Source organism: Pelobates fuscus, chromosome 1 (assembly GCF_036172605.1).
Source record: "Pelobates fuscus isolate aPelFus1 chromosome 1, aPelFus1.pri, whole genome shotgun sequence".
NCBI classification, from domain to species: Eukaryota; Metazoa; Chordata; class Amphibia; order Anura; family Pelobatidae; genus Pelobates; species Pelobates fuscus.
The window spans coordinates 36,196,349-36,268,437 of record NC_086317.1 but is presented as its reverse complement, the minus strand read 5'-3'; the positions used below and the strand labels follow the sequence as shown (position 1 = coordinate 36,268,437).

The window sequence follows — 72,089 nt, the reverse complement described above, 5'->3', positions numbered from 1 at the left end:
TAGCCAAACCATTGATTACGGGTGAGTAGTAATTCCTTGTGTCTATTTTGATGCCCTGAATCTATGATCCCCGTGGTTTTGTAAGTCTACATTCATTTTAGGAAAGGCTATTTTATATACATGTATTGTGACTCAGTTTACATAAAGGTCCAGATTTTAGTCTAGTAAGGGAACTAGACCGGTCTAGTAAGGGAACTAGACTGTGGTAATTTAAGGTGCCTGCCTATAAAGAGATATAGGTGATTTATTAGTATATAAGTGAGTATACTAGAGTTAGAGATAAAGTGTACACAAGTAATGAAACTTGCCTTCTCTGGTCCCTAGTTGTCATTTTTTTTTCAACTTTATTGGGTTGTGGGAAATTGTTTAGTTAGACAGTAATAGACTAAGGTGTCTATACGTAAATAGACAAAGGATTTAGTATATATGTGAATATACTAGGATAAAAGAAAAAGTGTACACAGATAAATAGGTTCACCTTGTCCACCCTCTAATTGTCGTTAGTTAAGTCTGGTGATGGTTGTGTGTGTGAATAAGTGTTTGAAAGATTTGTCCTAGGAATGGGAAATAACCATGTAAGAATATGAAGTAGTTAACTTTTCTTGTTTATATGTATTTTATGCTTAGATAAGGTTTATAATCATTAGTGCTGACTGTAAGGATATGAAATAGTTAAACTAGTTTTGCTTTATTCTTTCTGTCACATAAACGTATAAGCTTATTACTCTGTTTTATTGTAAGTTATTTTACATGGCATCTGTGTGCCTGGTATGATTGTTACTTTAATACCATACGCCCACTACACTTTCTATGAGAGTGGGATGTATGAGAGTGGTATGTGTTGCATTGTTTGCATGATAAGCTCAGTATTTTTATACTGAGACAAAATGTCACTTCATTAGTATTTGAAAGTTAATTCCCCATATGGGATTAATTGTATAGAACATCAATCAGCACGTCTTCTCTGCCCTGGGTGTTTGTTGCAAAGGATCCATATTGTAAATAGGATTTTTGTTTCTAAATAAGAGAGCAACATTTACATTTTCAGCGGTCCAACACATGCTTCATTTTGTGCTGTAAGTGGAGATGTCCCGGGCGGTTCGCGGGCGGGCTGTGTTCGCCGGCAGGCAGTTCCCGGCGGGCTGTTCGGGACATCTGTAGCTGTAAGCTAACCTGTTTATTGCTACAGATGCCTACTGCATATGTTTTGTGTCTTCTATGTCTCACATTATATGTAATGTATATTTAAATTGTGGTATATAGCCTGAATCAGAGATCATGGACAAAGGTTTCTAGCTGTGTTACTAAGGCTCTTGGAGACTGACCGGTCTAAGGTTTTCCATGCCTTATAACATGGTATAGTGTACATTTTTAAGTCTCTGAGAGTTCTGAAAGATTCGGGTGAAACCATGTCTGTGTAATATGGTCCAGATGTTTGCTCAATTTCTATAAGATTTAAGTTGATGCAGTATCATCTCAGATTAATTTACAGTAGTGATGGTGCGCAACAACAAAAATCGTATTCACTATGGACCTCTTATAGAGAGTGAAAGTAACCCTGTGTACATAAAATGAGGTGTTTACAGAGTGGAAATATTATAAATAATTGAAAAACAAACAGTGGTTGTGGTGAAACAAAGCACAATCTGTAGGTCTACTTGCAAACACGGAAATCACTCTGACACAAGATTGGAGTGGTAAAAGCACCACTCGTTGCTATAGCACTCAGGTGTCAGGGTACCTGTAGTCTCTACCCCTGAGACGGGTAGAGACTTAGACGTTTTTACATCCAGACGGCATGATTCTCCCGTTCCTCGCGGTCCTCTCGCGCATGTAAACGCCGGCCGCGAGAGAGCTATGCCTTTTTGTAACGTGACGCTCTATAGTCGACGTCATGACGCTATTCTAGCCCGACCTGTCAGTCAATCCCGGACACGAATCAGGTCTCGGCGGAGGCGTGATTAGTCTCTAGAACCAGGGTATTTAAGGGAGCTCTCAGCATTTGCTCATTGCCCTGTCGTGGTTCTAGCCAGCCTAGTCACACAGTGCTCTTGTTTCTCTTGTCTTTTGGTTCTGACCCGGCTTTGTTATTACTTACCTGTCTTCTCTGTTATCCTTGACCCGGCTTGTCTCTCGCTTACCTGTCTTCTCGTTCCCTCGACCTCGGCCTGTCCCTGACCATTCTATACGTAGTATTACGTTAGTCCGGCCATTCTAAGGTCCGGTATACGTATCTGCTACTCTTTGTACTCTGCGTGTTGGATCCCTGTCCCGATCCTGACATCAGGGAGGATCAGCCCCTAGAGTGCGTGGGATCCGTGGAAAGGAAGCTTGCAATCCGGATCTCAGGTAAGTATACTTTATTAATTGAAATTTAAAAACAGCAAAACTTGTGGAGGTAGTTAGTCCGCTCACCAGCCTCAGGAAACCTGATTGCATATCAGTAGCCCACTTAAGTCTTTGCTGTTTTTAATATTGGCCAGAATCTGTTGATAGTTTTTTTCAAATATTTATGCTGATTATTAAAATCAAAGACTAACACTTCATTAAAACTTTCCTGATTCATATTTTTCACTTTTTCTTTTTTAATTAGATCTATTTGTGCAATTGGTTTCACCTCGTTAAAAGCTTTTTTTTAGGATATCTTCTGGATAGGATTTTTCCCTAAATGTCTTTAGAAGGTCTTCAAAAAAAAAAAAAGTCTGTGTTTTCAGGACCCCATTTTCTATGTATATCTTGAGATCTAAAAAATCAATAGATAAAGTGCCCCAAGTATTATTATTTAGGTATTCTAAAAAATCTCTAAAATGGTCTTCTGTGCCTTCCCAAATAAAAAATCATATCATCAATGTAACGGCGATAGGCCCGCACCCGCGCAGTCCAGCTATGTTCATTATAAATAAAAGAATTCTCCCAGTGGGCCATAAAAATATTTGCATAGCTGGGTGCGTAAGTGCTGCCCATCGCCGTTCCTCTTTTCTGTAAATAAAAGGAAGATCCAAACCAGATGTAATTGTTATTAAGAGTCCATCTAATACATTCTACTAAAAAATCAATTTGTGCAGGTAATAGTGTCTGATCTTGTTCTAAGAAATACTTGACTGCTGCACATCCTATATCATGTGGTATACATGTATATAGAGAAGTGACATCACAGGTTACCAGGCAATATCCCTCCTTCCATTCCATCATCTCAGATTAGTTAATGGAAGTTTCATACAAATATTTGAGTTATGAGCGCGCTATATAAATGGATCCTTTTCTTTATATACAATACTATAGTAGATTAAAGTAATTAAGTTAATTAAGAAAAAACATGTATAAAATTGGTATACCTTACAATAATATGTTCTGAATCCAGCTCTTAACTGTTTATTCTGTGTAAATGGTGACTGTGATAATGTGTGAAGTTTGCAGCTTAACTGGAAAGTAGTTTATATGTTGCTGTGTTGTTTTAAATTATAATTGAATCAGTTTGTCTCAGTCTAGTGATACTGATAAGAATGCCAGCCAAATAACCTAACAAATTACGGTTTTATTAGCTGTTGAATATTAGTGTTTTGCAGGGCCGGACTGGGAACAGAAAGCAGCCCTGGAAAAAAAATTATTCCAGCCTTATAATTCATCGTGCCACAGAGTGTTTATGTTTTTTTATCTCGATGTGCTTTGGGAGCGGTTATATTGTTTTTTACCCGCAGTCCCTCACTCCATATGATCCATTGGTATTACAGTGCTGTAATACCTACCCACCAGGCTGACACAGACAAGCTCCCTACAGACAAGCTCCACAACGCACACAAGTTCTCTTACTCATACACATGCTCACTACAGACAAGCTTACTGATACACACAAGCTCACTACAGACAAGCTCGCTGACACACACAAGCTAACTCAAGTCAAGATCACTGATACACACAAGCTCACTAAAGACAAGCTCAATGACACACACACAAGCTCACTACAGACAAGCTCAATGACACACACACAAGCACGCTACAGACATGCTCACTGACACAAATACAGACAAGCTCATTTGACACACACATCTCACTACAGACATGCTCACTGACATACACAATGTCCCTATAATCTCACTAACACACACTCAATCACAGTACAGACGTGCTCACTGACACTCACACAGGCTCACACACACATAAGCTCACTACAAGCTTACTGACACACACATAAGCTCACTACAAACGCACTGAAACACACAAGCTCACTACAGACATGCTCACTACAAGCTCACTGACACACACACAGCTCACACACACATAAGCTCACTAGAAGCTCACTGACACACACAGGCTCACTGACACACACAGGCTCACTACAGACATGCTCACTGACACATACAGGCTAACACAGACATGCTCACTACAAACAAACTCACTACATTCTCACTGACACACACAAGCTCACTATAGACAAGCTCTCTAAAACACACAAAAGCATAATACAGACAAGCTCACTGCAAGCACACTGACACAAACAAGCTCACTATAAGCTCAGTGACACACACTCAAGCACAGTACAGACATGCTCACTACAAGCTCACTGACACACACATAAGCTCACTACAAACTCACTGACACACACAAGCTCACTACAGACATGCTCACTGACACACACACAGAAGCTCACTACAAACTCACTGACACACACAAGCTCACTACAGACACTCTCACTACAAGCTCCCTAAAGCACACACACATAAACTCACTCCAGACTCACTGACACACACATGCTCACTACAAGCTCACTGACACACATAATCTCACTACAAGCTCTCTGACACACAACCTCACTACAGACATGCTCACTACACACTCACTGACATACACAATGTCACTAAGCTCACTGACACACACTCAAGCGCAGTAGACATGCTCACTACAAGCTCACTGACACACATAAGCTATTGGTTTACATTATTTTTCACATGTTCTCTAGGAAAAAAAATGTGACATTAAATTTAACCAAATTTTTTTAACCAAATTTTGACCAAACTTCTGGAAAAAAAGGGAATCGTGACATGTCACACATGTCATGTGTCCTTAAGGGGTTAAGGACGATAACTATCCCAGAAAATTGTGAACTACTACTGAACCTTTTATCTAATATTAAAAAAGGACTATTCACTAAGGTGTTTATTGGTGATTTTAAGACCACAATAGCAAAGTTGGGGGAAAAATTCAAATTCTATTAAAAAATATATATATATATTTTTACATACATACACACACAGACACTGCAAACTCACTGACACACACTGGATCACTACAAGCTCTATATACACACACACACACACACACACACACACACACGATCACTACAAGCTCTATACACACACACACACTGGATCACTACAAGCTGTATACACACACACACACTGGATCACTACAAGCTCTATACACACACACACACACACACACACACACTGGATCACTACAAGCTCTATACACACACTGGATCACTACAAGCTCTATACACACACACACACTGGATCATTACAAGCTCTATACACACACACACACACCGGATCACTACAAGCTCTATAGAAACACACACACACACTGGATCACTACAAGCTCTATACACACACACACACACACACACTGGATCACTACAAGCTCTAAGCTTGCAGTTAAGCTGTTAAGGTTAAGCTTGTTTTCTAGATAAGCGTATAACATTTAGTTTTGTGGTTAGACTTTTGATACTCAATTTGAAATACGTCCCAACTACATCCTTGCACGGCACCAGGTACAGGAAGCAATATGCTTTTTGCAAGGTCTTAGTGTTTTCAATATATTATAACAATGTACTTAACCGCATGTCTGCATTACGCTCATGACACAGACTGTCAATATTGCAAGCCCAATTTGAAGGCTATGCTTCATTGTCGATATATATATATCCCTAGACAACCTTGCTTTATATACACAATTTAACTATCCATTAAACCTTTAAAAGCTTATTAAAATTATATCTGTGTGGTACACAAAGAGGGGTACACAAACAGGGGGTGTGAGTTAGGTAATCCCGACCTGCATATGGAACAAAGGCAGAGGTAGAGGATTTGGTCAAAGGGTCTAACTTTTGTAGAGGTAACAACTTCAGCATTGGTGGAACACACTGTTCTAATTGTGGATAGCAGGGTCACTGGAAAAATGAGTGCCCAAACCCACCCCCACAGATTCCTCAATACCAACCACAGCTTCCAACTTATACCCACACCCAACAACCCCAGCCTAATACACGGATGGTTCATGTTTTTAATATTTTATATAGTTTTAGGTGTTAATCCAAGAGTATTGAATTATTTGGGATTATTAAAGTAATTAATTTTGAGTATCAAATCAAGGTTCAAGTTTAGGAACAGAATTTTATTGGGAATTATCCCCATATGTATATGTTAGTGTTTTAATATTCATCCTAACAAGCATTTCTATAAGAGTGAGTGCTTCTCTCATCCGTACAAAGGCATTCCAAAGGGATAATATGTAAAACTTCATAGAAGACATTTACTATCTCCAATGGAACGAGACAGGGATGCCCACTTTCACCAATACTATTCGCCCTGTCACTAGAACCCCTAGTAGCAGCGATACGAGCCAACCCGGACATAATGGGCATCACTATCAGGGACCAGACCTATAAAGTATCCGCCTATGCGGATGATATCCTCCTAACTCTGACAAACCCCAACACATCCATCACCCACCTAATGGCACTGATCCACTCCTATTCCCGCACATCAGGATATAAATTAAACATCACAAAATCGGATCTAATGCCGATACAAATCCCTTCCCGCGAACTCGCAAGCATCAAAGATCAATTCCCCTTGTGCATTCGCACAACAGCCATCGACTACTTAGGCATAAAAGTCACCGCCGACATCTCCACAATATACCAAACAAACTACACCCCCATACTCAAACGGGCACACGCAGACCTCCAGACATCTTGTGGCTAGGCCGAGTGGCCGAGTGGCCTCAATCAAAATGAATGTCCTGCCACGACTACTATACATATTCCAAACACTACCCATAGCAGTCCGAACGTCAGACATAAAAACCTTACAAAACGCGGTCAATAACTTCATATGGAACCACCGCAGGCCCAGAGCCAGACGAGAAACACTATACGTCCCCAAGCGATCGGGTGGCCTCGGACTACCCAACTTCCTGCACTATCTCTACGCAGCCCACTTAACCCAAATCCAAATGTGGCACCTCCCGCCCATGGAAAAATGCTGGGTGGACATTGAACACTCGATCTTCGGGCGGGACCACCCTTCTCAATACATGTGGACCCCCAGACAACATCGACCCCTGCCCCCTCCAACTGCACCCACCATATCGCACTCCCTCGATCTCTGGGACAAACTACACCTAAAATATGACCTCTCCTCTGAACTCTCCCCAATGACCCCGATTCTCCGAAACAAACTCTTCCCCCCGGGAATTACAGCCCAACATTTTGCCCAATTCGAGAGGAGAGGAATAGTCAGACTAAGCCACCTATTCACAAATAGCCAGACCTACGAGGACATACCCGAAGCCACCACACTCACGACATTTGACTACTTCCGCTAAATACAACTCCGAAGCCTAGCAGCAATGCCATGCATCCAACAAGCAGGCAAATCACAGCCCACCAAGTTCGAACGAGACTGCACCACAGCCCCAACCAGGAAAAGCCAAATATCCGACATATTCCTCACAATAGCGACCCACACAACTCACATTTCCCTCCCATATATCAAGGCATGGGAGACCGACTTAGGCGCACCGACAGACACAGGCGACTGGGCAGATATCTGGGAAGCCACAGCATCCCTAACGATATGCGTGACATATAAAGAACAAGCCTATAAAATGCTTTTTCGCTGGTACCTCACTCCCCAGAGACTTCCACGCATGCACAAACTGCCCACAAACTGGTGCTGGAAGCAATGCGGGGAAGCGGGCACTTTCCTCCACTGTTGGTGGTCGTGCCCAAAGCTCCGACCCCTCTGGCACTCCATAGGAGCAATCCTCACTAGAGTTCTGACCAACCCCTGCCCCCTAGACCCATGGACCATGCTCCTGTCCAAACCAATGGACACATTTACAAGAGCGGAGAACAAATTAATAGCAAGAGTGGCCCTGGCCACATGCAGAGCAATAGGAGAAGTGTGGTCCACCACCACAATACCTAAACAGCAGACAATACTCCGGAAAATCCAAGACCATATAGACATGGATAGACTCACAGCCCAAATCCATGAAAATTCCAAACAGTTCCACAAAATATGGGACCCCTGGCTCATGAATGACACATACCTACCTTGGTAAGGCAATCCCGGAATACAAACTACAAATCTCCACCAATTGGACACAAACTACAACTCTAAACTAACTTAAACACACGCCCCTAGGCCTAACCCAAGCAATACACCACAGCCCACCCTGCCCTCCGCCCCCTCCCTCCCCCCACCTCCTACCACCTGGAGGGAGCGCGGGACCCTGCAGAAGAACACACAACCACCACCTGCAGCTTACCCCCACCAGAACGAATATCCCTCCCCTCATAGACCAGACGAGGACACCCACCCTACCCCTAACGGACAAACCACACTAGACAAACCTCACCTCACAGCAACCACCACATGAAACACGGACAACAACATTCCTGCGCTGTCTGGCAAAGGACGGCAAACAACCCACCTAGACTACCAGGACAACCCTTGCCCTCACCCGTCTACCTAGACTACAGGGAACTACTTCAAGACATGACCATCACTCACCAATCAACTACAAAGACCCACTCAAATTAACCCTGTAACTACAGGGAAAACCGTGACGTGACGTGACACAACACGCCAATACAGACGAAAGACCCCCCCCCCACGAGACAACCACTACCCACCCCCGAGGACCTAACTGACACAGTGACAGAGGGGGCCCTACACGGCCACAACAACTCGGAACAACGCTAAATCAGCATTGAAACTAAATCTATGTAAAGCTTTGGATGTTACTCCGATATACGATGCCGTAATGTATAACCCTCTAACCCCTTTCTCCTTTTCTCATTCTGTACCCTCCCCCCCCCCGAATGCCAAAATTCTACAAATAAAGAATTAAAAAAAAAACTTAATAGAAGACAGATTGCATAAAATATAAGCAAATATAAGAGAAGTACATGTTACACAAATTAAGGGTTTAACCTTAATCTCTAATTTAAGTTTTAGCCTAGGTAATTAATTAATTAATGTTGTATTGATCCTTGTGTTTGTATGATTGTAGAGACCGTCCTGGAAAGTTTGTGCTGCCTGATTTGTGGGACTACACACCAATCTCTCTGGCTGACCATGCAATAAGTATTTTGCAATTACATCTGTTCATTCTAATAGGCCGAAGAAACTGAGATACTTATTTATGAGGACATAAACTTTGCACGCAAGAACCTGGAAAGTCCTAAAGGTCTAGTGCTGTCTTATACCGCTGGTTCTGTAATAACCCTTTCAACCATTGGGGTGTTGCACAGAGCATTGTGGTGAAAATCCAGCAAACAAAAGAAGAACTATGTGTCAGCCATATTGCTACCCTAAGCCATTTTATGGAACAAAATGTCTGGTGTCTAAACTGATTTCTTTATACTCTGTGAAAGACTTATTCTATTTTTCTGAACTATGCTGAACTATTGAACTATTTTTATTTTTATTTTTGTAGAGTTAGCCAGAGAGAGAGGAAGTGTTAGCTGATCCAGGGATGGATGCACTATGTGTGTTTTTGATATATGTTGAGTGTGCCAAGGATGGATTCCCATGTTTTTAAGGAACTGCGTGAGGATATGACTGGTTTTGACTGGACCTTTGGAATAGGGAAATGGTTAAAAGATAAAGGACGCAAGGTCCTGGTTGTGATTATTGTCAGAATTTCAAGCTTGACTATAAATTTATCTCATGAATTAATATGTAAGAAGTGTTTCCCAATTCCTCCCCATACCCGAGCTATGTAATCACAGGTGCGGGTATTATAAGTCATAAGTGGTGTCAACTGTGAGGGGATGACATGTCTAACACGATCGCAGCCCCCACTCAGGTTTTCCCCAGATGTGCTTTTTCCTCAAATATGAGTTTTTGCAACTGGGTTTTTTGCCTGGCCCCAGATCATCGGGTGGACTGGTAATCCTAGACCCCGATCCTTGGACGGGGGATAGATATTATTCCCACTTTGACTATATGCGCCCACTTCCGTGGACGAAGGAGGAAGACAACTGTTGGGAATACTATACTTTGCCCATATTTACCTAGGGCTTATGATACAGATGACCGGCTGGTTAGTCTGTTTAAAATTATTGGGGCTCAGTTGGATGGAACACCGGGACAGATTGGGGTTATAAGCCACAGAATGCATTAGATAAAAAGGATAAGAATGGGAAGTCCCTCTTGACTAGAATGACCATAACAAAGCCAGGTACATGTACCCCTATAGGGCAAACTGGGAACTCCATGAAATTTACCTTAAATATTGAAAACCCCAGTCCCGGAGATCAAGGAATTTATTTCCCTCCTCCCAGCTAAAGTTATCATACCCTTGCACATCTTTGGCGATTCTCTTTCTGTGTCTAAAGCAATACCAGTCTCCAGTCGAAGGAAGAGGGGAGTGCCCATTGGTAGCCTTGATCCACACATTTATTTAGACACTATAGGTATCCCACGGGGGTCCCCAAAGAGTTTAAAGTGTGCAACCATTTATTGCATATTTTGTATGTCAAAGTTCATAATCAATACTGTATAAATATGACAAGCATTCCATAATACATTTGAAGATCCTTGGAAAGCAAACTGTGTGCACGTGTCATTATTTGCTCCATCGTTCTTCCCTGAATTCAGCTGGCAACGGAGACCAGAGAACGCCTAAGTTGGATCGAGTCACTTAGGATAGAAGTTGCCTTTCAAAGGTAAGAAAACTTTCCTGGATGTCTAATTGAAGTACACACATGTATATGACAGGTTTTAAAACCTAAAAATAAGTCCACACACATACTGTTTTTTATCAAGGCATGTGGCATTGATTGCTGTTATCTGTGAATTATCACAAATAAGCAGGCTTTTCCAGAGAGTGGTAGAATTTATGCATATGAGCTCTCTGGGCCTCAGTATCTGTACATGAACTGGTTGTGGTACAGCTTCGGTATGTTTCCACTATATGCTCTAATGTATGAATTGGTATGCTTGATGTATTAGTGGATATGCTCTATGTATGAGTTTCTGTGAATGTATCCATTATATGCTCTATGTATGAGTTCAGTGGCGTACATACCGGGGTCGCAGGGGTCGCGGCTGCGACCGGGCCCGGCCCACCAGGGGGCCCGGCCGCCCTGCGACCCAGGTATGTACCCACAGGGCCAGCCTCTTCTGCTGGGGGGCCCAAGAGCCGGCCACCTCCGGGCCCCCCGAGGCTGGTCCTGCTGTCACTGGGCGCGCGAGGGAGCACTGTCTCCTGGGTGCTCCCTCTTCAGCTCCCTCGCGCACCGCACTGAAACCGGAGCCGGAAGATGACGTCATCTTCCGGCTCCGGCATCAGTACGCGGCGCGCGAGGGAGCTGAAGAGGGAGCACCCAGGAGACAGTGCTCCCTCGTGCGCCCGCCAGCCCGGTGACAGCCTGGCCAGCAACACCACTGGACCCCAGGGAATCCCCCCAGCTCTCCCACAGGTAAGGAGGCTGGGGGGATTAAACAACAAAAAAAAAACGTGTGAGTGTGTTAGTGAGTGTGTTAGTGAGTGTGTTAGTGAGTGTGTTAGTGAGTGTGTGTGTGAGTGTGAGTGAGTGTGTTAGTGTGAGTGAGTGTGTTAGTGTGAGTGAGTGTGTTAGTGTGAGTGTGTTAGTGTGAGTGTGTTAGTGAGTGTGTTAGTGAGTGTGTTAGTGTGTTAGTGAGTGTGTTAGTGTGAGTGTGTTAGTGAGTGTGTTAGTGTGAGTGAGTGTTAGTGATTGTGTTAGTGTGAGTGATTGTGTTAGTGTGAGTGAGTGTGTTAGTGTGAGTGAGTGTTAGTGTGTGTGTTAGTTAGTGTGAGTGTTAGTGTGTGTGTGCGTTAGTGAGTGCGTTAGTGAGTGCGTTAGTGTTAGTGTGTGTGTGTGTGTTAGTGTTAGTGTGTGAGTGTGTGTGTGTCTGTCACTGAGTGTGTGTCTGTCAGTAAATGTGTGCGTCTGTTCATGAGAGTGTGTGTGTGTCTAAAGCACTTACCTTTCTCCAGCGCCGGGCTCCCTTGGCGCTGGGGATCTCTCCGTCCCGATCCGCCTCTCAGCTCCGAATGCACATGCGTGGCAAGAGCCACGCGCGCATTCAAACCGCCCATAGGAAAGCATTACTCGATGCTTTCCTATGGACGTTCAGCGTCTTCTCACTGTGATTTTCACAGTGAGAATCACAGAAAATCCTCTAGCGGCGGTCAATGAGACAGCCACTAGAGGCTGGATTAACCCTCAGTGAAACATAGCAGTTTCTCTGAAACTGCTATGTTTTCAGCTGCAGGGTTAAAACTAGAGAGACCTGGCACCCAGACCACTTCATTGAGCTGATTTGATCTGGGTGTCTGTAGTGGTCCTTTAACCCCTTAAGGACCAAACTTCTGGAATAAAAGGGAATCATGACATGTCACACATGTCATGTGTCCTTAAGGGGTTAAGTGTATGTGTTTATGCATGCACTGGCGTACATACCGCGGTCGCACGGTTCGCAGCCCTGCGACCAGGTGCCCGCCGCCATGTGTTGCGGCCCCAGCCCGCGCAGAGTAAGTGCGCGGGGGGGGGGGGGCACGGATCAGTTTTCGCACCGGGGCCCCATGGGTTGTGTGTACGCCACTGTATGAGTTACTGTGAGGACTCTGCCTCAGTATATATATATATATATATATATATATCCACTATATGCTCTATGTATGAGTTACAATGAGGACATGGCCTCAGTATAAGTATCCACAATATGCTCTATGTATGAGATACTATGAGGACGCTGCCTCAGTATATATATATATATATATATATCCACTATATGCTCTATGTATGAGTTACAATGAGGACATGGCCTCAGTATAAGTATCCACAATATGCTCTATGTATGAGTTACTATGAGGACGCTGCCTTAGTATATATATATATATATATATACCGTATATACTCGAGTATAAGCCGAGTTTTTCAGCACATTTTTTGTGCTGAAAAACCGGAACTCGGCTTATACTCGAGTCAATAGTCTGTATTATGGCAATTTGCATTGCCATAATACAGACTGAGGGAGAGGGGGCTGGCAGAGATCTTACTTACCCGTCCTGCAGCTCCTGTCAGCTCCCTGCTCCTCTGCGCCGTCCGTTCAGCACCTCGGTCAGCTCCCAGTGTAAGTCTCGCGAGAGCCGCGGCTCTCGCGAGACTTACAGTGTGAGCTGACAGAAGAGCTGAACGGACGGCGCGGAGGAGGAGAGAGCTGACAGGAGCTGCAGGACGGGTAAGTAAGATCTCTGCCAGCCCCCTCTCCCCCCCCCCACTGAACTGCCAATGCTGGACCACCAGGGAAGGAGCCCCCCTCCCTGCCATGTATCAAGCAGGGAGGGGGGACGAAAAAAAAATAATAATTAAATAAAAAATAAGAAGAAGAAATAATAATGAAAAAAAAATAATAAAAAATAATAAATAAAATAATAAAATTGCCCACCCCCCCACCACTGCAACACACACACACACACACACACACTGCACACATACACACACACTGCACACATACACACACACACACACACTGCACTCATATACACACACACTGCACTCATATACACACACACACACACTGCACTCATATACACACACACTGCACTCATATACACACACTGCACTCATACACACACACTGCACTCATATACACACACACTGCACTCATATACACACACACACACACTGCACTCATATACACACACACACACACTGCACTCATATACACATACACACTGCACTCATATACACACACACACTGCACTCATACACACACACACTGCATTCATACACACACACTGCATTCATTATACACACACTGTAAATAAATATTCAATTAATATTTTTTTTTTAGGATCTAGTTTTATTTAGAAATTTACCAGTAGCTGCTGCATTTCCCACCCTAGTCTTATACTCGAGTCAATAAGTTTTCCCAGTTTTTTGGGGTAAAATTAGGGGCCTCGGCTTATATTCGGGTCGGCTTATACTCGAGTATATACGGTATATATATCCACTATAGGCTCTATGTATGAGTTACAATGAGGACATGGCCTCAGTATAAGTATCCACAATATGCTCTATGTATGAGTTACTATGAGGACGCTGCCTCAGTATATATATATATATATATCCACTATATGCTCTATGTATGAGTTACTATGAGGACGCTGCCTCAGTATATATATATCCACTATATGCTCTATGTATGAGTTACTATGAGGACGCTGCCTCAGTATATATATACCCACTATATGCTCTATGTATGAGTTACTATGAGGACGCTGCCTCAGTATATATAACCACTATATGCTCTATGTATGAGTTACTATGAGGACGCTGGCTCAGTATATATATATCCACTATATGCTCTATGTATGAGTTACAATGAGGACATGGCCTCAGTTAATGTAACCACTATATGCTCTATGTATGAGTTACTATGAGGACGCTGCCTCAGTATATATATATCCACTATATGCTCTATGTATGAGTTACTATGAGGACGCTGCCTCAGTATATATATATCCACTATATGCTCTATGTATGAGTTACAATGAGGACATGGCCTCAGTTAATGTAACCACTATATGCTCTATGTATGAGTTACTATGAGGACGCTGCCTCAGTATATATATCCACTATATGCTCTATGTAGGAGTTACTATGAGGACGCTGCCTCAGTATATATATATCCACTATATGCTCTATGTAGGAGTTACTATGAGGACGCTGCCTCAGTATATATATATCCACTATATCCTCTATGTATGAGTTACAATGAGGACATGGCCTCAGTTAATATAACCACTATATGCTCTATGTATGAGTTACTGTGAGGATGCTGCCTCAGTATATATATATCCACTATATGCTCTATGTATGAGTTACTATGAGGACGCTGCCTCAGTATATATATACCCACTATATGCTCTATGTATGAGTTACTATGAGGACGCTGCCTCAGTATATATATACCCACTATATGCTCTATGTATGAGTTACTATGAGGACGCTGCCTCAGTATATATATATCCACTATAGGCTCTATGTATGAGTTACTATGAGGACGCTGCCTCAGTATATATGTATCCACTATAGGCTCTATGTATGAGTTACAATGAGGACATGGCCTCAGTTAATATAACCACTATATGCTCTATGTATGAGTTACTATGAGGACGCTGCCTCAGTATATATATACCCACTATATGCTCTATGTATGAGTTACTATGAGGACGCTGCCTCAGTATATATATACCCACTATATGCTCTATGTATGAGTTACTATGAGGACGCTGCCTCAGTATATATATACCCACTATATGCTCTATGTATGAGTTACTATGAGGACGCTGCCTCAGTATATATAACCACTATATGCTCTATGTATGAGTTACTATGAGGACGCTGGCTCAGTATATATATACCCACTATATGCTCTATGTATGAGTTACTATGAGGACGCTGCCTCAGTATATATAACCACTATATGCTCTATGTATGAGTTACTATGAGGACATGGCCTCAGTTAATGTAACCACTATATGCTCTATGTATGAGTTACTATGAGGACGCTGGCTCAGTATATATATCCACTATATGCTCTATGTATGAGTTACTATGAGGACATGGCCTCAGTTAATGTAACCACTATATGCTCTATGTATGAGTTACTGTGAGGACGCTGCCTCAGTATATATATATCCACTATAGGCTCTATGTATGAGTTACTATGAGGACGCTGCCTCAGTATATATATATCCACTATATGCTCTATGTATGAGTTACTATGAGGACGCTGCCTCAGTATATATATACCCACTATATGCTCTATGTATGAGTTACTATGAGGACGCTGCCTCAGTATATATAACCACTATATGCTCTATGTATGAGTTACTGTGAGGACGCTGGCTCAGTTAATGTAACCACTATATGCTCTATGTAGGAGTTGCTGTGAGGACACCGCCTCACTATAAGTATCCACTATAGTCTCTATGTATGAATTGATCTGAAGATTCTGGCTCAGTACGTGTGTTCTTCATATGCTGTGAAAAAACAGCCTCAGTATATGCCCTCTACATGCTCTATATATGTAAGTTGGGGTGGAGACATTGCTTCAGTGTATCTGTTAACTAAATGCTTGATGTATAAGTAGAAACACAATATATGTAAATGAAGCCCTGTTAAAACACAGCCTCAATTTATCTCCCTCAAATATGTGTGCAAGCATAGTGTCACTCTATAGCAGATGCAGGCTATGTATGATTACTGTTTGAACAGACTCAGTATATGTAACTGATATATCTGTGCATAAGGTACTGTTAGAAATATCCACTATGTATGTGATTCCTATATTCTGTATGCAGGTTTATTCACGGCCTTGGTAGATTTAAAGGGACACTCCAGGCACCCAGACCACTTCTGCTCATTGGAGTGGTCTGGGTGCCAACTCCCACTACCCTTAACCCTGCAAGTGTAATTATTGCAGTTTTTTATAAACTGCAATAATTACCTTGCAGGGTTAAGCCTTCCCCTAGTGTCTGTCTACTAGACAGCCACTAGAGGTCACTTCCTGCATCATAGCACAGATTATCTGTGCTAGAGCGTCGCTGGACGTCCTCACGTTGTGTGAGGACCTCCAGCGTCGCTCTATTCCCCATAGGGAAGCATTGAAATTCATGCGCATTAGGTCTCCTCGGCCGGTGGGCGGGATCAGTCTTGCCCACCGGCCGACGGAGGAAGAAGGTGGAGCGGCAGGGGAGGAGCAGGCAGCGACGTGGGATTGGGGGGTGGGAGGGAGAGGGACCCTCCAGTGCTAGGAAAACGGATTGTTTTCCTGGCACTGGAGTTTCCCTTTAATAATACAAATACAAATGATCTAAGGTCTGGGTTTTGCGCTGAATTGTAATACAGCCCATTCTAGCAAAAACAAATGCACTGTTGCACTGGGTAAGTAACTATTGCCTACTGTGAAATTTCTATTTCAGTTTTTTAAATGAAGTAGATAAGAGTAACATACTGCTTTTGGCTTTGTATTAGATTCCCTCTCCCACAGGTGTTTCAGGATAAGCAATTGACACAGTTTACCACTTCAGATAGATTGCAGGTGTTACTGAACCTTTCTGAGTGCCTCTCCCAGGAGAGAAGGAGACCTGAATTTCCAAAAGGGAGCATGGTAATGTTCAGAATTAATGCTTTTTTGCGTGCACACCTATGTATTACAGGATATACAGGATTTATGCTGGTTGCAGGAGCACACATTGGGCAATCTATTGATCTCACAAGTAGGTAACTCTAAAGCATTTACCTGACTGTTTTCACTGGTATATTTCCTTTCTTTTTAAAATCTAACTTTATATTGGCCTTTTCTTTCACCTGGGAATAACTTTAGTATCATTGTATTTTCTGCAAGCTTTTACTCTGAAAAACTCACTACTCCTGGTCTGGTTTATACTTTTTATTCAGTTTTAGCTCCATTCTCTGGAATTGGTTTTAACATATTCTTTAGAACTGAGTACATTTCCTTAAAGCACAATCTTTATAATTTGGAGAATGTACTAAATTTTTATACTCCGTATTCTCTCTTATTCCTTGGGGACCTGAAAGTTTGTCAATCCCGTTTAGTATATGTCAGGGGTGGCATGCTTTTGGTTCTTAAGGAGTTAATGATCAGAAAATTCCGACAGATTCCCCTGTTGTGAAGGGCAACATTATAATTCCTTTCTGTAATAATAGGTATTCTATTCTTTTAGGCTCATATACTCCCAGGTAACTTTGATGCTGTGTATTGCAAGTATGTTACCGTATATACTCGAGTATAAGCCGACCCGAATATAAGCCGAGGCCCCTAATTTTATCCCAAAAAACTGGGAAAACTTATTGACTCGAGTATAAGACTAGGGTGGGAAATGCAGCAGCTACTGGTAAATTTCTAAATAAAATTAGATCCTAAAAAAAATATATTAATTGAATATTTATTTACAGTGTGTGTATAATGAATGCAGTGTGTGCGTATGTGTGTGTGTATGAGTGCAGTGTGTGTATGAATGCAGTGTGTGTGTGCATGAATGCAGTGTGTGCAGGGCCGGTGCAAGGATATTTGCCGCCGTAGGCAAAACATTTTTTGCCGCCCCCTCCCCCCCCATATGTCCTGACTTCCCCTCCTCCTCCCTCAGTGGTCCTTACCTCCCCACCCCCGTGTTCCTTCACTCCCCCCCCAGTGGTCCTGACTCACCCCTCCCCTAGTGGTCCTTACCCTCCCCTCCCCTAGTGGTCCTTACCCTCCCCTCCCCTAGTGGTCCTTACTTCCCCCTCCCCTCCCATAGTGGTCCTTATCCCACCCCCTCCCTCTCATAGTGGTCCTTATCCCCCTTATCCCTCCCATAGTGTTCCTTATCCCCCCCATCCCTCCCATAGTGGTCCATATACCCCCCCCCCTCCCTCCCATAATGGTCCTTATACCCCCCCTCCCTCCCATAGTGGTCCTTATCCCACCCCCTCCCATAGTGGTCCTTATACCCCCCCTCCCTCCCATAGTGGTCCTTATACCCCCCTCCCTCCAATAGTGGTCCTTATCCCCCCTCCCTCCCTCCCATAGTGGTCCTTATCCCCCCTCCCTCCCTCCCATAGTGGTCCTTATCCCCCCCTCCCTCCCATAGTGGTCCTTATACCCCCCCCTCCCATAGTGGTCCTTATACCCCCCCTCCCTCCCATAGCGGTCCTTATACCCCCCCTCCCTCCCATAGCGGTCCTTATACCCCCCCCTCCCTCCCATAGCGGTCCTTATACCCCCCCCTCCCTCCCATAGCGGTCCTTATACCCCCCCCTCCCTCCCATAGCGGTCCTTATACCCCCCCCTCCCTCCCATAGCGGTCCTTATACCCCCCCCCTCCCTCCCATAGCGGTCCTTATACCCCCCCCCTCCCTCCCATAGCGGTCCTTATACCCCCCCCCTCCCTCCCATAGCGGTCCTTAATCCACCCCCTCCCTCCCATAGTGGTCCTTATACCCCCCCCCCCTCCTCCCATAGTGGTCCTTATACCCCTTTTTTTTATTATTAATTTTTTTTTTATTATTTTATTTCTTATTTTATTTATTTATTTATTTTTCGTCCCCCCTCCCTGCTTGATATATGGCAGGGAGGGGGGCTCTCCTTCCCTGGTGGTCCAGTGGTAGTTCAGTGGGGGGGAGAGGGGGGCTGGCAGAGCTGTAACTTACCTGTCCTGCAGCTCCTGTCAGCTCTCTCCTCCTCTGCGCCGTCCGTTCTGCTCTTCTGTCAGCTCCCAGTGAGACTTACACTGGGAGCTGACCGAGGTGCTGACCGGACGGCGCGGAGGAGGAGAGAGCTGACAGGAGCTGCAGGAAAGGTAAGTTACAGCTCTGCCAGCCCCCCTCTCCCCCAGTCTGTATTATGGCAATGCAAATTGCCATAATACAGACTCTGACTCGAGTATAAGCTGAGTTGGGGTTTTTCAGCCCAAAAAATGGGCTGAAAAACTCAGCTTATACTCGAGTATATACGGTAATTGACATTGGAAGATCTTTCCAGTCCCCAGACAATTCTACCAGGTTTACTATCTCAGGTAAAATTCACCTGCTACCAGAACAATAAAGGAGATCCCTGAACATGTCGTTCCATTCAGATCTTGGTTCTGATATCCATGGGGATTCTTTTAGGTGTCCTTTTATATCTGAAATTGCAACCAACGTGTGGCTTTAAGTGGTTGATTCATCCTGCACAATATAATGTAATGCAGCGTGTTGAGGACAAACATTTGACTGATATGTTTTACATGGTCTCTGTACCTAGAGCGGAATAAATGATGGTCTCTCCTAACATTGCATGGATGTAATACCTGTGGATTATATGCTTGGATTGGTGTTGATATCTTGCAGATAAAACAAACTGATTATTATCACCATAGGCTCTGCCATATAACTTCTTCACTATCTGAAGATAAGGTAAGAGTATGCGGTTGTTTGTTCTCCTAAGGATAACAGAATATCTCCTCCTATCCTGCTTATTCTGTGTCTGTTGCCACAATGTATAATGTGCCTCTGGTTACAACCTTCTCATCAGTATCCTGCCTATTCCATATCTCCTATTATATTGCACATCAGTCTCTAATAAATTTGACTATATGGTTTAGCATAATCTGTACTATTTACAATATGTTTATATTTGCATGTAGGTACGGACGTGGTTGGCCTACTTATAATTTAGTAATTGCCACAATTTCTACGGTTCATACCGATATTCCTTTTTCAACTAATCTTCAACTTCTTGCCTTTGCCTAGGTTTATACCTCTCCTGTGACTGATCATTGCTGTATCAATTCATCCACAGTGTGAGGTAGTGTTGTGAGTCTGGTTTTGCAATATATATATATATATATATATATATATATATATATATATAGTCATTATTGCGCTTTGCCTCTTTCTGACAGGCAAATATTGATTGGTTGCCTGTATCTACAGGTAAGTAAAATACAACCAGAAACTAGTAGGATTCTCAGTGTGATTCTCCCCATGTTTATTAGCATGGTGTGACTGTTCTCATCCAATATTATCTGCTTGTTCCAGTATGATATCTGGAAGTCATGCCTTTATCAAGGTTCTGAATTGATGATGTCATCCATTGGTTTTAAATTTATATCAGAAAAGAACATTATTTTTTTAATTTTTTTTTTATCCATCACAAGATGGGTTCCTTATTGCTTACGAGAGTTTGTCTAGGTTTGACTGTCATGGCCTTACTTCCTATCTGGCCTTTTCAGGCTATTTCAGACATTTGAATGCCAGGAGGTTGCAGTCCTTGCAGCCGCTAGGGTAAATTACCTTGTCTGAACAGATTTTATAACAATATCCTATTGATTACGGGTTTGGCTTTTTTAAAGTCTTCTAAGGTTTATGCAGCCCAATAATGTTTTTATAACTATTTGCTGTTTTTGATCTCTGTCCCTCCCTCTATATATACTGCTCGGGTAATACCCATGAGTAAATGCTGCCATGAATAAAAATCAGGAAAAGAAAATTACGGTAAGTATGAAGCAAATTTTCCTTTTTTCTGGATGTTAACAGATTTCTTCGCTATTTAAAGCTTAATGAACTAAATGCTGTAAAAACTAGCATATAAGAAAAAAAAAAACATGATTTCCTCTTAGAAGATAATTCTATTAGAAGAGCATAGTTCAATGATATTTACTATCACCGCTGACAAGCTAACTTGTGACGAATGTAAGTGCAGATTTTTATACTGAACCAGGGAAAACACATGACATACGTTTATACTTGCAACTATAACAACTTCTAACTTGGGAAAAAATATACATTCTGCACATCAGTGGGCAAGACACTTGTGATTGAGACTTGGCTTGGGACTACATTGTGACTGGTTGGCCTTACATGTTGACTTGGTTTTGCACTTTAGAATTAGACTGCTAAATACCTTTATTAATGTGTTCTAGGGCAGGTATAGGCAACCTTCGGCACTCCAGATGTGTTGAACTACACCTCCCATGATGCTTTGCCAGCATTATGGGTGTAAGAGCATTATGGGGGATGTAGTCCACAACATCTGGAGTGCCAAAAGTTTCCTATGCCTGTTCTAGGGCCTACACTATTAAAAAGGCAAACTGGACATTTTCGCCGGCTCTCATGCATTTGCTAGGGTTTGTTCTCTGGTGTCCCTAAATGCCTCATTGAACAGCCTTCGGATGACTTGGACCACCGATCAGGAGCAAAACCTTCATGTCTAACAAATGGCGACCTCACAAATAATCCTTTGGATAAATGGGGACAGATTCCCACAGACACAAAGCAAAATATTGTGGAGAGCTTTTTCAACTCCTTTTATGCTCCATATTAAGGTCTTTGATTTTTTTGAATGGGATATCCAACAAGCTCATACGGGTGTTATGGTCAGATGTACACATACTGATGGCCATGTCCCGTAACTTCTGAAATAACTTTGTTGTTTTACTTTGTAGCAAAGTGAAACAATAATCATGTTTATTTTGTTATCTTGAAAGAAACTAATTAATTCTGCTTTCCTGAGGTCCAGTGATACTCGCTGGCTGTAGTTATCTGCACAGTGTGTTTATTATGATCTCAGGACTGCGTTTTCTCCACTTTTTATTGCTGGATCACATATTTTCTCAGCATGTTTTACGTTTTTACATTGGGATATCTAGAGCTGTTACTACAATTACTGCAATGTATATGGGAGATTTTTTTGTTAATTCTTTTTAATCATTAATTGATAACATTTTTATTATTATTGTTTAACAAATGCAAATACATAAGGTACGTTGAATACCTGACAGAAGTTATGATTGGTGGAATCTGTATATCATTTAGTTAAGACAGACAAGGATCCGATAATGAGAGATCTTACTAATCACCGTAAATGACTATCCCAGATTCTTGTTTGATGCAAATTTAGAGACCCAATAATTGAAGAAGCATGATAATGGAATAGAATAGTGTGACGGTACAATCCGTTATTCCGTCAAGTATTCCCTTCTTCCCATAAAAGAAAATCACCCAATACTCCACGAGTAGAAATATCCCTGGAATTGCCGAATAATCCACACATGAGCCAAAGCTTAATGCTGGAACAAGACTGATTTACTGGCACACAGAACTCACAATTTATGCAACATAAAACTCCTCCTCTGGGCCAGGCTAGATAATTGAGTTTTAACAATACACACAGCTCAATTATCTTCTGGCCAGAACATTTACAGTTTTTAACAATTTCAGAAAAGTACTTTTTATAAAACATACAAACATAATTTCAACATCCCTGGGTAGCTGAGGATACTGGTGGTCATATATCCAAATTTCACGAATTTCCGTTTGGTAGTTTCCGTGTCGCATCGTGTGGAAGTTTGACCGGCTTGCCATGTGGAGGTATCCGATCTAGAGTTCCATAGAATCAGTAGCAAGAGCAGGTCCCGTTCGCATCTAACTACACGAAAACCACTGTTCGTATGGTGCAGCTGGTTACATGTGAATGTTCCCTTCATTCGGTAGATTCTATCTACCGAACGCCAGTTTGATTCGTGGAGGGGACCAGGCGTTCGCATGGTTGCCGTGCCGAAATTAGTTCCAGGCAATTCCTGCATAAGTCCCGCTGACCGCGTTCGTGAGTTCTAAGATGGCCGCCATCCTTTGTTCTCGCCACGTGTTCGTATGTCGAATGGCGGCCACCTAGTAGCAGTTAAGTTGCGGTTTCTCTGTGTTCTAATGCTGATTGCTACCCAGGGTGTGTGGTCTCTGTTTGGTAAACGGATACATTTCTTTCATACATATTGAACCGAACGGATACAGGCATTAAAACAGCAGGGAGAGGGTTTAACTGAGGGCCCACAGGCAAGTACATGGAAAATCCTTCACAAATAGGTTAACATGTATTTCCTGCGTTGCAATGCAGTGGTTAAATATCCCAGTTTATTTTGGCTGAAACGCAAATGTCTGCTATCTCAATCTCCTGTGTTCAAGGTTGTCCTGCTAGAATTCAAGAATCTACCAAGCACAGGTTTACTACCCCCACACCACTCCCTTCCTTCTAGTAACCGCTGCATTAGAATCTAGCCAGGTTTATACAAACTGTATTCTGTGTGTATTTGAGCTGATAATATAATACGTTTACAATGCAATAATGTCAGAATGCAATAAGACTTACTATACTTACTATACACTATATATGACAATCTGATATGAACATCTAGGTAATAAGATACATTCACCAATGTATTTGGCTAACTGTTTTATTTTGATAGCTATTGCATTTGTTGTGCACAGTTATTACATCAATAAAAGCTAAATGGAAAAATAAGATACAACCGTAATGCAATAATGAAGAATTAGCCATGCTATCTGATTCTGTACCTGCTCCGATAACACTTATAAACACTTGGGAAACTCTTAGGAAAACGATAGCGTTCGGAATACAATAGTGTCATATAATGCTGTAGTGTCACTCAGCCATTAAAGGGACACTATAGTCACCAGAACAACTACAGCTTTTTGAATTTGTTCTGGTGAGTAAAATCATTACCTTCAGGCTTTTTGCTGTAAACACTGTCTTTTCAGAGAAAATGCAGTGTTTACATTACAGCCTAGTGATAACTTCACTGGCCACTCCTCAGATGGCTGTTAGAGATCCTTCCTGGGTCATGGCTGCCTAAAATGCATCCAAACATTCAGTATCTCCTCCCTCTGCATGCAGACACTGAACTTTCCTCATAGAGATTCATTGATTCAATTCATCTCTATGAGGAGATGCCGATTTGGCCAGGGCTGTGTTTGAATCATGCTGGCTCTGCCCCTGATCTGCCTCTTTGTCAGTCTCAGCCAATCCTATGGGGAAGCTGCTTGTTTTTTTGGAGGCAGACAGGGCAGAGTCAGCAGCTTCAGGCTTGAATACAGTAAGATTTTTACTATATTTATGGAGGCACGGGGGCTCGATGGTGGTTTTAGCACGATACGGTCAGAAATACATGTTTGTGTTCCTGACCCTATAGTGCTCCTTTAAGCTATTCTCCAGCCCCTCATCCCCTCCCCCCTGGGAGTAGAAAGGATGAAAAAAAAATATATTTGGTTTAGATTAAATCATTATAGATAATTAATAATTTCAAAGAAACCGCAATAATTATCCTGTATGACTAAGGCCACTACAGGCTGTCAGAGGCACTTCCTGCTTGCTAGGTGATTTTTGGTTGCCTAACTGACGCTGGGCGTCCTCACGCTCTGCCTGAGGACATCCAGCATCAGTAACTAACCCATAGGAAAGCATTGCAGCAATGGTTTCCTAAGGGGAGTGCCTGATGTGCTCACAGTGGTAGCCACAGATGCACATTAGCAATAAGTTGGCCTAATGGCAGATACATTAGGGATATGGAGAATGTTTAAAAATGGTGATACAAAGAGATGGTCGAAGTTCACAGTGAAGGTTGAGACATGACGCAGCTTAGAACATATATATAAACTTTTAACATGGAACTATAAGATTTAATTTTTTGCTTTGCTTTCTGTTTAGGAAGTAAACTGTATGTTATTTTAAAACAGTTCCCCTTTTGTTTTGCATTACGTTTTAAGTCTTTCGTCAAAGACTTGAACAATTTTAATTGTCAATGCCAAAAAAACAAAAACACATTGTTTAATAGCATGAAACGGGAAGTTCTACTGCTGGCAGATGATCAGAGCCGCAGCGGAAGAGCAGAACAGATATTTACTGGTAGGGATCCAACTAAAATAAAAATGAGATCACAAACACAAAAAAATAAGTTATATTTTTGTAAATATTTCTTTTATTATGGCATATGCGATACGGGGTACAGAATAGAAAGAGGAGGCATTGTGGGGTAACACGAGTTGACGATAACAAGATAGTGAACAATACACCTCTAAGAAAGACTGCCATATTTTTTGTTTTTTAGAAACGTCATATAAACAGATTAATACAGGCTTGGTTAATAAAGTAAAAATAAAATAATAATAAAGGTACTTGTTGCTGAACAGTGCTAGATCAGCTACGCATGTAGTGCCATGACAGATGAAACAGTTGCGTTTTTTCCATTTAAAGATTTAAAGAGACAGGCTGAACCATAGATTGTTTAGTAAGGCCTAGAACACAACAGGCTAGCGATCACATGTTAAGAGGTAGGTCATACAGGCTTAACACGATCATTAATGTACAGTAATCTAAGTGTTTTACACTGTACTGAGCATGCGACTTTCCTATCTTGAACATGAACTGGCTGACCAGGCGAAGGGGGTAGTCACATTAAGGGACGCAGGGCCGGATTAAGAGCCCAGTGGGCCTGGTGCTGATAATTATGATGGACCTAATTACAACATTTTATTGACCAAAAACACTAAAACAGTCCTACCTCCTAAGCGTCATGTATCTGATGGAGATGGTGCTGGAGGGAAACTCATAGGATGCAACTATGAGAAAACACTACCCTTTGCTAATCTCACGCTTTCATCTTTCAAGTAAACCCATACCCCCTAACAGCAGTGTCCAGTAAAGCAGGAAGTCTATGGAAGCGGTAAAAGGGTGGGCCACTGACACAAATCACATAACCAGAACGTCTGAAAGGGTGAACATACACAAAAAAGGGGCATGTCTGTGTCCCCACGTCTCCCAGCCCCTTAGTGTCTGTGTCCCCATGTCTCCCAGTGTCCCCATGTCACTAGGACACTGGGAGACATGGGGACACAGATACTAGGGAACACTGGGAGACCTGGGGACACAGAGACTCATGGGGACACTGGGAGACAGACACGAGGGGACACTGGGAGACATGGGGCACTGAGACACTGTGATATATAGGGGACACTGGAGACTTGATAAAGACCTGGGTACAGGTCAAATGTTGTGGTGTCCAATAAACATGCTTAAAGCTGTCACAGTGAGTGCCTGAGATTTTTTTTTATTTTATACTAGACACTACGGTCACAGAGACACTATGGGCACTGAGAGACATGGGGCACTGAGACACTCTGATACATAGGGGAAATTGATACATAGGGGTCACTGATACATAGGGGACATTGGAGACTTGATAAAGACCTGGGCACAGGTCGAAACGTTGCGGTGTCCAATAAACCTGCCTAAATCTATCACAGTGAGTGCCTCAGATTTTTTCTTTTATACTAGGGGACACTGAGACACTAGGAGCCATTGGGAGACTAGGGGACTTTGGGAGACTAGGAAACACTGAGACACTAGGAACACTGGCACACTACAGACACAGAGACATCAGGGACACATGGGGATACTGAGATACTAGGGACACTGGCTGGGAGACATGGGGAGTGCCCCATGTCTCCTTTGTCTCAAAGTCGCCCAGTGTCCCCCAGTGTCCCCTAGTGTCTCAGTGTCCCCTAGTGTCTCAGTGTCCCCTAGTGTCTCAGTGTCCCCTAGTGTTTGTATCCTCATGTCTCCCAGTGTCACTTAGAGTCTGTGTCCCCATGTCTCCCGATGTCATGAAAGACATGGGGACACATGGGAACACTGGGAGACATGGGGCCACTGAGACACTAGGGACAGTGGCTGAGAGACATGAGGACACACACTAGGGGCCACTGGGAGACATGGGGCCACTGTATCCCTAGTGTCTCAGGGTCCCCATGTTCCCCAGTGTCCCAATGTCTCAGCGTCCCTATGTCTCGGGGCTGCTGTCTGGACTCTGTGCAGAGCTGCTCCCTCGCAGATCAGTGAGTAGAGAGAGGCAGTGAGGGAGATGCCGTAACTTCTTATCACTGCCTCTCTCCACACAAACAGCGACCCCTACTGTCCAGCGCTGGTATTGCAGAATAATCTCTGTTTATACTGAGACAGACATTTGTATTGTCGGTATTACTGCAATACCGGCACCGGCTAGGCAGCCTCAAATACCTGAGAAATACTTCTGAGAAATACCTGGCAACCCTAAGAGTAGTGTGTAAAAAAAAAAAAAGTAGAAAAAAAAAAATTTTTTTTTTTTTTTTTTTTTAAATCAATGGGCCTATTCCATGGGCCTGGGCCTGGAGCTGCAGCTCCATCAGCCCCTATGTTAATCCGGCCCTGAAGGGACGCTTCACTCATTTACAACTTATTCCAGCTGAAAACAATAAACGTGTTAGAGACAGTAACATCAGTACATGCTAGTTGAGAACTATTTCAAGATGTGTACACGGAATCTATAAACCACAGTGTCGGTATAGAGTGAACGCAAACTAATGTCGGCTGCATTTCTCTAGGTCGTTGTGCAGTCTAAGCTAACATGGCAGCTAGGAAGGCCCAGTAGTTCATTAAAATAGTTATACGGTTAAACTAAGGATCGTTGCATGTCCTATCTCAACATTTTAAACGTCCAACATAAAATAAAGTCTAAACGGAAAGGTCTGACATCAGTGAAGTATGCATGTTCGCAGTGGCAATCAGAGCATCGTCAGTCCCATTGTGTTCTAAGCTGGTAGTCGGGCACCGGGTATGCTTAAGTCCTCACTCGATGTCGTTGGCGTTCAGCCGACACCAGTGCTCTGGATCTCCTGGAAGCAGTTGTGGGGCGTTAGACGGCAGGGGCTGAAATCAGTGGCCCTCCGGTCCCGGGTTCTGGGGGTGCAGTCAATACCCATTGAGGGTTCTCTGGACGGCAATTTGATGCGGTGGCTTCCTGGGCGTGATGGGAGTCGTTGAGGTGGGTCATCAAGCTTGTATATGGCTGCTCTTGGAGTGGAGGATGTACTGTATGTGACATCTCTCGACGTGTGGTCGGTGCTGAGAGATCGTGAGGAAGGGAGGGCTTTTCCCCAGCCCCAGGCCTCTTGTGGGGTCGGCTTCTTCTTGCCACTGACTCGGGCGTCTATGTGAGCCGGGTCTTTCCCTTGGTGGGCGCCGTGGGTGGCCCTGATGTTTCGCCGCCGCCGGCGGCGGGCGGGTTTACGACGTGGTGGCTGAAGCTGTGGAGGATGTCTCCGTGGGACCTCCGGCCCAGGTGGGGATTTAGTGGGTACAGTGGGTGTTGAGGGGCAAGCTTTACCCGGGGTCAGCCCACTCCTTCCCCTTCTCCTCACCGCCTTCATCTCCTCTCCATTTGGGGACCGGGTTAGGAGTTGTTCCAGTCGGGCCCAGAAGTTCTGGAATATCCGGTCCAACTTGGTCGGCTGTGGCAGCATGAATGGAGGCTGGGATGCAGCCTCCGCCATCTTGCTGGGTCCGGCCTGTCCAGGGCCCCAGTCTGGGCAGTCAGCTGCAATCAGTGTCTCTTTACTCGCTGTGTTGGTGGGGACCGGGATAACCCCCTCCGGTCCATAGGGGGGGGAACGGGAGCCGGAACTGAGTTTGTCAATGCTTTGCGACGACGGGAGAGCGGCCGCCTCCCCCGTGTCCGCCTCGTGAGTAGGCCGCAACGGCTGGGTATTCGGGACTTTGGCGTACAGCCTCGGGAGAGGTGTCATTCTGCCGGTCTCGGTGCCCTGAGTCGATTATTGGCCAGTGTGGGTCAGGTCGCAGGTTCCGTATCGCGAATTTTAGGTCGTTTTGTGCGTGGCCGCTGGAGCTCCAGCAGCACACGTCTGCTCCCTTCTGCAGTCAGGCCCCGCCCCCAAAATAAGTTATATTTAGCTGTATTCATATACATAGAGCCTTCCTGTCTGTTGTTTTTTTTTTTTTTTTTATTCTTTATTTATTCCAAGTCAGAACATTACATTGAAAGCATAATGCATCAAGACGTAATATATTGTTACATTGTGCATGACAGATTCCTATCATATTTTTAATAACAGTAGGCCAACACTCTTTGCAAACCGTTACTTCACCATTGCGACATGGAGTGTGACTATCATACAGTACAATGCTGTTTCCCTGTCCTCCCTGGTAGACTTTTCATTTATAAGGAAAATTATAAAAAACATTAAGAGGCTAAAATTACCATACAAACACTTCTTTTATCGATAGGACATGCCCTATCCTTTCCCACGCGTTCATGTACGGATCCTATAAATCTTTTTCGTGAGCTCTTTCAAATTTCTATCCGTTTGCTCCTGTAATCACATGTCCACATCCTTTAGTGGTGCAAGTTGTTTACATATTGCATGGATATGTTATAACAGTTGTGAAAGAAAGGAAAATAGAAGTAAGAGGGGTAAGCATGAAGGGAGGAAGTGAGAGAATGGGGTAAGGGAAAGGGAGGGGAGTGCGGGGGAAGTCAGGCCAATCCACATCTAATCGATCCAATCCTGTCCAAGGGAGTCTCTCTCGTGTGTACATCAAGCACATGCTGCGCTGGCTACCCAAGGGCCCCAAATTTTTTCAAACTTTTTCGTTGTACCCCTAACCCGGGCTGTTAGGTCATCCATTAGATAATTATCTTTAATTTTCCGAATCACCGCAGCAATTTCTGGAGCCTCTCTTCGCAGCCATACCTGTGCCAAAGCTCTCCTAGCGGTTAGATTCACCTTATGCAATAGGGTCAGTTCTGATTTTGTCCAGTTCTCTATAGATCTGGCTAGCAAGAATACCCATGGGTCTAGCTTAACCTCCCTCTCAAATATTTCTCGCAACAACTGCGCAATTTGTTGCCAAAAAACGTGTGCAATTGGGCATTCCCACCACATGTGAACATATGTGCCCTTGAGACCGCACCCCCGCCAGCATAGGTCTGTAGTAGTTTGGTTCATACGGCTCAACTTTACCGGTGTAGCATACCATCGAATAGCGTCTTATATGATTTGTTCCTGCAGTGAGACACACATAGAGGACTGCGCGGCTGCCTCCCATATTTCCTGCCACTCCACTCCCTCCAATGTCTCTCCCAATTCCGCCTCCCATTGGTCTATGTATGTAATTCCTCCCCATTCTAATGTGTTATTGCACAAATGTCAGTATAGAAGTGAAATCAGTCTGCTCGGGAACTGTTCCTTTGCGCACATTCTTTCAAAGAACGTCATCTGTGCCTCTGCGGCTTTTTTAACCTGAAGGTCTTGGGCATAGGCTCTAATCTGGAGGTATCTAAAAAAGTCAAAGGGTCGGAGAGGCGTTTTATTTAGCAAATCCTCAAACGTCACAAACGACCCCCCCACCCCCCACCCCCCTCGAACAGCTGGTGTAATCTCTGTAACCCTGCACGCTCTATGCCTTTGAAATCCTGGGCTGCCATTCCTGGTAGGAATGCTTTGTTCCTCAACAGAGGGGTCATTGGAGAAGGGGAGGACACCAAGCCATACTTAGGAGCGGCTGTGTCCCATATCTTCAGTTAATTGAAAATCGCAGGACAGGTCGCGCTGATGTTTGGTCTGTGCTCCTTAGGGGTCCACATAAAGAACTGAGGCATATCCATCCCCACAAGGATTGCTTCCAGGTCCACCCATCTCCTTTCCTCCGCAGTTGGGCTGCGTCATAATAAAAATGTAGGTGTGGAAGGCCCAGGCCGCCCCTGTCCTTAGCTCAGTAAAGAATGTTGCGTGAGACCCTATGTTTCTTATTCTGCCATATAAATTTGCCTATGGTTTGTTGGAGCGGTCCCAAGTTAGATCTGGTTACTCTAATCGGGAGCGCCTGAAACAAAAACAATATTCGAGGTAGCACATTCATTTTTACGGAATGAATCCTCCCTATCCAAGAAATTGCCTTTTCTGTCCATTTCTCCATGTCTGTGATCAATGTCCTAATCAGCAGGGTATAATTCTGTTGGAATAATTTAGATGGGTCTGCCGTCAGTCGTATGCCTGTCTTTTCTTTCTCTAACCAAAACACCCTGAACTATCGGGCAGGTTCCCATGCTTTGGACAGGTAAAATCACCAAATTAATAAAGGGCCGCTCCCTTCTTCCTCAGTCAATAACAAATTGAATCAACCCAAAGAGATTTGGGGTGGAAAACGTAGTGCTGCCATGGCATGTTATCGAGAAAGGATAATATTGGAAAGTATCAATTAAATTTCCTGTTTCCCAGCCATATCCATGGCAGTACTTACTCAAGGGTTGTAGCCAAGTCAAACCCGAAGTTGGGGAAATAAACAAATACATAAACAAATATTGCTGCAAAACAGAACTGCTTTGGCAAATACAGTATAGTAGATGCTTAACGAACATGGATATATTAAACCATGCTGTCGCCCTTCATTTCGGGTCTGGTGAAACACTGGCTGCTGCTGCTGCCCAGGAAGATGATAACACCCTAGTGGAATGGCTCTCAACCCTGTGGAATAGGTATATCTCTGGACTTGAAGGCCGTAAAGATTGTAGAAACAATCCACCTTCTTATAGTTGTCAAAGTGACTTTCTCTCCTTTATGTCTATATGGAATTATAGATAGATTGGGTGATTTTCTCCAGTAGGTAAATCAACAGGCATCTAACTAAATCTAGTTTTCCTAGATCTGCTGTGTCATTCTTTGAGTAGGTCAGAGCTGAAGGATCTATGTCTTGGTTGATGTGGCATGAGGACACTACTTTAGGTCTGAATTCCAGAGTTGTGCACAGTACCACGTTATCCTCATGGAAGATGATATATTGGGTCATCTTGAAAAGCAGACACCAGAAGTGCTCTAAGAAATTAAATCGCATCTGGATCATGTGCCCATTTAACACTCAACAGAGCTAAGAGAGTTGAGATGTGAACTTTGAGGGTGTTTTAGCTAAGGCCTCTATCTAGACCATTTGGCAGAACATTTAGTACACCTGAGGAAGATAGAGTGAAAGCATCCAATGTCTTTTTAGTCGCCCATTCTGAAAACATGTCCCAAACGTGGTAATATGCTGATGACTTAGATCTTTTTCTAGCAATCATGAAGGTATTAATAACCGATTCCTAGAAACCTTTCTTCATAATCCTGGTAACACACCTCTGGAACTCCCAAAGAAAGGATATGACATTTGTCCCTTCCTCTTTTTAATTATATGTTTGTGAGTATTTCAGGTTACTTGCCAATTGGGAGCTATGGCTATGATGTCTACCGCTCCCCCGCCCCCCAGCTTGACAATGAGATCAAAGTCGTGTTGTCAAAGGCCTCCTAATGTACAAAAAAAATCTGCTTTGACATTTTTGATCACTGGAAGATAAATCGCCTTTACCTTACCATTACAGATTACCGTATTTTTTGGGGGGGGTTTCTAACATTTTTTTTTAGTCAATTGGGGGTCATCTTATACACGGAATGTCACTGCAGGGTTTTAAAAAGAACAAAACATTTGTGCGCTGGGCCTAAGCCAAGATCGCACCTGCTGCGTTTCAGTGTGCCCCACATACATACCTGGTCTCCCTCCTGTCGATCTGCTTCAAAATGCTGTGGCAATGAGGAAAAGGTCCCTAAATGCGTGGGAGCTGCAGCAGACACTAGTACTTACCACCAATGGAGCTCTAGAGACATGCCACACCATAAAAAGAGCAGCCATATTAAGGTTTGTTCCACCTCAGGTAGGTCTTGCTTTCTGACTTATATTTATGGGGGATGAAATGGGGATCAGGGAACAGAGGGAAAACTACTGTGATGTCCCAGCAAGCCCTCACACCACCTGCTGCATTGTGGGACCTGTAGTCTCCCAGCATGCACTATGGAGCCATTACCTTCACAGAGTACCGTAACACAGGGGAGGCATGAGAATCAGAAGTGTGTTGTTCTCCTCAGAAGTCACCTTTAACCCCTTAAGGACCAAACTTCTGGAATAAAAGGGAATCATGACATGTCACACATGTCATGTGTCCTTAAGGGGTTAAAATATCAAAGTTGTTCTATTTGATGCTTAAAATATTTATTTCTTAATTTTGGACTCAAAAAGGAGTCGTCTTATACATGGGGGCATCTGATACAGGGAAAAATATGGTAACTTGATCCCGTATAATTAATTGTTGAGTCGTCTTTGTGAGTCTGCAGATACTCTTTCCCCTTTGGTGATTGAGGTATGACACTACAATGGTATTGTCCACTTAAATCTGAAACCAGTGGTTGTTGATATAATTCTGAAAATGATGGGGAAACACAGCACTGCCTTCATTTTCAATATATTTAAAGATGTTTCCATATTTTAAGGAGGCCAAAGACCTTTGGCATTTCTGGACTGCAAATGAGTGTCACATCTCCTGAGGCTTGCATTCATAGTTATGATATTCCAGCATATCTGTCCCAGGGGAAATACTTTCAGAAAGTTAGTGTCCTTTAATCACTACTTTCAAGGGTCTTTAACATGGTTCAGTTTTTTTAAATTAGGTTTTCTGTCTTTATTAAGACTATATTTGAGGAAAGCGGAGATTCCATTGTGCCCAGCGAGACAGGCCTTCGATCCAAACAAACACATATATAGTTTGGCTGTTATGAACTTCTGTGGTGAGCAGATCTTTATCATAGTTTTGATACAGATATCCTGAGATAGATGGGCGCTTGCAGCTTTTGTGTTGAACATTGCTCCCAAGAATCTGTTGTATAAGAAGCATTTGGCTCTTTTTTGGATTGATAATTCATCCGCATGATTGAAGTATCTTCATGGTCATGTGATTTTTCAGAAGTTCCCATCTCTGACCCAATATCAAGATATCATCCAGGTAGTGATACATGCTTATTCCCTGGAGTCTGCGGAATGCTGTCCGTGTGACAAGAATCTTTGAGAATATGTGCTGTCGTGTTGAGTCCAATTGGTATTGTCCTCAATTGGTAATGTGCTGTACCTATGGTGAACTTCATATTTCTGGTGAGCTACATATATGGGGATATGGAAATTAGCGTTTCTAAGGCCCACCAAAGTTATAGATTTTATGTGTGGGCCAAGGCAATTCCTCTGCGCTCAATGCAACCCAAGGAAGCCAAAAGGTTGGACACCCATGCTTTATTTGGAAAGAACTACCAAGAAGATTACAGAGTAGGGCCTCTTGAATTTTTATTCCTATGGAACCAGAATTATTACTTGTTGATGTAGCTGGGAGGAAATGGAGTCTTTCACAGACTCTAATTTCCCCTTGTCTATTGAAAGATTGGAATGAAAACACCTCCTTGGAGAAACTTGACCGATAGCCTTCTGTAATGGTCTTTATAACACAGGAGTCTTGAATATTTAGGACCCAAACCTTTGTAAACTGGAGTAGTTTGTCTACTAATTTTGTAGGTTGGATAAAGAGTATGTGATAACTACTTATACCAAGGTTTTCTTCTCTGGTCTATGTTGCCTCAAATCCCAAAAGGAACATCTGTCTTGGATGACATTTGTTTTAATTTTTTTTTTTTTTTTTGTGTGCATGAGTGAACAAAGCAGCTTACTCTGCCACAATAGCATTTGTAAGCACGGTAATATCACAGCGTTTCACAAATATCGCATTTAAGCAGTGCACATTTTTAAGTATACAGATACACAAGCGAAGCATAAACGTCTAACGGTTATTCACAAAAGTTGAACTTGAAACATAATGATATAGACTTGAATAATACGAGAAACAGAATAGCCTTTGGGATGCGTTTCGGCTCAGAATCAGTTAGATGGATAACTCCAGGCTGTTTCATGCTAGTGCCCAGAATGGTGTGGCACATCAGTCCCGGTAGGTCTGCGTGGGGGCGCTCAGCCGACGCCTATTAGTGGCTGGTCAGCAACACTGAGAAGCCTGAGTCCCCATAGGTTTGCGGGCTCTTTTGGTGAGACTTCCCCTGGTGACCTTGGATTTATGCTGGTGCTGGGGCTGACATTACGAGGAGGGAGGAGAACGAGTGTCTCTGAATGTTGGGCTATGAGTCTGCCCCTTCCTGTTGTTGAGTCTCCTGGTGCTCTAGGATGGTGAGTATTGGGGAGTCCCGTATGGATCCGTGGGCTTGAGAGGGGGCTGCCCCGGTGTGGGTCTTGCCTGAGAGTGCAGGGCCCTCTGACACGATACCGTCTCTCAGATGGGGCTGCACAAGTGGGAGAGGGGCAGTGAGGGGGTAGCCCTATGGTGCGTCTCTGTTGAGGCTTTGGGCGACTCACCAGTGGTCGAAGATTGGTGTGCTGGAGCCTATGTCGGATATTCCGCCTCCCTCTCCCTGCCATCCAAGACATTCTCGGGGCTCCCACCGGTGCTGCAGGCTTCTGTGTGGGTTCCCTTTTAACTGTCATCGATGGGATTTCTTCCAGAGTGCTCCAGCGGTTGGAGATCCTGGCCCAGAAGTCGATGAATAAACGGTTTAGCCGTTCTAACAGTGGGGGCAGACCGGGCTCTGGTGCTGGGGCCCATGTGGCTTCCGCCATGTTGTATGTCGGTGGTCGGGTGGTGCTGGTATTCTGAGGTTGGTGCCTCCACTCTGAGCTGCAAGCTTTAGATGCCGGGATATCCCTCACCGGCGGGGTGAGAGAGAGGATGTTCCGGGGAGACCTCCAGTGTAGTAGGCTACAGTCGGCTGAGGGATCGGCCGCCTCCTCTGTGCCCCCTGAGTAGGCCGCAAGTAGGCCTCAGGTTTATCCCCTGGATGTGGTTGCCCAGTTTGGTTGCTGACTTGATTGGGTATCTCTTCCATTGCAGACCCCTGTCTCTGGGGCTTAAAATCAGGCGATTTGTAGTTTGTCGAAGTAATTGTGGCTTAATTTGGGCTGGTTAGCCCGGAGCTCCTCTGAAGTGCGACCGCTCAGCTTGGCTGTCAAGCTCCACGCCCGTCTTGGATATAATTTTACCCTCTTCTGCTTTTTTTAATGCATTTTTTTTTAAATGTTCTCTGAATAACATGTCAATTTAAAATGGCAATGCACCAAAAAGGCTTTTTTTTTTTTTTGGATGAGTTATCAGGCTCCTATCTTTTTATTCACAGTACCATAGATCTCACCAAATCAATCAACTAGTTGGCAATTAATTCCACTGCCAGATGAAGATTTTGCATGAAATCCAAAAAGATTGGGTCTGGATACTCCTTCTCTGATGTCAATTTCCCAGCTTCATAGCTCTTCTCACTGATGTTAAGGCCATTGCTGGGTGCAACACTCCTGTCTCCAGATAGAAAAGGTTTAATTTTACCAATACAAATAGGTTTTATAATAGAGGGGATTAATTGTATATTATCTAATAATTCTATTTGGTTTGAGAGAATAGTTTCTAGAGGGCTGTGGGACAACAATGGGAACCAGGTTGGTGCCCAGCTATGCAATTCTTTGTATGTCCTATTGGGAACACAATTATGTGCACCAGTTTCACTGCTGGATGCAGAACCTGGTTTCTTGTCGCCATTACATATAATTTATCCTTTATCTCAGCGGTGTCCAGGCTTTATCTTCAGCAGTGGATGAAGAGGATTCCTGTAGGTTTTATTTTAAACTATTATTTGTAGGTTCTGTTTTTTTTACCAGGGGGTTTGTGGTCACCCTTAATTGACATCTAAGCTGCATACACCCAGAGCCAGGTGTATTCAGGCGCAGTACCAAGTTTGTGTTATTTTAACTTTATCCAACTTCTACATTCTGCATAATTGTTTTTTTGCACCTATTCCTTTTTTTATAAACCACAAAGGAAACCTATAGAAGAGTGTACCAGCCTTAAAGATACAGAAGTGCTTCACATTAGAGCCAATGTTTTATGGGCTCTGATGATGTGAGTGTATATACTAATATTTTATATATTTTTTTTATAAATCACATTTTTAAAGCAACACTTTACTATTGTTTATATTTTCAGGAGATTTATCGGACAATTAGTATGAGTGTATTGGTTATTGATTACGTGCATGGGCTCCACTTTAATTTGTAGAATTTAAGCTATACATTTGTTGGATACTTCTTCCATTGCTCCATGGTCCAGTTCTGATGCTCACGTTTCCATTAATGACTTTTTCTGCAATGGACAAGGTATCATCGTGGGCACCCTGACCAGTCTGCTGCTACACAGTCCCAAAGGCAGCAAACTGTGATGCACTGTGTGTTCTGACACCTTTTTTAGTTTTTCAGCAATTTGAGCTACAGTAGCGCTTCCATGAGATCTGAGCAAACAGTCTCACCTTCACTCCCCACGTATATTAATGAGCGTTGGGTGTCCATGACCCTGGCACAGGTTCACCAATTGTGCTTCCTTGCACCATTTTGGTAAGTACTAACCACTGCATACCAGAAACACACCACAAGACTTACCAGTTAGGAGATGCTCTGACCCAGTCATCTAGCCATCATAGTTTAGGTCCTTGTCAATGTCACTCCGATATCCTCGCTGCCCATTTTTCCTGATTTCAACACATGAAATTCAAGAACTGACTGTTCACGTGCTGCCTAATATATCCCACCCCTTGGCAGATGCCATTGTAACAATATAATCAATGTTACTCACTTCACTGCTCAATGGTTTTCATTTTCTGACTGATCATAGTATGTGCCGAAGCAAATAAAATAACACAATCAGCTTAGCTACAGAAGCAAGCTTTTCAGCTATTGATCAGTGGAGGTCTTCATATATAATAGAAAAACAATATAACAGACCCATCAATGCATTCTTCTGTGAATTTTACATTAGTTGCTGCGGATCCATTAAGCCTTTCAATATCCATAAGCCTTGCAAAGCAATGAGGCTAGCACTGGGCTCTGATGGGATAGTTTATAACCGGATTACTTATGTTAAGGCTAGAGCAGACGAACTGAGCGATAACAGATTTAAAGAATGTTTCCAATTCAGCTATTTTGACCTTATTGGAAATTCACTTTGAATTCTCTTTTTAGTGTAAATAAATAGGGCACCTGCACCAATTTCATCACGTTCTCTCTGCAAAATAGCTGTGAGAGGCTGACTGCCAGTAAGCTCCTAAAAACCAGTTGTCTGTGGTTACATGAGTTGGAACGGAGGTCATGTGAGTGCTTGCACAAGACTGATCATCTGCCAGTGTGAGCTGGTGTGTATCTGCAAAGTTACATTCTACTTTTACACAAGTAAGGCTGTGCATAGAGTTTGAAAACAAGTTATTGAAATGTAGCTTAAACAGGGCACTACCCATAAATACTAAAAAGTCTACTTCTGGCCTATGTTAAACCTATTAAGGAAAATCCGCTTACCTGAAATCGCCCCAAATACATTGAGTATATCACAAAGATACATAATGAACTCAATGTTAAATATTAATAGCCTCACCTCACGTCTGTTCCAACACCACCATCGTCTAAGGTTTGTGAGCATCACTCTCCGTGTAGCACCTGCCCCGGGTCCCCATGCAGGGCAAACCTGTTCAATGATGCAGACACGTTGGCTTCGTTGCCAGCATCTGTACTCCTTCGCAGTGTCTACGGACTTTCCATAGCAATTGCAGAGAATGCACTAAGGGTGCTATGCTTGAGAGAGAAGGAATGGTTATGGGTGTTCTTTTCAGCTGTCCCTTGACAGTCAAATCATCATCAGAGTTTATGCCAAAGATGTTACTGAGCAGAGACTACTAGCACAATGTAAAGACGAAATTCCATGTGGTTTCAATAGAGCATGAGTGGTTTGAGTCATGACACACTCCATTTAATTAGTTTCGTAGAACTACATTTTGTTGACTGATAAAAGCAAGCTGGCCTATCTAGTCTGTCCATTCCCCTTTTTAAATGTGCTGGTTTAAATTGGTCTCCTGCTTAACACTGGAGCGTGTAGCCTGGGCTTTCTTGAAATTTTCAACTGTATCCAGCTGTACAATCTCTACTACTCCATGAATCCACTATCATTTCAGTAAACAAGTATTTCCTGGTGATTTACACTCTAGCGCAAACATTTGTTTGGAGTGGTTCGTCCAGACCAAATTCCTTTCAATCCACTAACTAAGCGTTTGCCTATGGAGTTTAATTCAATGATCAAATCGTTCAGCGTGGTTCAAATGGAATTTGGATCAAACAAATACAGGTGATACTCAAAAAATTAGAATATCGTGCAAAACTTCATTTATTTCAGTAAAAGGGGAAACTAATATACGAGATAGATGCATTACATGCAAAGCAAGATAGTTCAAGCCGTGATTTGTTATAAGTGCGATGATTATGGCTTACAGCTCATGAAAACCCAAAATATCTCATTAGTTTCTCCTTTGACGTTGCATTACTGAAATAAATTAACTTTTGCACGATATTCTAATTTTTTGAGTATCACCTGTATATGCACAATTCTCACCTTCCAATTTCAAGGTATAGATTAATGTGAAGACTTTCTCTGTATCCCTCAAAACAATTACCAATCAGAATCACAGGTAACATTTATTAGGAAAATATTTTGACATACAGAAATTAATAAATGTGACATAGGCAAAATAAACAACAATATGAATTTATGCCCAGTGATTCACAATAAACAGTTTGGATTGGGGAATAAAATGTACATGCAGGTGCATTGAAAACCACTTTTAGTGAACTTATTTGATTTCTTAATCAACAATACTTTATCATCTAAATTGTGGCTAGCAGCGCGGTAGTGTTAGGCAAGATAAACAACATGAAAAAATTATCCACAGCTTTGACTAGAAAGGTCATCTATTTAGATGTCAATAATGCTTAATATAAATTATTTTGCTCCACAAGTCTAACCATTTTATCCCTGCCGCCTAGTCTTCAGAAAATATGACTGTGTATGATAGGATTACTTGGTTCCTTGGAGATTTATTTCAGTTGTTGGCTTGCTACAGCAGAAACCAACATATAGCCAGCAACTCCCAGAAACTAGTGGTATCCAACTCAGCAGTGTTATTAAAGGTAAAGTGAGCACCATGGTTGTAACAGTATGTGATGAGAGTGAGATCAGGTGTAGCCAGCTGAAATGTAAACCATTGAGATATTGGCAGATTCAGCTGATGAAGGGGAACATGATTTACTTCCACGGAGATCGACAGAGAAGCAAAGTAAAAAAATATATACATATAAAATCAACTTATATCTATATAAAAAATATTTTAACATTAATCAACACGGTCTACTAACTCTGGTAATACAACAATGTACACAACAGTTGGCATTTAAGAAATCTCACTTTCTATTCAACAAGTCTATAGGCCAATTAACAATGGCATTAACCTGTTCTATACCACCCAAGTACTGTATTTGCAGTGCACTGCTCCATGTTCCTGTGCTAGCCCTCACCTGGCAGATACTCATTATCAGTGGCTGATGGTGGAGTCTAAAAAATTAGACAGACGCATGTGCAGGCCATCAACAAACTAACATTTTCTTAATTAGTATAAATAAGGGCTTTAGGTTGAAACAAAAGCCACTGTATCTCACACGCAGATTCCTTCATAACTGCATTACAATTTTGTACGCAGCTGTCATTAATACTGCTGTCCCTGTGACCATTACAAGCTGAGAACTTCAGTGTTCCACTTTTTGTTCAGATCCACAAACATGTTTGAATGGTTTGACATGGTTACAGAAGACAAAAACACAACAGCCATGGAAATAAGCGAATTCAATGTAAACGTCACTTTTAGTCAATCTCCAACAATTAATCTAAAGCTCAATGGCCTGTAGTTGCCAAACCTTAAATTTGGTGGTTTATGTTTTTTTCCTTGTAAATTAAACACCGAAAGGATGGCTTCCCCCCCCCCCCCCACAGTAATTTCAGTTAAAGGACTGTGCATTTTTGTTTGGGCTTAAATGAAACCTAGAATACATCCTGAAGTCCAATTGCACACTAAATAGCTACTACAATGTTTAGTTTTTTAGTTATCAGAGATATCGGCACACAGCTTACAGGAGTTGGCTTAAATCTTGAAAACGCAAACAAGAGCTAGCTTTGTTTTCAAATTATTGAAAACAAAGAACAGCCCCCAATAATTCTGCAAAATGAAGTTGCTTTTAGCTCCGTAGTATGGTGGAGAAATATGGAAGCTGCAAGGTCCCATCCATGCCGCTATAGGATCTTGTAAAGGTGGTTTCAGGTGTACAGGTCACACTACAGGATCAAAATCCAGAAAGGATTAACATGTATTAATCATGAAGTTTGAACTCAATTTCCTTCTCAGGTTATCTCAGATTGGCTGCTGTCTTCTGGGACGCTCTCATTGGGATCCTGCACCAACTCAATATCCACAATGGAGACGCTATCATATAAGTCCAGCCTTGATCTAGATGTAGAGTATTCTACGTGAGATTGAGAATGTTCTTGAATATACTGAAAGAAAAAGAACATCACCATTTGACACCTGTATTATAAACACCTCACTCATCTGGCTTATTTTTCATGACTTGTACCAGAAATTTGATCACACCATTCTTTCGCTCACAAATAGCAGGTTGGCAAGCTTGACCGTAATAGAATACAATTTCTTGTGTATCCAACAAGGACATCCAAAAATCTGATAGCCAAGTTGTAAATACACTACACAACCTATGCACACCTGCTGCACAATGGGTTTATAGTTTGAGAATAGACCCAATTAAAGGGGTATCCACCTACTTGGACACAGGTGCCTGCTAGGAGGAATCAGCCTGTTAAAGCACTTGATTATCTACTTGCGGCCATATTAGAAAGTTTAAAACATCAGCACTGATTTTAGCTTATCTAAATTCATGTGAATATCTTTCGTGACATTTGCACATTAAATGCATTGAAAGTGTGAATAGTTGTACTCGTTTTCTAACATCCAGTTTAGCACAACAATGTTAATTTCAAATCAGTGTATTTTAGTTTTGATAAAAAACAGTTTTTGTTGATTGTATGCTCTTTCTTTTATGACCCTCAAGAGGAAATCAGAATGAACTGTGGCTGTGTGAGAAATGCAATGGAAAACAAGGCTCAACAAGCCGGATTACATTCCACAAGAATGATTAATTAAAGGACTGTGTGAACTCCCACACAAAAATAACACAAAGATAGAATGCACTCTTCAAGCCCCAGAAAGGGCATCTCGACAATAGATTGGTTTCTTATTAAGTCTTCTAGTGTGTGCGCCATATTCACACACATATATACAGGATAACCACATAGATAATATCCACATCAGACAGCTGAAATCTAGCTGGAAGACCAAAATGAGAGTGTATTTATTGGCGTATAACACGCACTTTTTCTCCCTGAAAATAGGGGGCAAATGATGTGTGCGTGTTATACGCCGATATACATATTTTTCGCTCCATAAGACGCACTTTTTTTCCCCTCAAAAGTGAGGGGAAATGTCTGTGCGTCTTATGGAGCGAATGTGAAGGTTTACTTACCTGTCTTGAAGCGTGGGCCGGTGTTCAGCGCGCACCGCGGTACTGGAACTTCGATTTCAGGTTCCGGTTTCCGGCGGGACTGAAAGGAAGTGTGCACTCAGTGTGCACACTTCCTTTCAGTCCCACCGGAAACCGGAACCTGAAATTTAAGTTCCTGTACCGCGGTGTGCGCTGTGAAGCCGGCCCACGCTTCAAGACAGGTAAGTGATTATGGGACAAGGGGAAGGAAAGAGCACTATGGGACAAGGGGAGGGGGGGAGAACACTATGGGAGGGGGTGGAAAATACTATGGAAAGGGGGGGGTGGAGGGGGTTTACTACGGGAGGGGGGGGAAATTTCCTTCTTAAAATGAGGTGCGTGTTATACGCCGATAAATACGGTAGTTTGTAAATAGATTAATGTTTTTAGATAAACTGAAAAACTTCACAATAAAAGTTTTATATGCACACTTAAGATTGGCCCAAGAATGCGATCATCTTTTTAACATTGTGTGTGATTTATTCTGGATCACCAGGCACCCACACTCTTTTCTGTCCTCGAACGCAGGCACCATAACCACTTCAATTGATTGAAATAGTGATGGTACCTGTGGGCACTGTGCTCCACATCACTAATTTACAGTGTACACACTATTTAGCTGAGATGCTCGGTCACCGCAAGCTTGTACTCCAATAATTAAAGAGCAGCTAGTGACATGCTGAGAGTTTTCAGTCAATCACTGCCCTAATCCCTGATATAAACTGGTATGGTGCGAGGCAGAAGCATAGCTCTGCCATATCATAGTTGAAGGCCAGGATGCCAGGACTCGGCTATTAGAGTGTCCAGGCACCATAACCACTTCAATCAGTTGGTCTGGTTATGATGAATACAATGTTCCTTTATGAAGACTGTTGTAGTGGCTATGTTGTCAGGAATGCCCTGGTGCCAGCAGTGTGACACTTGACACACATGTCCCACCGGACTGCATCTTGTCCTCGCAGACCTGGAGAAGTGAGATGTCCGTTTTGTTCAATCATTCACTGTTTGAGAGAAATCAACAGACATTCTCAACCAATAAATGAAAAAAGACTGGAAGCAGAGTGCAGCCAAGCAGGACTCAGGTTAGTGTCAAATCATGTTAAAATATCTTGACAGACTATCCTGGGATGGCACCATAACTACTACAGTGTTTATTTAATAAAGAACATGAGAAACACCTTAATTGGCTCATGTCATTCTAACTTTCACAAACTGGACAAATCAATAAAACTAGTCGGATATAAGCAGTCCGACAACCTAGAAGTGATTTTTAAAAGGGGCTATTTCCAGTGGCGGGGCCGGGCAGCAATGCTAGCAGGCTGCAAGTCACTGTAGTTCCTGAAGAATTAAGCTTTTTAAGGATAAAAACTCACATTTCTATTCTGGCATACTGCCGGAAAAGTACCGTACGAGTTCTTGCTGTTTCCAGGTTTAGCTTGAGCGCCGGATATCGGGTGATTCTGGGTCCCCGAGAGTGACTAAGGCACTTTGGGACTGTGGCCTACCTGGACGGGGAGTTGAGTAGTCGACCGCTACTTCGCTAACTGATCCAGCTGCTGCACAACGGCAACTTACCTGACACCTTGCTGGTCCCATTTCCCCACTGGGGAAGCTGCACTTACTGCCTATCTGGGGCACATGCAACTAGGCATAAATGAGTCATATCCACCATGCCAGCACGAACCCATGCAGAGAGGAAAGTGATGGTCAGAGAGGGAAGGCTGAGATGGTCTCTTTTGGGCAAAGCCTCTACTCCTACGCTAGCTACCCATGCAGACTGCCTACCTGGGCCAAGGGCCCTGAGGAGACTTCCTCCGTAGCATCGACCACCCCACCGGAAGACCACCCACAGCAGGCGGTGGCAGAAGATCTGGGCCTTCCTCTGCATGCCTAAAACTCGCAGAGTGTAGAGTCAGTGGAACACGGATGCCGCCCACCATACAGGCCAGGGGCTGGAAGAGGACCCTATCCCTCCTGTACCGCTCCAACAACCTCTGAAGCCCACATGCTCTTGCAGTTAATCTGCCAAGTGCGCATCAGCTAACTGTGTCACTCTTTTGTTGCATGCAGTTTTAAATAACATCTCCCCCAGATCCAAGCGGTACCCTTAGCAAGCTACATAACCATTACTGCACTATATCCTGATAATCCAGCATGTTGTGTAGCACTGACATCTCACCAGTGGAATATTCCTCCATCTTAAACTCTAAATTGTACTATGCCCTTATAATTAAAGTTACGCTCATCATGTCTCACTAGTTTTGCCATTTCCTAGGGTATCATAGATACTACATTCAGACATGTTCGACTATCCTCTAGCATGTAAGCTCATTGAGCAGGGCCCTCAACCCCTCTGTTCCTGTGTGTCCAACTTGTCTGGTTACAACTACATGTCTGTTAGTCCACCCATTGTAAAGCGCTGCGGAATTCGATGGCGCTATATAAATAACATAATAATAATCCTGTATATGCTCGTTTCTGTTTGACAGTTACCAATCTCATGTCTATATGTTTCCAGTTGATATATATTTTTGTCCAGTGAAGTATTTATACATATTGATAAAAAAAAAAAAAAAAAAAAGTGCAACTTGTTCATACGCCATGGCATTGTATCTACTTATAAGTAAATTCATAGCTTGATAATGTTGTTGTGGCGTTACAAACCTGTCTGTTCTCTTCTGCTCAGTAAAAATAAATAATTTATTGCCACACTGTCAGCAAAAAAACCTTCTCTTTTTTTGGCATATTTACCAACAATCTGTTCTTACCTTACAGGCATGTGTTAAGGCTTAGAATGAGTTGCCTAGTCATGCACATTAAACATCCACATCCCATTACATTGCTGACGCTACAAGCTTAAATCGGAGAGATCGTTTGGCGTCCCTTTAAACATGGCACCCATGTCCCAGGTAAGACCTAGATTATGCAATCTGACAGCATATGGGACCCTGGAGTCACCAACTCACAGCAGTGTAGGCACACTTACCTCTTGTATGTGTGAGGGTAAGTGGAAAGGCACATGAAACAAGCTCTTGACAATGGTGCGATATCTGAACATCATATAGGCACATAAAAAGGCAGCGATAACCAGAAAGCCAAGGGCCAATAATAATGCTATGAGGTTCCCAGTACTCAACGCTGTAACAAACAGAAACAAGTTATCTACGTGAAACATAAATTAAATTTACATAGAACATACTCCAATACCACCGTTATATAAAGCTACTTGTACACCAAGTTTATGCAATAAAGCTAATCGTAGCAAAGTAAAAGCTGAATGTCAAAATATAGGTTACAATTTAAATTCTCCAACTCTGCTACGCGCACAGTTTATATATTTTTTTGGCTTAAATTCTGCAACTCCATTTTCAATCCATTACCAATCAGTGTTTGGTGTATAAATGCCATCGGAGAAGACACACCCATTACTTTCCACTCCCTCCCACTTTACTCTTCTGAACCCCCAATACTACATTTTCAATTTAATGACAAAAATAAAATAAATAAAAAATTAATGTTGAGAAGCAACTGCATGGCATCGGACAAGTGGCAACTTCAAAGGAAGTACCTGAAGCAGTTGGCATTGCACAAATGGCTTCACTGGTTTCTCCCACTTTACGGTCTGCAAAAACAGTCACATCAACACAATACTCCGTCCAAGGGTCCAGATCTTTCAGTCGCTCAGATGTTTGGGTGATATTTACAGTTGTCTAGAAAAAAACAGACGCTGGTAGATTTCAACCTTATGCAAATCAGTAGGAACCATACGAAAATATAGAGAATTTCCAACTAACAGGAGGGTGGTGTCCCTGCACATGTGCTATAGTAAGAAATACTTGTATGGTCACTAAAGACTAAATTGCAAGTTCCCACGGGAATAGGGCCTTCAACTGCTCCTGTATTTGCCCCAGGAAGCACCTCTAGTAGCCATAAGAGGTGTGGCCAGTGGAGTCATCCCTAGGCTGCAAGGTAAACACCGCCTTTTCTCTGAAAAGACAGTGTTTACTCCAAAAAGCATGAAGGGACTGATTATACTCACCAGAACAAATACAATAAGCTGTAGTTCTGGTGACTATAGTGTCCCTTTAACTACTCGGAAAAATCTTAACATCATCTATCTTTAGAACATATGGATTATGCGTTCACTATTTTAACCCCAGATTAGTAAATCTCAGCCAACACTATTCTATCCGTCTTTACAGAACTTTCTTAAGAAAAACAAAAGTACAACAATTCGCTGTTGCAGCTGAACTTTTTTTATCCAGTCTTCAACAAAGAAAAGTTGAGTTCTCCTTGCCAACATTAAACATTGCCTCCTTCAGCCTACTGAAGAGTAGCAAGTGAGGACCAGATTAAGCCATGGCAGCCTGCTGACCACCTGACAAACCAAGCCCCCTTTATGTAGACATGTTTGTATTTAAAGGCTTACCTTCACACCAGTGATTTTCTTCCAGTAATTCAACTGATAAAGCATCTTCCATTTATTTTCGACTAGCAAAGGATTCTGAAAGCGGACATAAAGTGAATAATGTTCCTCTGGGTATGCAGACAATGATAGGGACTTCACAGGCCCGATTGTGGCTGTAACACAAGAGAACATATTGGTTTTGAAAATCGACACATTGAACGTGTCTTAGTTTAAAAACATAAATTTCTTTCTTATTAAAAAAGCGTTCGAGACAATATAGAATATGGGATAAAAGAAGCTTAATTTTAAATGATTAAACACACAAAGGGGCATACAATAGACAGACGTGTGATGACATACGTTTTTTCTTACTATCTGCAGCTTGCGCGAAAAAGCTTAATCTTAATTTGAATGAGCAGCAGAAAAGCAGCCACATAGGTCGAACCTAGCATCCCATATATAGTAAGCTGCGTGGAACACAGAGTGGGAGGCATTCATAGGGTTACTGCTGCTTGTTCTCGGGTGCGGACTGACCATTCAGACACATCAGTCATGGACCAAGTGCCAGAGGCAGTTAGGTGCCCAGATGTACAGACATGGTTTACATCTATCCAGTCATAGCTTAATATGCTTTATTCTGGCTATTGTTGTGGGCCTGGTGGTATGGGAACCCCCTAACCTATCGCACTATTACTTTCTCGCTCTCATCGGCTGTGTAAGATCTGGCAGCACAGATGGGGGATGAGACACTGAGGAAGCAACACATGGCATGATGGATCAGAAACACATGGGTTAGGAGGAAGGAGAAGTGGGTGATGAGGCAGAAGCACAATTGGAGAGAATAGAAAAAAAAAAACACAAAAAGATTATGTGAAGATCAATAAAATGGGGAAGATAATAATTCAAAGTACAAAATGACATGCAAACACAGTGATGCAATCCCACCCCCGGTGACACACTGCTTCCGTGTTTGCACACACTGATCATCTACACACATACAGTTGTGCATTCACACACACAGACACATTGAATAACTGAAAATGTGCAGATTTGAAGAGAGAGAAGTTTTAAATATATATTCAAAAGACCTTTATAATAAATAATAAAAAATAAAAGTTTGTTAAAACATTTTTAGCCCTAAAACTGTCCTCCCACTTTGTTCCAACCTTCATAGTGGTATAATGTTTGTCCCACATGGCTGCTTTAACTCTGCTCCACTTAACCCTCAACCAAGCTACAGTCAGAGAAACTACAAACAGGGACTTACTATAGACTCTATTTAACAATATTTAGATTTTTTTCAAAACGAATCAATATTGTTGAAAAAAAAAAGTTTTTCCCAAATACGTTATCTACAGAAGTCAACATTAAAGTCTATGGGATTTCTGTATAGAATTTGTAATGTTTTTCTAACAGTATTAAACCATTTGGAAAGCTTGTTAAATTGAGGCCTAAGTGTCTGCCTGGGTATCGTTGCCTTCTAACGCACACTGCTTGGCTACTATTGGCTATATTATTTGGAATAACGGAGCAATAGTAAAGACATTTTTCTTCTAACTATAAACATTTAAAGGACCAGGACAAACTCGTCTTTCTGGCACTATAGGATTACTAGGTCCCCCCCACCCCCCGTCCCTTAGGGGTTAAAACCCCTTTCAGCCACTTACCTTTATCCAGCGCCAGGCTCCCTCGGCGCTGGTGACCTCTCCTCCCCCTCCGTCGGCTCCCGAGCGGAGCCGAATGGGCATGTGCAGCCAAAGATGCGCACGCATTAAAAACGTCCATAGGACAGCATTTCTCAATGCTTTCCAATGGACGTTGTGCATGCTCAATGCGATTTTCGCAGTCGGGGAAGCGCCTCTAGCCGCTGTCAGGAAGACAGCCAGTAAAGGCTGGATTAATCCTTTAATGTAAACATAGCAGTTTCTCTGAAACTGCTATATTTTCAGCTGCAGGGTTAAAACCTGGGGCACCTGGCACCCAGACCACTTCATTGAGATGAAGTGGTCTGGGTGACTATAGTGGTCCTTTAAGCATGCAAGATACAGTATATTAATGAATGCATTAACGTGTATGCATTAACGCATTAATTAATGCATTAACGTGTAAAGCTCAAAGTGGTCCTTCAAATTTACAGACAAATTATTGTCATTAACATGACCATTTAGTTACACATCGCTTACTGTTTCTTGTAGCCTGGAAAGTAGGTGTTAGAGTCCATTTAGATGTCAGATTTCCTTGCTCAGCCCGAACTCGCAATACGATTTTAAAATAGATTTTTATTTCTGTAAATTTGCTAATATTACAGTGCGTCTCTATGATGTTCAAACACAGGTTATGATAGCTATTCTTCTCTGAGGTCCTGGAACACACACAAAAAAAACAAAAAACAACCGTATGTTATCTGTGGTCATAAAAACAAAAAACCTCATTAAAAATTCACCTTACACAACTTCTCACCAAAATCTGACATAACACTCCAACACACATGGTGACTACAGTGTGCTGACACTTTCAAACATACATGTAAAGATTGGAGTTTTTTTTTTTTTTTTTATATATATATATATATATATATATTTAAATTATTTTAAAAAAAAAAAAAAAAAATTGGAAAAACCTGAATCTTTGGGAATTGATTCATCCAAGGATTACCAGTAATATTTATTTCGAAAAAAATCGCTTAAAACAAATTTTGCATATGTCTACCAGAGATAATGAAGGAAGCTCAATATGTGCTATACAACTTAAAGGAACAGTATAGGGTTAGGAACACCACCAGGCACTGCTGGCCCCAGTCTTGCCTCCCCTTAATATAGTAAAACCTTACTTATACTCAGGTCTGCAGCTGCTGCCTCTGCCCCTGATCTCCCTACTTGGTTGACGTCATCAAAATTGATTCTCTCATCATAATACTTTCACATAGGATTGGCTGACACTGTCAAGGAGGCAGATCAGAGGCAGAGCCAGCACAGCCAAACACAGCCCTGACAAATCAGCATCTCCTCATAGAGATGAATTGAATCAATACATCTCTATCAGGAAAGCCAAGTGTCTCCATGCAGAAGGTGGAGATACTGAATGTCAGTCACATTGTGCAGCACTGCCCCAGAAAGCACCTCTAGCAGCCTTCTGAGGAGTGGCAAGTGGAGTGTCACTAGGCTGTAGTGTAAACAATGCATTTTCTCTGAAAAGACAGTGTTTACTGCAAAAAGCCTGAAGGGAATGATTCTACTCACAAGAACAAATACAATAAGCTGCAGTTGTTCAGGTGACTAGAATGTCCCTTTAAGGAGAGAAAAAAACACCTAAATAAAACATGACTCAATGAGTATAACATTTTCAACAATGAGCTATGGAGAGTATTCAGAAAAAAAAAGCATTTGGAGAAACACTTCTTTGAACATACACCAGGGTCGGAATGTATTTTACCACACTTGAGTGTGTACTTCGCATATTAACCCTATCTGAAAGTCAAAGATACTTGCCATTTTAAAATTAAGAGAGGCCACATTACTATTTTATGCTTGTATATTTTGAAATACTTTTTTTATCATTTGATTGGTGTTTATTTTGGAGAGATCGAACACTGGTGATGTAGCTGCCATTTTGTGGCACTTTCACATTGTTTTTTTTCTTCAATGTATTAACCAGTACAACAGCACGCCAAAGATCACCAAATTCTCTGGTGCTGTCCCTCCATTAAAGGAACACTCAGCTTGCTGAAGTGCATTATGTGTCTGGAGTCTCAGTTTTTGACAGTTTATAAAAGTGCTGATTTCAGTAGATATCATCACTAATTTGGGGCAGAAACTCCGATGTCACTCAGACAGCCAAAGAAAAAAGTTTCAGGAAAAGGCCCTTTCCTCGGTCTGGCTTATATGAACAATGTTTGATTTACCTTATTCTATGATTTGTGAGCACATTAATATACTATCCAACGAATCGGCATGGATATTCATAAAAAATTATTCCGTTAGGTCAGTAAACCTGGCAGTGTGAACAAGCAAGCAGTATTCCCGAGTCAATATCAGCTCTGGACTCAGGATCCAGAAGTACTTAACTAGGAATTTTCTCCACTTTATACTGCTTTTTAAGAAATACTAGAATGACTAAACAGTGCATGAGTTAAGAGTGACAAAGTGGCAAGCAACACAATACTTACAACTCATATTGGACAGTGTAAGTTACTGGGTGAATTGGGTCTGACTCCTTTACCGGTTCCCATCTCAGATCCTGCTGTAGATTATAGGAGTAAATGGTCACATTTTCTGGTGCTGGTAACAATTGGAGCGAGGGATCTGCAAATGCAAAGAAGAATTACACATAGGATACAACAGCCTAAATATAGGGGATACATCTGTAAGAAAAAATAAAGTCAGGAATCCATCAACACTAAAATGGATATGAAACTCCAGAACATAGATTTCTGCTGGTTACCCTAATTTTATTTAAGACATCTAATATATAGTCGTCATGCAATACAATGGAACATATGGAGTGCCGAAGGTTGCCTAACCCCGATAAAAGAAAGCCCTCATTCTCCTTTTAAACAAAATATATATAATATGCATGGGTGCTCTTAAATAGAAAGAGGGAAAACTGTGATATACTGAATGCATGGCAAAAAGGCCAAAAATGGCACATCTCAAAAAAGGCATAGTCCTTAAGTGGTTAAATATACAAAGGAAGACCAAACACAAAAACAAACCCACTTCTTTAAGTTGTGATTTTCCAGTGTTACTCACTCAATGGTAAAAATTCCAGAGAAGGGATGGATCCACTTTAACAAGATTTGCCAAAAGTACCCAAGAACAATATAAATTCCGTACTGAACCTTTAACTCTTCACACTGTTTGTTGTTTTCAAAAATTTTGTTCGTGTGTGTGTGTGTGTGTGTGTATAAACTGCATTAATGGGTCACGTAGGTCCTTTAATATCTTCTCGCCATCTATGTTGTTAAAAGGAACACTTCAAGCACCATAACCACTACATTCCACAGGTGCTTTCTCAGAGTAAGTAGTTTTACCGGTTTATTAATTATATTGCAAAATGGGGAAGATTTGAGGTTTGTGACGCTTGCCCTAAAATACAATACCATCTTTAAAGATTGCCCTGAAAACACCAGCCTCTGTGTAGTCAGGGAAGCTCGCTGCTGCTTTGAACCATTGTTGCAATGGAGAGGAGGATATAAATAGCATTTCTCAAAGCTAGGAAACACGACAGCTTTACAGCACACAGACTGTAGTGGTGGATAACCCCCCCCTTGCCGGTGGGGGTTCTCGGCCTCAGCACTCACATACCCCCGGTGGGCCCACGACCCAGCACACGTTCCTGCTGGATGAATCGGCGGGTACCAAGATGGCAGGTGCAAGTACTTACACCATGCCACAAGGCCTGAGGGAATCCACTCCCACAAGGCTGGATGCAATCTTCACAGAATTTTGGCGAAAGCTTGAGGAGAGACAACTGAGTGCCAGCAAGAAATGCTACTCCCCTCCTGCGGCTGATGGCTCCATGCCTGATGCAAAGCATTGGAACAAGTTCACACGTAAGGGACCGGGGGCCCACAGGAAGGTAACCCCCCCAGCACACAGGTCTCCCGTTCTTCGGCAACCACACAAGCACAGGCTCCTACTGAGAGGCAGAGGAAGGTCCACGGTCCTGCTGTAACTGTCCCACATCGTGAAAGCCGAAGTAGGAGATCCGAGGCAACAGTTGCAACAAAGCCAACTCACCTAAGGAGCCACGCCAAGCTACAGTACGCTAGGTGAACCACTACAACATGCTGAAAGCGAAGAGATCTGCTGGATACCGCCGACACGTTCTTGCTGTGACCTACTGCCATTGGCACAACTCACACCCTTTGAGGGATCTTATCCATCATAAGGAAAAGCACCATGGAGGAGGATCGCTGTCCCAGGTGATGACCAAGCCACAAGCTTGCACTTAACTGCGTTCACCAGGGACAGACAAAGCCTTGCACCTTCCTCACCTGACTGGACACTTCACTGAACGGGACTGTGTACAGCCACTAATGGGAATTGGTTAGGTGCACAGGCCACAGGCCTCCCTCCACGCTGGGCCACACACAGCAGTACCTAAATAAGATAGCCTAGCTGAATTTTTAACACATCTGGCTGTGCAGGCACCCAGTGCAATTATTGTGCCCAATTGTTTTATTTTGTTACCCACACAGCATTGTGCTAATGGTATTTTCCTCTGACCACAGTTAGCCTATTCTGCAATATGGGAATTCCTATATTCTCATCTACATATAATAGGTGACAAGGGCAGGTGGCATGATATCTCCAGTGTTAATCCTAGCATGTTATCCTATGTTTTACTTAACTCCTACCTAGCATGTACCATGCTTAATGCAATACCTTACTTTTCTTTAAACTTGTACTCTCTCATATCTTATGTTTAGATCCACAGTTTAGCCTGTCTTATTATACCCATAAAAATGTGTACTTTCCTCATATGCCATGACACAATATCTTGATGTATGTTCCTAATACGCTTATTGCTGCCGTCATGGCATCTCAAGACTGTATTTCAGTCTTTGCACAATAAAAATAAAGAATATAAAATAAATTGATCCTACTGATGTCAGTATTCATTTCTGGCACATTATGTTTGTATTTGTTCAGCTGCTTTACTGTAATGTGTGCCAAGAGTTTACTTACTGTGTAAATAAGCCTGGGAAACTGGTTTGTAGCTAGCCATGTGTATATTGATGGTTGAAACTGGATGGGTGGGTAAAGGATGGCATTATACATGCTGTAAGTCTGTAAGAGGTTTAGTTTATGCCTAAGGCCAATTCAATGCAGCATTGTCTGCAAATTCACCATACCCTGAATTATTCAACACTCCAACCACCTTCACAGTCACATTCCAAAGTGAATAAACATTGCCTTCTGTATAAAATTGTTGGATGTATGCCTCAAATTCAGTAGGTGCATACAGAACTCTTCAGCTCCTGAGGCCTTTCTTTGACCATCTTTAAAGGTTGGGACACAAGAGTCTGTTTTTCATACCAGTCCTCGAGTATCACCAACAGTTGAATATTCTGGATAAGATTTAAAGGGACACTAGTCACCAGAACAACTACAGCTTATTGAATTTGTTCTGGTGAGTAGAATCATTCCCTTCAGGCTTTTTGCTGTAAACACTGTCTTTCCAGAGAAAATGCAGTGTTTACATTACAGCCTAGTGAAAACTTCACTGACCACTCCTCAGATAGCTGTTAGAGATCCTTCCTGTGTCGTGGCTGCCGAAAATGCATCCAAACAGTCAGTATCTCCTCCCTCTGCATGCAGACACTGAACTTTCCTTTCATTGATTGATTCAATTCATCTCTATTAGGAGATGCTGATTGGCCAGGGCTGTTTGAATCATGCTGGCTCTGCCCCTGATCTGCCTCTTTGTCAGTCTCAGTCAATCCTATGGGGAAGCATTGTGATTGGATCAGGCCACCACTTCTGATGAAGTCAGATGAAGTTCACAGGCAGAGGCAGCAGCTTCAGACTTGAATATGAGTAAGATTGTACTATATTTAGGGAGGCAAAGGGGGCCAAGGAGGCTAGATAGTGGTTTTAAACACGACAGGGTCAGGAATACATGTTTGTGTTCCTGACCCTATAGTCCTCCTTTAACCCCTTGAGGACACATGACATGTGTGACATGTCATGATTCCCTTTTATTCCGGAAGTTTGGTCCTTAAGGGGTTAAAGCAGTGGTGCCCTAAAGGTATATCCCAGAGGTTGTAGAACTGCAACTCCCATGATGCTTTGCATGCCTTTAGAATGACAAAGCATCATGGAAGCAGTAGTTTTAAAACACCTGAGGATCTACCTTTTGGGCATCCCTTATTTAAAGGAACACTCTGGCTCATTATCTCACTTCAAATTGCTGAAGTGTTTTATAGCTTAACAAAAACCTTGTCTTATTTTATAACAGTACTGATTTCAAGGGCTCTTAGTTACATCCTCCAACCTGTCAATCACACAGATAGAAGGGTTTCCTATCTCCACACAGGAAAAGCCAATGTTTTACATAGAGAAGCATTTGAATGGCAGATCCCCTTATTGTGAGCTCAGTGAGAAAAGATCAGGCTGCGTCAAGGGGACTGTCTTAGCGATGTAAAAAGTGTAAGCCCCATTTTTTTGTTTTTACTTAAAAAACAAAAAAAAAACTGAAATATATTTATTTTTAACATGGTGTTGTTCCGTTAAATGCACACTATAGCGTTAGGAATAAAAGTGTGTATTCCTAGTGCTGTAGTGCCCTTTTGGGTATTTAGGTCCCTGGGCCCCTCTGCAGGGAGTAAAAGGTATTGCACTTTCCTTTTCTTCATGGCAGCAGCAGTCCCCCAAGAAAGCTCTGCTTCCTTGGCAGAGATCATCAATATCGATGATCTCAGCCAATCGGAAAGCATTGAAAGGATATTGCACATGAACAGCAAAACGCAGTGTGAACCAGATGTTTTCTCAGAGAATCTGCTAGAAATAGAATTTAACTCTTGCTATTTCATCAGAAGCACCTTTAATGATTGTACGAGTAACTGCCACAAGAGGCATTTAAACTCTGCAATGAAAACATTGCCTTAGTGCAGAATGACAATTGTTTCACTTGCAGGGTTAAAACAGGGGAAACCTGCCACCCATACCACTTCATTGAGACCGTGTCCCTTTAAATGATGCTCATTTCCCTACAGGGATAGTTCTGCACAGATCAGGAGAGCTGGTACTGTGCAGTCAAGCCAACAGTTGTGCTTTGTGTTGCAATTTCCAAACAATTCTCCTGTGCCCATCTCCTTTACTCAGCAGAGGGGAGAGATGCATTAATGTAAAGCGTATTTGGGTAACACAGATAAGGCGTAAAAATGCATGCCTCCTACTACGGTGCGTAATCAGGTGAAGGACGTGGAGATCATAAAAATAAAAACAGTGTGAAGCATATCCTACAATAATAATTATCAGTTAACAACTTGATACAATTTTGTGAGTGGAGTTGTGTACAGTTTTTACTTGAGCAGCATGGCATTTACAGACCTGGCGAGGTCTGCCAAATCCTCATGTCAGAGGGACAAGGGGTACTATAATCTGGAGCAATCTTTAATAGTACTCATGTTTTAATTGCGTGCGAGGTATGTGCACATACAAAAAAAGTATTTCCTTTTCAATGGCAACAGTTCCTCTTTTTCTGGAGTAAAACAGAGTGTGCAGCTGAGGTATGCAGAAACAAAACCGCCACAGCAAGTTGAGGGAAATTAGAACCATCATGTTTTTGAGCATGAGTTAAGGCATCAAGATTCCCAACACCCAAATGCACATTTAGTAGCAACATGCAGATAAACATGCAGCTTTGCAACGGCTACACATCTAAAAAGAGGTTACTGTAAACAACCAGCAAACATGTTCTATTCAATGCAGAACTGTTACCTCATTGCGCAACAACTTGGAATGGAACACAGACCTTACAGTCATAGTTAATTCAATGCCAGTAAAAACCCTCACATTGAAAGATAGAGAGACAAAAAGCACAGAACAAAAACGTCAATTAAATAGCTTTCTGACCTACAATAGTAACATCTACGTATATTATAAACAATCACACATACATATGAGGATGTGAAAATCCTATCGACACCGGGCAAGCAGTATGGCTGCAAAGCAATGAGTACAGGGGTGATGGGAGTAAGGGCTGGCACAGGGTACATATAATGTGCAATTCCAGCAGGTTGAGACCAAAGTAATGACTCCCTCTGACACTCACTCCTTACAAACAGCCAGCATACACACACACACTAACACACACATTACAAGCAGCCAGCATACACACACACACAGTACACTCACTAACAAACACATTACAACCAGCATACACACACAATACACTCACTAACACACACTCAATCACATTACAAACAGCCAGCATGCACCCACATTACATACAGTACACTCACATTACAAACAGCCAGCATGCACCCACATTACATACAGTACACTCACTCAAATTACATACAGCCAGCACTCACTCACTCACATTACATACAGCCAGCACTCACATTACATACAGCCAGCACTCACATTACATACAGCCAGCACTCACATTACATACAGCCAGCACTCACATTACATACAGCCAGCACTCACATTACATACAGCCAGCACTCACATTACATACAGCCAGCACTCACATTACATACAGCCAGCACTCACATTACATACAGCCAGCACTCACATTACATACAGCCAGCACTCACATTACATACAGCCAGCACTCACATTACATACAGCCAGCACTCACATTACATACAGCCAGCACTCACTCACTCACTCACATTACATACAGCCAGCGCACACCCATATTACATACATAAGTGTCAGCTTGGCTCAGAGATTGCTCATGTCGGGTACGGAAGCTGGATGGCAGTGATAGGTAAAGGATCCATGTAAGGGGGTGTGACGGCGGAGGAACATTTCATTACCTGCCCCCAGGCCATACAGCAGCGCTATCAGGAGGCAGAGCGCTCTGACAACAGACCGACAGCCCTTCATCGTGCTTCCCCGGCCGCCATATTGGGAGGACACTGGCAGGCAGGCGGATACGTCACATGACTAGGCTCTTACTCCGCGTGCGTGATGACCGCCACGGACAAGTGTTTACAACAGTAGCCATGGTAACCCTCCTGCTCCACTCCCCAACCAGTGTTCTGATCTCTAAACAGTGAACTGAACACTGAATTTAAATATTAACCCCTTAACCCCTTAAGGACTGAGCCAAATGTACACATTGTGATCAAATCAAAACGTAAACAAAACATTGAATCTGTGCGTAATTCACCTCTTTCATATTAAATGCACCCACACTTATATATCATTTTATTCAGGGGAAACAGGGCTTTCATTTAATATCATATATTTAATATTTGGCTATGAAACATAATTTAATATGAATAAAAATATTTTAAAAAATGGGAGAAAATAAGATTTTTTTTTAAAATGTCTTAGTTCTACGTGACATTCTAACTGTGAATGTCAAAATACTGTTTGCTTTTAATGCAATAAAATACACATATTTGTATTCAGCAAAGTCTCACGTGTAAAACAGTACCCCCTATGTACAGGTTTCATGGTGTCTTGGAAAGTTACAGGGTTAAATATAGTGCTAGCAAATTAAATTCCCCGAACTTTCGACCTGGGTTGTCAGGCAGGTCCTGCAAATTGTAATTAATAAAATGACCGAATTATGTAAAATTATTACATAAATATATATGTAGAATTATTATATATATACGTGTGTGTATATATATATATGTATATCATTTTTTTAAAATAATTTTTATTTAAGGACTGAGCCAAATGTACAAGTTGTGATCAAATCAAAACACAAATAGCAGCAAAAAAGAAACACAAAAATAGAAAAAAATTAACATATAGAGTGAACCCAGCCAATCCCCATTCAGGTCCCAGTATAACCATAGGCACCAGCCCCAGACCTTCCTCTTTCCACAGACAGGTAAGTACCTCAATGTGCTGTCGGTACATTGTTGGTTTTGTTTCTTCCTAGCTCCCAAACCACCTCTGGGGACTTTTTGCTTTTTCCCTCTCTCCCTTTGGGCACTCTGCCGCATTTGCATATTTTGTCCTATATCCCTTTTCACTGTTGCCTTGAGTTAGTTCTCGGGTTCAGTCTATTCTCTATCTGCCAATAGGGCTCTTGTTATAAATTTGCAGCTTCCAAGTGGCTTGCTGCACTAGCGCCCTTTTCTTAGGATTCACCAGGCGCTTTTTGGGCCAATTCGTCTTGCACTTCTTGCAAGTTGCACAAGTCTCACACAATTGACGTTGCTCACTGCGTATTGTGTCTGTCTCACACGACTAGACCCTGCTGTGGTCTGCTTCCTGTTCTGGGATCTGGTGAGCTCCCCTGTTGGTTTTCTCTCTCTTAGCTTTTGTGGGTTTGTTATATACTCAGTGGGGACTAGTCTTGGTGTTTTACCCATTCTAGGCATTAGTAAGTTAATTTCAGGTTGGCTTCCACCTATCAGACTTGGTTGGGCCCATATTGCCCTGAGGTATTTGGCGCTGGAGTCTTTCTGTGTTCCCTTATGATCAGGCCTAAGGTTACGGTTTCCTCTCCTTCCCTTAGGGATATGGACAAACATCAGCCCCCTGATGATACCTCATCCACATCACTGTCTCTCCCTAACATTGAAATATTGGTTGGCCTCCCTGGGGAGGTCGGTTGCTGGCACTACAAAGTTCTGTGATGGATGTCATTATTGCAGCCAAGAGCTCTATGTTCTAAGCCCTTTTGCTCTTCTGTCCTGGGAACTAGAGGTTCCCATTCCCGTGCCTCGCACTTCCTGTTAGGATGTACCCTCTCTGGGGAAGTGCATAAAAAGGCAGTGTCAAAGTCTTGACACATATCCTCTCATGCCTCCAGAACAACTAAGACGGTTCACAAGCCGTTCCTGAGATATACATGAGCTTTTCTGCACCAAGCAGTACAAGCACAGCGGTGAAAATGTGCAAAAGACTCAGACTCGGGTCTAGAGAGGAGGCGATGATGGAGTCGTACAACTACTCTGCGGCTAGCTCTTATGCAGCTGGTTCTCAGTTGATGATGGGGGGGGGCCTCACCCTGTGGATGCTCTCCAGGATCCATTAGGTGAGCCACCCTTTGACCTGGATGAACTTCATCCTAGGTTGGCAGAGAAGCTTCCAGCAGATCATGTTGCCCGTTATTTAGAAACTTGGGTGAGGCGCCTCAGTAAGCTTGACCTGAATATGCTCAGGGTTGAATGCCCACACCCTACATTCCCAAATAAGGCCAGTGATACCCCAGTGGTGAATCCCAAAATGACTCAGTTTTTGTCCAAATTGGATTTGAATTCCTATAAGAGCCTGGACTCAGCACTCAAGTTATGCCAAGATAAGCTGATCCGGGGCAGCCTGTTTATCATCCCCTGCTTCTAATGGAGTCTGGAACGCTTTAGGCTTGCATTCGGCTGGAACGGAGGGGAGATTCATTGCTTACTATCACTCTGCAATGGAACACTGATACAAATGTTGAATACCTGCTTCTGCAGTGCAAAATGGGTGAGATAGGACTAATACCCTAGTAAAGACTCTTGTTTGCATATACCTTAAAACAATTTCTCTTTTTCAAAATGTTTTATGTATATATTGTTAGGAAATTACAGGATACCAACATAATATTTTGTTGTCTTTTCTGACTGAACAACATTTCTAATAGTGAAAGACTCAAGTTGCAATCTCTTGTTCCGTGGGATACGCAGTACTCTTCATATTAGGGATGATAACCAGCTGTTTTATATTCTTTATTAATTTATGATGCACTATATGTATATTTTAAACACACATGCAGTGGTACTTTAGGCATTTAGCACTTTATAACTGGTTATGCAATTTCAGTTGGTGGATAGAATACTGAGCTATTTTTCATATATTCAATTGTTAATGTGCTACATATATTTCCATTAGTCATCTCTTATGACTTAACCAATGGTGGCAATGTTATATGAATAAATGTAAATCTTTTTTGCATTAATATTTTGTTTTAGTGCTGTATCATTTGGCAATTTTTTGTTATATATTTTGGTGGTCCTTGGTGGGTGACCTCAATACCTGCACCTTTTGTTTGCAAGCACATTCTGGATTTTTTTTAATGTAAATGCTTCCCTTTCTACTGAGAGACGCAAAGTGATCCTATTAAAGATTGGGTCTAAGTCGCCCTCACTGATGCGGGCAAAAACGCCTAAGGTCTGTTGTTTAGGGGTACTTTTATCAAAGACCTGGGTAGATTTGTGGGAGCTTTCATGGCTCTGGACAAGGCCCAAACCATATGCGTAGGGTTTTCCAATGGCTGGTCTCTACTGGGGTCAGCAGCAATTATGCAGGCTCAGAATGTATGAGCCGAGGCTCCTTCAACCCAACACAGCCCGTAGAGGGCATACACCTCTTAAGAGACCTACTCCTCCTGTAAGATTGGTTGGCAAAGCTTGATCTGAAGGACTTGTATCGGACTGTACCAGTAGGGGAGGAATCCCAGAACCTGCTTAATTTTCGTTGGAGGGACAGGACGTGGCATTTTACACATCTTCCCTGTGGACTCTGGTCTGCAGCTTGGTGTTTCACCAAACTTCTATGACCGGTCAATTACTCGCTTTTCTTTACGAATCTGGATGGGCATACAGAACAATCAATATATACAGACCTGCTATTTCTTCCGCTCACCAGAATTTTGAAGGTTCCCTGGCTAGTTTGCGGTCTGTTGAAGGGTTCCAGGCTCTCGCGTCCTCCTAGGCCTAGATATTCTACTATGTGGGACTTTTCCTGTGTGCTTTTGCACAGGACCATTCTTACCATTCCTTGCATTAATTTTCAGCCATGATTGTCACCCCCTTCTGCCATATATCTTGTAAGAAGGTTGCTGAAGTTCCAGCATTGGATTTTGACACCTGCTCCTTTACTCCTGATGGAGTTATATTTAACATATCCAGACACACTAAGACTGAAATTAAATTGGTATTACTATAAAGGATATCACACTCTACTGGATCCCAGGGTGCAACCAGGCAGATTGCGATTAAATTGATGTTGTACCTGGCCTTTTCATCATGAAATAGCAAAATCATGTAACTAACAAACATACATTCTGCAAAATTCAAAGCAGGTCTTCAGTACACCGTAGAAAGCAGTACAGCTACATTGTCACAAGAGTGTTGGATCCTGCTAGGGGTAATAGTAGGTAACAATTAAATTGAATTTAATTCCAACCAACACGTGCACTACTCAGGTAAGCAGGCACCTTAACATAAAGCAGAGCACTGCAATTTCATTCAGCTATGCTGCATGCGTAATTACAGGGGAGGGCTGGCACCTGGGACAAATCCAGTCAAGTGGCCCATTGCACCACCGAATCAGCTCACCATCCATGCCCACATTTTCCTGGTTTTATATTGCAGCCAGTCACACCAAGTCTCTCCCTCACTCCGCTGGTGCTGCCTAGTGCCTATTCCCTGCCTCCAACCTCCAAGAAGATTGTCTGTGCAAGGACTGGGAGACTGGGAGTTGTAGTTTCCTGCTGAGCTAAAGCTGGGTTATCCCCGCCCCCCGGGAGCGTGAGTGAGCCCCTAGCAGGGACTACAACTCCTGTCAGGCAGTGAGCGGTCGTTTCATACCCCCTCTTTCTGACTCCACAGCTAAGCGACAGTCAAAAGATCCTGTCTCTGCCTTCATGGCAGAGATAACGGCCGTTTCTAACATGATTTAGGGAGGGCCAGTGCAAGGTATTTTTGGTACATAGGCGAAGATGCATTTTTCCGCCTCCATAACCTCTTCACCGGTGTGCCTCTTACCCTCCCTTTTGTGTTTGTTATCCCCTCTTTTAGATTTCTTACCCGCTTTACTGTATCTTATCGCCCCTGTCCCCCTCATCAGCCCCTGTCCCACTTGCATATGAGTTATAATTAATTTTTTAAGGGGGGTAGGGGGATCTTGGGTGAGTTCCCACACTTTTTTACCCAGGACTTGACCTCTGATGTAGATCCTGCAAACATTGCAGGACCTAACCCAGGAAGTCCCTCTACTGGTGTTGCTAGTCCGCAAAGTAAACTCTGCCTTTTCTCTAAATAGACAGCATTTACAATGCTAAGCCTACAGGGACACACTGCAGACAAAAGAACCAATACATTAAGCTGTAGTGGTCCTACCAAGTAAAGTGTCCCTTTAAAAACCAGTAGTCTTATTCTCTGCCAGGGTGGTGTAACAAGGTTAATTCATAAAACTGCCAATTTTTATGGAAATCTGCACTTTTTGTAAAATGAAAAAGAGGACACACTCTTCACATACAAAACAATTCAGCAACCTAACATTAGCTGTTTGGAGGGTCCCTTTAAATTAACTTTTGTCTGAACAAATTAGGTTTAACATTGTTAAGCATGTGAAATCTGTTTCCGCTTGTGTTTCTTGGTGTTAAAGGACCACTATAGTGCCAGGAAAACATACTTGTTTTCCTGGCACTATAGTGCCCTGAGGGTGCCCCCGCCCTGAGGGTGCCCCCACCCTCAGGGTCCCCCTCCCGCCGGGGTGGATGGAGAGGAAGGGGCTAAACACTTACCTTTCTCTAGCGCCGGGCTCCCTCGGTGCTGGAGACTCTCCTCCTACTTTCCCCGTCATCGGCTGAATGCACATGCGCGGCAAGAGCCACGCGCACAGCCAGTCTCATAGGAAAGCATTAACAATGCTTTCCTATGGACGCTGGCGTCTTCTCACTGTGAAAAGCGCCTCTAGTGGCTGTCAATGAGACAGCCACTAGAGGCTGGATTAACACTAAAGTAAACAAAGCAGTTTCTCTGAAACAGCTTTGTTTGCAGCAGAAAGCGGTCTGGGTGCCTATAGTGGTCCTTTAACTGCACTGGAAATATTTTTTACTTGCTTAAAAAAAACAAAACAAATGCTCAATGAAAGTACAGAAAATCCCAAGAATAATGAAGATTTCATAATATTACAACCACAGACCAGAAGGGAAATAATTCAATCATGCAATCTGATTATCAAACTTTAGATTCCAGCAATTCAACGTTTAAACGGACAGAGTAGCAGATGTACCACATCCATTGTACTGTAAGCAGGGCTGCCATCAGAAATTTTGGGGCCCCTGACACAGCTCAAGGTCTGGGCCCCCCGGCGCCTGCACCCGAGTCCCCCCCCCCCCCCCCGAGTCCGCCCACAGGGATGCAGTGTCTGCAGGGCCGGTGCAAGGATTTTTGCCGCCCTAGGCAAAAGTAACGTTTGCCGCCCCCCATGTGACATCACAGTGCCCCACCCATATGATCTGCCATGTTAACTAACACAGTGCTGCAGTGCCGCCGTGTTTACAATAAAAGGCCTGCAGGGACAGGCTATAGACACCAGAACCACTACATTAAGCTGCAGTGGTTCTGGGGACTATAGTGTCCCTTTAATGTGAGGTAAATTAAAGATTAGTGCCACGAATAATATACTAGATTGCCTACTTACAACCAGATGAGGATGATGATGGGCTTCAGCTGCCGTCTGGCTCCACTGGTCTGGTGTAGAACAGGCTCTCTGGAGGCGGTTTGTAACTGTGGTCACAAAAATCGATGTTCTGGGAGAACGAGAAGCAGCTCCATTTTTTGAGGGCCCTTTACACAGCTCAAGGTCTGGGTCCCAGGGTCCACCTTCATGTTCCACCAATGAGTTTGTTCACAGGGGTGTGGGGGGGGGGGGGGGGGAGAGAATGTCCTGATGTGTGTACGGAATGCATTGTGTAAATCTGTGTTTGTATGTGTAAGGGCTGCAAGGTGAGTTTGTGTATGTATGGGATGCAGTGTGTGTGTCTGTAAGGGATGCACTGAGTGTGTGGAAGGGGTGCATTGTGTGTTGCTGTGTGTAAGGGATGCATTGCTTGTGTATGTGTGTCTGTGTGTAATGCATTGTGTTTTTCTGTGTGCAAGGGGTGCATTGTGTGTGTGTGTGTGTGTGATGGATGTCAATCTCTCCCCCTACCCCCGTCAATTTCCTTCTTCTCCCCCCCTCCAATTTCCTTCTTCTCCCCCTCCCTCTCATTTCCTTCTTCTCCCCCTCCCTCTCATTTCCTTCTTCTCCCCCTCCCTCTCATTTCCTTCTTCTCCCCCTCCCTCTCATTTCCTTCTTCTCCCCCTCCCTCTCATTTCCTTCTCCCCCCCTCCAATTTCCTTCCTTCTCCCCTCCTCCAATTTCCTTCCTCCCTCCCCCCTCAAATTTCCTTCCTCTCCCCCCTCCCTCAAATTTCCTTCCTCTCCCCCCTCCCTCAAATTTCCTTCCTCTCCCCCTCCCTCAAATTTCCTTCCTCTCCCCCCCTCCCTCAAATTTCCTTCCTCTCCCCCCTCCCTCAAATTTCCTTCCTCTCCCCCCCTCAAATTTCCTCCCTTCCTCTCCCCCCCTCAAATGTTCTCCCTTCCTCTCCCCCCCTCAAATGTCCTCCCTTCCTCTCCCCCTCCCTCAAATTTCCTCCCTTCCTCTCCGCCTCCCTCAAATGTCCTCCCTTCCTCAAATTTCCTCCCTTCCTCTCCCCCTCAAATTTCCTCCCTTCCTCTCCCCCCTCAAATTTCCTCCCTTCCTCTCCCCCCTCCCTCAAATTTCCCCCATTCCTCTCCCCCCTCCCTCAAATTTCCCCCATTCCTCTCCCCCCTCCCTCAAATTTCCTCCATTCCTCTCCCCCCTCCCTCAAATTTCCTCCCTTCCTCTCCCCCCTCCCTCAAATTTCCTCCCTTCCTCTCCCCCCTCAAATTCCTACCTCTCCCTCCCCTCCCTCAAATTTCCTTCCTCTCCCCCCCAAATTTCCTTCCTCTCCCCCCAAATTTCCCACCTTCCTCTCCCCCCCCAAATTTCCTTCCTCTCCCCCCCAAATTTCCTTCCTCTCCCCCATCAAATTTCCTCCCTTCCTCTCCCCCCCAAATTTCCTCCCTCTCCCCCCACTCCTCAAATGTCCTCCCTACCCTCCCTCTCCCCCCACTCATTCAAATTTCCTCCCTCTCCCCCCCCACTCCCTCAAATTTCCTCCCTTCCCTCCCTCTCCCCCCCACTCATTCATATTTCCTCCCTCCTCCCACTCATTCATATTTCCTCCCTCCCCCCCTCCCTCAAATTTCCTGCCTTCCCTCTCCCCCCCACTCATTCAAATTCCCCCCCACCCCCACCCACTCAAATTTCCTCCCTCTCCCCCCCACTCATTCATATTTCCTCCCTCCCCCCTCCCTCAAATTTCCTCCCTTCCTCTCTCCCCCAATTTCCTCCCTCCCTCTCCCCCCCACTCCTCAAATTTCCTCCCTTCCCTCCCTCTCCCCCCACTCATTCAAATTTCCTCCCTCTCCCCCCCACTCCCTCAAATTTCCTCCCTTCCCTCCCTCTCCCCCCCACTCATTCATATTTCCTCCCTCCCCCCCACTCATTCATATTTCCTCCCTCCCCCCTCCCTCAAATTTCCTGCCTTCCCTCTCCCCCCACTCATTCAAATTCCCCACCCCCACCCACTCAAATTTCCTCCCTTCCCTCCCTCTCCCCCCCCACTCATTCATATTTCCTCCCTCCCCCCTCCCTCAAATTTCCTGCCTTCCCTCTCCCCCCCACTCATTCAAATTCCCCCACCCCCACCCCCTCAAATTTCCTCCCTTCCCTCCCTCTCCCCCCCACTCACTCATATTTCCTCCCTCCCCCCTCCCTCAAATTTCCTGCCTTCCCTCTCCCCCCCACTCATTCAAATTCCCCCCCGCCACCCCCACCCACACCCACTCAAATTTCCTGACGCCCGGTGACCCGGCGCGCGCGCGAGGGAGCACTCTCCTCTGAGTGCTTCCTCTTCAGCTCCCTCGCGCGCCGTGTACTGATGCTGGAGCCGGAAGATGACGTCATCTTCCGGCTCCGGCATCAGTACGGTGCGCGAGGGAGCTGAAGAGGAAGCACTCAGAGGAGAGTGCTCCCTCGCGCGCCCGCCGGCGCCGGGTGTCAGCAGGGCCAGCCTCTGGGGGGCCCTGAGGTGACCGGCTGCTGGGCCCCCCAGGAGAAGAGGCTGGCCCAGTGGGAACATACCGGGGTCGCAGGGCCCCCTGCGACCCGGTATGTTCCCACTGAATGTGGGGCCCGGACGACCTGAGCAGTCCGGGCCCCCCAGGACCGCCGGGCCCATGACAACCGTTTCGGTTGTCATGCCCTGATGGCGGCCCTGACTGTAAGACTAGAATATGGCTACTCAAACAACAGACCCTCCACTTATTTCCAAACTGCAATTCCCATGATCCACTGCCAACCTGAAAACAAAGTGGATGGCAAAGGTGCTCTAGCTTGCTAAAATGAAGCATAGTTCAAGAACTTCATTCATAATTTCTGTATTTTTATTCCACCTTGGCACGTTTCAGCTCTTGATGTAGAATTATTAAAAAATCTTTATTGAACTTGTACTGAATTATTGTACTAACTCCATTTTAACCTCACACTGTGACAAACCCTCCATTTTGTCCTCATTACCTGACAGATCCTCCATTTTAATCCATTTTAAACTACATTACATGACAGAATTTCCCAGCAACATTTAACACAATGAACAGAGACTGTATTTTCTATAAAGACATGACTAACCCAGGAACTGCTGAATTTCCTTTAACTTGCAACATAGTATAATTTGAAGGCCATGAGAACACTGTACTAATGAAATGTTCTATTCATAAGAGAACCTTGCACCTGACCACAAGACCTGACATCACTGACTGTGTAAAATGACGCTCAAGCCCCCCTTTCCACCGAGTAAACCTCATGCTGGGAAAGATGGCGCTTGAGCCTTCTGTCCACACCCGTGTCCAGAACAATACCACCTCCCGGTGGGAGGACACCTAGCTAGTCACTCAAATCCCTGAGCCAATTAATAATATTGATGGGTGGACACTGATATAGTCACTTAACATTTAATCCAATTAATGATGTTTATTTGTTATTATCTGATATTCAATGATGATGTCATTTTGCCTTTAAAAGGGTCTGCATACCCGTTTTCTAACCAGATGCCATTAAATTTTCTGAAGTGCTTTTAACCTGAACTCCATGTGTCAGTGTGAACTTACTTCTGCGTATACGCAATTTAATCATCTCAGATTTGGACAGGAACAGATAGACATTTAAACATATTTGTTTATTTCTAAATTAATCTACATCAATTTGGCGCCCAGAACGTGGGGCATCGGGCTATGTCTGGCCGGTGAGCCGTCCTAAGGAAGACGCTGTTGGACGGAGGAATCCGGGGGGAAGGAAAGGAGATTGATCACCTCCAGGTACACGGTAGAGACTTCTGCAGAGCCACCGGTATGTTCCGGCCCCTTTGATTAACCCGTCCACGTGTCTGTGACTGCTTCCCGGGAGGACATCAAAGACAGGTAATATCTTGCCCGGTGTCTTGTTACTCACTTGTTTACCTGCATTTAGTCTATCTGTTGCCTGGGTGTGTTTGTATTGGCCTACTTTAGGTTAAGTGCCCGGGTTGAGTGTTTGTTTGTTTACCCCTTTTGGGATAAAGGGGGGTGGACCTGCGGGGGTTTTGCCTGGGGTCCTCTGTTTGCCTGTTTGTCTGTTTACCCCTTTTGGGATAAAGGGGGGTGGACCTGCGGGGGTTTTGCCTGGGGTCCTCTGTTTGCCTGTTTGTCTGTTTACCCCTTTTAGGATAAAGGGGGGTGGACCCGGGGGATTTGCCTGGAGTCCTGTTGCCTGTTTACTCCTTTTAGGAGCCACGTGGCTGTGGCTGTAGGGAAAAAGGGGGGTGGACCTGTGGATGTTTTCCTGGGGGTCTTCTTTGCCTGTTTACCTCTTTTAGGAGCCTCGTGGCTGTGGCTGTATGGAAAAAGAGGGGTGTTGGATCTGTGGAGATTGTGTAGACTCATAGTTTCCTGGGGATCCTTCTGGTGTCACTTTGATAGCCTAGCTAGCCTCATTGTGCACATAGCTCTGCTTGCAGAGAGGTGGTACCCTCCAGCTTTGAGCGCTGAGCTGGAGTCATTCCAATTGTTATTTGTGGTGCGTGGATTCGGGCAGGCATTGCTGTCTCCATCACCACGGGGTAGTGAGACTTATGAGTGGGTTCATAGGGGCACTACGAGGGTGAGGATAGAGGTAGCCACTCTTAGTGGACTGCTGTAACGAGGGAGGCTTACGGATCTCGGACCGGTGTCAGTTGTTTTCCGTGGCCGCTGGTAGTGAGACTTGAGGAAGTCATTCTCCGAGCGGGGACACTACGAGGTTGAGGGAGGTGACTTCGGTCACGCGAGTAAAGGAAAGGATTACTGTTGATTTTATTTGAACTGTGATGCATGCACTGTATTTCAATTGTATTGTTGTCCTGTTTGTTTAATTGGGAGTCATTCAAACTCCTGTGTCTGTCTCTAAAATTCCACTTTACTTTTTTACCTTTTCTATACTTCCTGAGTTATATACACTATCCTCTCCTATTTCTATTGTGAGAGAAGTGATTGGTCACACACTTCTCACCTCGCTCCAATTAGTGACTAGTCTACGTTTTGGGAAGACGCACTTGGGGGGACCCACCCCTCTCGAGTGGCAGTCCACCATTGTAGACACTCTGTTTAAAACATTTTTCCCCTATATCTGGGACGCCTGTATAGGAGGGGAATGGAACAGGGATTAGAAAAGCCCAATAAAGGGCTGGCTAGCGCGTGTGATCTAGTTGAAGATAGAGATTGCTAAAGTGTGTACAATTGCTGTGCCTTCATGTGGTAGATTGCAGCCAGAAAGCTGGCGTAGATTACTGACAGAGTAGCAATGCTATTCAGCAGGAAGGTTGGGCTGAGGAAGAACTAGATCACAAAGGGTTAAGAATGTATGTATATCATAATAATTGTTTTTGTATTTTGTGTTAGCCATTACCCTGGTAGAGGGTGGGGGTTTTGTATTGAGTTTCACTGAGAGTATTACTAAATGTTGTGTTTTTGTGTCTCTTTGCTTTTGCAATAACTGTAACGTGGCTATCCTTCTGTCTTGTTACTGTACAGCATTGGCATGGTTAAAGAGATTCTGCTGGCAGTCTCTCTCTCCCACTTCCCCCGCCTTCCTCTCTCTCTTGCTTTCTGTGAGACGTGAGGGGGGGTTGCGTGCTTGCAGATTCAGATTTGTGTTTCGTAGAGTTACTACTGATAAGACTTAGCAATGGAATTTTTGCTAGAAAATATTCTAATTGTGTATTTTGCTACTTACATAGGAGTGATGTGTCGTATAGGAGGTTTCTAGGGTTTGTGTGTTGTTGTTGTTGCCATTTGTGCGACGCCAGCAGGTTCCATGGCGTTGTATATGTATTTGGACATGTTGGGTGATTAATAGCTGGTGAATGATGGGGGAGGTTAGTTGCATCCCGTGAGTTTATTTTTGCACCATGTTATTTCAAAGCTTCACAGGCTGTTAAATGTATAATGTTTTCATTTGTCTTATTTAATCCGTCAAGTCTGTCCATAGTTTAGTATTTCATTTTGCCTAACAGAATGTTGCTTCTCTGATTTATTTTTATTGATCTATAATTTAGTGTAAAGCTACTGCAAGCTGAAATGCCCTAAAAGAAAATGGCCCCTAGAACAAAAGAAGGTTGTCCTTAAAGAGACACGTCAGTCCAGGCTCCTGCCCTCACTCTGCCCTTAGTGAGGTCATATCCGCCCATATATCATGTAAATTCGAGATCTACTTCTACCACGCTCATCCTATCCTAAGACATGCTGTCTTCCTTAATTCCCACATATTATGAACAAGAAAGTTCTAATAAACAAAGATTTCTTGAACAAATGGTAATACAATTAAGGATTGGTTTCAAAATGTTTTGATCTAATTGAAAAGGAACCAGTTAACATTATAAGCATAACTATTAACAAATGAATAAGGTGGGAGTGTGTTCCAATCTGTTTTTTTTTTATTGGATAGTATTTGCCTCCAAGTTTAAAAACTGGCTAACATAATTTTTGTTGTAAGCCCAGATATTTTATTATTGCATATGCATAGGAATTGAGACTTTGGGCATTATAGTGTATTAATTCTAGATCTGTTACTAGCAGCAAGTGCTTAGCCTTATGCCTATCCCACGCATGCTTAAACACTTCTACTGAGTTAACCTCTACCACTACAGTTGGAAGGCTATTCCATGCATCCACTACCCTCTCAGTAATGTAATACTTCCTGATATTATTTTTAAACCTTTGTCCCTCTATTTTTGAGACTATGTCCTCTTGTTATGGTAGTTTTCCTTCTTTTAAATATAGTCTCCACTTTTACTGTGTTGTTTCCCTTTATGTATTTCAAATGCTTTTATCATATTTCCCCTGTCTCGTGTTTCCACCAAGCTATACCTGTTAAGATCCTTTAACCTTTCCTGGTGAATTTTATCCTGCAATCCATGAACCAGTTTAGTAGCCCTTCTTTGAACTCTCTCTAAAGGTATCCATATCCTTCTGAAGATATGGTCTCCAGTACTGTATCCAGTACTCTAAGTGAGGTCTCACCAGTGTTCTGTACAATGGCATGAGCATTTCCCTCTTCCTACTGCTAATACCTCTCCCTATGCAACCAAGCATTCTGCTAGCATTTTCCGCTGCTCTATTACATTGTACATTGTCATTAACAGCCAGAAACTGGAGAACAAGAAATGTGAATTAATGTATAGCCAATTATAAGCTTAACAAAATCTCCATTATCTTTTCCATTTATTTTGCAGAAGACAATGTTATTTGTCTATTTTGTATGTTTTAAAAATACATTATCAGTGAAGAGTAGAATAAATTTTATCCCATTTGCGAGACATAAAATTGTGATAATGTATATTTGTGATATGAGTAGGAATTGCATTTTGAGATGTTAGATATAAATTAATAAAATAAAGAACGAGAGTCAGGGATAGCGTCTGTCTCCACGGGCACAAGTCTGGTGTGGGAGATGTGGTGGGCTAGCCACTGCGGGACACCCACGGAGTGAAACGTTCGAGGCCTGTGCAGACAAGATGAGCATGTTAGCCTTTTATTATTTTTCTCTAGGGAAAGCATAGGGCCAGTTAATAGTTGTTGTACATGGGCTATTTGCAGCCTCCATTGCATTTCTACCTAGTCTTGATTTCTGATGTATCCTCCATTGCTACATCACCTGTCTGCTCCCTTACCTGCCCACCCCCGCTTACTCCTTCCACCGATCCCTCCCCTTCATCTACAGTCTTCCACTTTCTCCTCCTACTCCTCCCTCTACTCC

The 72,089-nt window shown here is 43.2% G+C and overlaps 1 protein-coding gene across 1 annotated transcript; it reads right to left on the bottom strand.

Moving 5' to 3' along the window:
* Window positions 1-41,453: 41,453 nt before the first annotated feature.
* LOC134602688 (interferon gamma receptor 2-like) lies at window positions 41,454-57,871 on the bottom strand. Its single transcript, XM_063447836.1, has 7 exons — window positions 57,773-57,871; window positions 51,443-51,578; window positions 49,461-49,639; window positions 47,299-47,450; window positions 46,438-46,579; window positions 45,856-46,007; window positions 41,454-41,808 (listed from the first exon to the last, which is right to left on the bottom strand). Exons 1-7 carry the CDS (start codon window positions 57,840-57,842, stop codon window positions 41,656-41,658), a joined length of 984 nt encoding a protein of 327 aa, XP_063303906.1. The 5' UTR covers window positions 57,843-57,871; the 3' UTR covers window positions 41,454-41,655.
* Window positions 57,872-72,089: the final 14,218 nt, after the last annotated feature.

Excerpts from the sequence above, each read along its gene's own strand:
- LOC134602688 (XM_063447836.1), bottom strand. The coding sequence starts at position 57,842 with ATGAAGGGCTGTCGGTCTGTTGTCAGAGCGCTCTGCCTCCTGATAGCG. Across the intron at positions 47,451-49,460 it reads TTTCCAGGCTACAAGAAACA|CCACAATCGGGCCTGTGAAG; the intron begins GTAAGCGATGTG and ends CTTGTGTTACAG. Across the intron at positions 46,580-47,298 it reads AGAAAATCACTGGTGTGAAG|ACAACTGTAAATATCACCCA; the intron begins GTAAGCCTTTAA and ends GTTTTTTTCTAG.